Source organism: Phyllobates terribilis, unplaced genomic scaffold, assembly GCF_046119375.1.
Source record: "Phyllobates terribilis strain yellow unplaced genomic scaffold, ASM4611937v1 Scaffold_2__4_contigs__length_985480577, whole genome shotgun sequence".
In the NCBI taxonomy this organism is placed as follows: domain Eukaryota; kingdom Metazoa; phylum Chordata; class Amphibia; order Anura; family Dendrobatidae; genus Phyllobates; species Phyllobates terribilis.
In genome coordinates, this window is record NW_027362762.1 from 458,377,329 (window position 1) to 458,449,417 (window position 72,089).

At 43.6% G+C, this 72,089-nt stretch overlaps 1 protein-coding gene across 3 annotated transcripts; it reads left to right on the plus strand.

Annotated features, from left to right (window-relative positions):
• Nucleotides 1-17,711: 17,711 nt before the first annotated feature.
• KHDRBS1 (KH RNA binding domain containing, signal transduction associated 1) lies at nucleotides 17,712-51,957 on the plus strand. Of its 3 annotated transcripts, XR_012285561.1 has the most exons (12): nucleotides 17,712-17,936; nucleotides 26,672-26,799; nucleotides 30,296-30,412; nucleotides 30,529-30,675; nucleotides 31,220-31,359; nucleotides 41,481-41,676; nucleotides 41,831-41,898; nucleotides 44,051-44,109; nucleotides 44,386-44,557; nucleotides 48,641-48,675; nucleotides 50,085-50,161; nucleotides 51,630-51,957. XR_012285561.1 is itself a non-coding variant. In XM_073665696.1 (9 exons), exons 1-9 carry the CDS (start codon nucleotides 17,843-17,845, stop codon nucleotides 44,484-44,486), a joined length of 1,050 nt encoding a protein of 349 aa, XP_073521797.1. In that variant the 5' UTR covers nucleotides 17,712-17,842; the 3' UTR covers nucleotides 44,487-44,983. The 3 variants fall into 3 exon arrangements, 2 of the variants coding, with proteins under 2 accessions (XP_073521797.1, XP_073521798.1); XM_073665696.1 differs by lacking the exons at nucleotides 48,641-48,675; nucleotides 50,085-50,161; nucleotides 51,630-51,957 and having other exon boundaries at nucleotides 44,386-44,983; XM_073665697.1 differs by lacking the exons at nucleotides 48,641-48,675; nucleotides 50,085-50,161; nucleotides 51,630-51,957 and having other exon boundaries at nucleotides 31,244-31,359; nucleotides 44,386-44,983.
• Nucleotides 51,958-72,089: the final 20,132 nt, after the last annotated feature.

Here is a 72,089-nt window from a genome sequence, read left to right on the forward strand (position 1 = left end):
GTTCAAACGCAAGTTTAATAGCCAGCAACTCCCGATTTCCAACATCATAATTCAGTTCGGTTTCCGAAAATTTTTTTGAAAAGAAGGCACAAGGATGTACTCCACCCTTGTTCTCCTGAGACAAAACTGCTCCGACCCCCACCGATGAAGCATCGGCCTCGACCAAAAAAGGCTTGGTCTCATCAGGCTGCATAAGGATAGGGGCAGAACTGAACCTCTCTTTGAGATACTCAAACGCTTCAATGGCCTCAGTAGTCCACGGGGCCGTATTCGCACCTTTCCTGGTAAGATCTTAATGAATTTCCTGTAATAATTGGCAAAACCCAAAAATCTCTGTATCGATTTCAAACCAATAGGCCTAGGCCATTCCTGCAGAGCCTGAACCTTCACAGGGTCCATCCCAAAGCCCTCGCTGGAGAAAATGTAGCCCAAAAAACTAATTTTCTGCACAGCGAACTCACATTTCTCCAGCTTAGCAAAGAGTGAATTATCACTCAATAACTGCAAAATAACTGCAAAACTTTACGTACACTCTGCCAATGGGACTCTAGATCTGGTGAATAAATCAAAATGTCATCCAAATACACAACCACATTCTTACCAATCAAAGGTCTCAGGATGTCATTAATAAGGTTCTGAAAAAATGCAGGTGCATTGGTAAGACCAAAAGGCATCACCAGATTCTCAAAATAACCTACTGGAGTGTTAAAAGCAGTTTTCCATTCATCACCCTCCTTCACACGTAACAAATTGTATGCCCCCCGGATATCAATTTTGGAGAACCACTTGGCTCCCACTAACTGGTTAAACAAGTCAGGAATTAATGGCAATGGGCAGGAATTGCGTACGGTAATCTTATTAATTTCACGAAAATCCAGACATGGACGTAAACCGCCGTCCTTATTTTAACAAAGAATAATTCAACTGCCACAGGTGACTTGGAAGGTCTAATGTGACCAGCAGCCAGGCTAGTCTCTATGTACTCCTCCAAGGCCTTTCTTTCAGGGATAGTCAGATTAAGCAAGCGACTTTTGGGAAGAGTAGCACCCGGAACAAACTCAATGGCGCAATCATAATCCCTATGAGGAGGTAAAACTTGCGACTCCTCCTCCGAAAAAAAACTCCAAAAATCTTGAATAGGTACCGGTAATTCCCCTTTTTCCACAGCCGCAATGCGACCATTACAACATTTATCATAGCACTTCGGACTCCAAGACTTAATCACATTAGTAGACCAGTCCAATAAAGGATTGTGCAGTCTTAACCAAGGCAATCCTAGAACAACTGGAGAGGGCAAATTATGCAAAACAACCAAGTCCAAAATTTCTTGGTGAACTCCATTGATAGTGAGGGGAAATGCAATGGATTTCAATTTAAGGTTTTCCAAAAACCCTTTATCAATCACATTAAGTGTTGAACCCCAATCCACAAATACTTGAAATTCAATCAAATCTCCCTGCAGAGTAGTACTCCCAGAAAGAAACACTCCGGCAGAGCGTAAACAAGCTATACAGGCGTAACTGACCTTTTTTGTTTCTTTTCTTAAACAACGCTCACAATACTTAATCAAATGGTCAGCTTTACCACAATAAAGACAATCCCTCGGCGAATCTCCGGTCTCTTTCCTTAGAGCGGAGTGACATCGCCCCAACCTCCATCGGTTCCCCGCCGTCAGAGCAGATTTTCTGGGGACTAGGACCTGACATTACAGGAGTCTTTACCTCATTGAGCCTGCACCTCAGTCTCCAGTCTATACGAACCGCTAACTGCATAGCTTCCTGCAGAGTCTCATGTGCAGGGAATGCAATTAGCAAGTCCTTAACCCTTTCACTCAGACCAGCTAGAAATAAACATCTCAGTGCAGGATCATTCCACTTAACTTCTGAAGCCCATCTCCTGAAGTGTGTGCAATAATTTTCAACATCATCTGACCCCTGATTCAAACGTCTAATTTCTGATTCAGCAGGTGAGATTCGATCAGGATCGTCATATAATAGCCCCATAGCAGAAAAAAATTCTTCAACAGACCTTAAACATGGATCATTAGGCTGGAGAGAAAAGGCCCACACCTGTAGTTCATTGCGCAAAAGTGACATAATAAAACCAATGCGCTGTGATTCATTCCCAAAGGATCTTGGTCTCAAACGAAAATATAACAAACAAGCATTTTTAAAGGAAAAAAAATCTTGCTGTTTACCATAAAAAACATCAGGCAGTCCTACCTTGGGTTCAACAAAATGCGCTCCAGGACAGCTACTCACGTGTTGCTGAAGCTCGGCCACCTCCAGAGACAATCCCTGCAGGCGTTGAGCCAAATCCTGGACGGAAACCATACTGATCCCCGAATTTCTTTCCTTTTAGTTTTTTGGGCTGGACTTACTGTTATGATCTGCAACATGTACTAAGGAAAGATAGGGGAAAGCTGTCCCTACAGTAAGACTAAGCTGAATCCCTACGATGTAGCGGGCTGCCTGTTCCTAGTGAACAGACCCTCCTTAGTCCTTGGCTAGTCTGAACAAAAACCTATAGAATTAAGGGAGGGGTCCCTAAAAGAACTAAGGACTGGAACAAAAATGGGACACCTCCTAAACAGAAGTTGTTGCAGAACACAAAAAGACAAACTGACATAAAGTACTAGAGGTCCCAGAGGACCAAGCGAACTTGACAGAGAAAGGCACAGAAGCACCAGGCTAGAGAGACAGTAACACACTGAAGTCCAGCACAGCCAGAAGGGCGGAGCTGGAATATAAAGGCAGATGGTCACGTGACCGCAAACCACAAGATAGAAAAAACAAACAGAAGGGTTCTAACAACATGGGCGTTCCCCTGAGCTTCCAACACCTCTCCTTCCAGGTCAGGGTACAAAGCCGAAATGACCACCCCCTTTTGAAAAATAGGGACAGTATTCTCATGGTCACTACCACCAGGAAAGCTCTGGGACAACGCATCAGCCTTGGTGTTTTTAATCCCTGGACGGAAAGTGAAAACAAAATTGAACCTAGTAAAAAACAAAGACCATCTAGCCTGCCTAGGGTTGAGACGCTTAGCAGACTGGAGATATGACAGGTTCTTATGGTCCGTGATAACGGTAACGATGAACTGCCCCCTCCAACCAATGTCGCCATTCCTCGAAAGCCAATTTAATTGCCAAAAATTCCCTATTACCCACGTCATAATTTCTATCGGCCGAAAACAGTTTCTTGGAAAAGAAAGCGCATGGACGCCATTTACCAGGGGTCGGACCCTGAGACAACACAGTCCCAACCCCCACCTCCGATGCATCAACTTCAACCACGAAAGGTTGAAAAAATCAGGTTGACTGAGTAGAGTATAGGTGCCGTGGCAAAACATCTCTTTATAGAGGAAAAAGCCTCAGTGCGGCATTCGACCAATTAGAAAAATCCGACCCATTTTTTGTCATGTCAGTGAGGGGTTTCACCATTACCGAATAATTTTGGATACATTTCCGATAATAAATAGTAAACCCCAGAAAGCGCTGCAATGCCTTCAAGTTCTCAGGACGATCCCAATCAAGTATAGAACGGATCTTCTCCGGACCCATCCAATAAGCCGACGGTGACAACAGGTATCCTAAAAATTGCACCTCATGGACAGCGAAAACACATTTTTCCAGTTTAGCATAAAGTTTGTTATCTCTTAAAATCCATAGTACTTGTTTAACATGACCCTGATGTGTCTCTAAATCAGGTGAGTAAATCAAAATATTATCCAAATAGACCACAACAATCCTGCCCACTAAATGGTGGAAAATATTGTTTACGAAATACTGGAAAACTGCAGATTCATTGGTGAGACCAAAAGACATAACCAGACCCTCAAAATGCCCCTCAGGGGTATTGAAAGCCGTTTTCCATTCATCCCCTTCTTTGATTCTAACCGGATTGTATATTCCCCTTAAATCCAACTTGGAGAACACTTTAGCTCCCACAATCTGGTTGAATAAATCCCTAATCAGAGGAAGAGGATACGGATCTTGGACAGTAATTTGATTCAATTCCCGGAAATCTAAACAGGGACGGAGACTCCCATCTTTCATCTTAACGAAAGAAGAACCCTGCTGCCATGGGAGAAAAGGAGGGTCTGATGATATGTCCCTTCTCCAGACTCTCAGCAATGAAATCCTTCATGGCTTGTCTCTCAGGACCAGAAAGATTATACAGTTTGGACTTGGGTAGTTTAGCTCCGGGAATCAGGTTAATGGGACAGTCATATGCACGATGAGGATGCAAATCCTGACACCCCTTCTCAGAAAATGCGTCCTCAAAACCAGACAGAAATGCAGGTAAGGTCTCTGTATAGACCGCAGAAAGAGAAGTGCTTAAGTACTTTTCATGACAGTAATCTCCCCATTGCACAATTTCCCTGGATTGCCAATCCACTACCGGAATATGTTTCACCAACCAGGGTAGACCCAGTACAACAGGGGTGGGAAGGTCCTCCAGGACATAACAAGGAATTACTTCATAATAAAGGGGCCCCACCCTCAGTCTTATGTCATGTACAATCTGTGTCAGACATCTCTGAGCAAGTGGCGCTGAGTCGATTGCATAAATGGGGATGGGCTTAGTTAACGTACTGCAAGCAAGCCCAGGAGTTCTCACAAACCCAGCATCAACTATGCTGACTCCAGCTCCACTGTCCAAAAACACAGAAATTTTCTCAGTCCTGCTTTCTAGCACCACCTCTGTCATCAGGACAAACCGAGAGCTGCATATAGAAGGCAAACACATCCCCTGATTATCCAACCCCACACTACCAAGGGTCAATCGAGTTCCAGATGTTCCTTTTTGCTTAGGAACCGAGGGACAGACCCCAATAAAATGTTCTTTTTTACCACAAAAAAAAAACCACACCCTTTTTTTTTTGCGGATTTCAGGGGAAATATGTGACGCAGTAGCTCCCCCTAACTTCATGGGCTCCTCCAAATCCATGAGTAGAGGTTCACCCCCAGACTGCCCCCCGGCAATGGGGTGTTACCCCAAAAAAAGGGCTCTGGGGAGAGTGGTCCCACCCTCCTATCCCGAAGGCGTCTATCTACATGTATAGCTAATGACATGACAGACTCCAAGGACCCAGGGGTTTCGTAAACTGGGAAGGCAGCCTTCAACCTTTCTGAAAGACACTGAAAAAAATTGGCTTCTAAGAGCTGGGTCATTCCACTTGGTATCGGTTGCCCATCTACAAAATTCAGAACTATAAGTCTCCGATGACCAATCCCCCTGCTGAAGGCGACGCAGCCTGGATTTAGCCAAGGAGATTCGGTCAGGATCATCATAGATAATGGCCAGAGCCCCGAAAAATCCTTCAACAGATTGGAGGCAAGCAGAGCCCTGTAACAAAGAGAAAGCCCAGGATTGAGGATCTTCTTGTAACAGTGAGATCACAATCCCCACTCGTTGCTCCTCATCTTCAGAAGAGTAGGGTCGAAGCTTAAAGTGTCGGGGTAAAAGAGAATATATATATATTTGTAACTTTTATATTTTTTGTAATTTTTATACGCTTTTTTGCTAATGTACTAACCACCATTTTGTGTCATATAACAATAAGCTTTCCTTGCTACGTAATACTCAAATCGAAACTTAAACTAAGACAGTTCCAGTGTTGCCAAGACTTATTTCAGAGAAACGAAACAAGATTATAAGCTGACGGCTGCAATATCTGCCCAGAGACTGAGATAAGGAGATGTGGACCAATCAGGAGTGGCCAGACATTGGACTTTCATGGCTTACCCCGCTCCGGACAACCTCTTTCCCCTCCCATTATGTAGTGTATTTAGATTTGTGCATGTAAAAAATAAATTCAGAACATTGCTGAGGACGTTGTCTGTAGTAGTCTTCTGAGCATGCTCTGAGTTTGAACCAGCTTGTTGTCTGACTCATTCTTTGAATGGTTGACCCATGCTCATAGTTTGAATTTGGAGTGACTGGAGGACGAGTGGAATGTCATCACGACCCTCACAAATGGCGCCCAAGATGATCCCTTGTCATCTCTTCTGTCTTGTTTTCTATATGTGGGAGGAGTATCATCACCTGTGCCTTTAACCATTACCCACTTGATTCCATGTTGGTTGCCAGGGGGTGGGTAGCTTTCTTGAGCTTGATATACCATGGCAGGAGCTGTGCTGGCAGGTTGCAAAGATTCAAAGGTCAACTCGACTCTTTACCAAGTGGATGGGAAGCCTTGCTTGCCTAGACGCATGTACTCAGCTGTGGCAGCATGGGCTCACGGGCCTACACACAGAGGAAAGAATCAAGCTTTGGCATGTATCAAGAAACTGTACTTTGCACCCGGAATCTCTTCCACTGTGACTGCGTACTCAAAATCCTGCTCTGTCTGCGCTACCTGCAACCCAACGTGTATAGCACGGGTCCCTCTTCAACATCTGGCTAAACCAGACTACCCTTGGCAGAGAATACAAGTCGACCATATCCAAATGCCTAAAGCAGGAAAATAGGAGTACGTTTTGGTAGCCGTGGATATGTTCTCAGCCTGGCCCGAGGCCTACCCGGTTGTCAACATGACTGCTAAAGTCACAGCCAAGAAACTGATCACCGAAATTGCCTGCAGATTTGGAGTTTCCCCAAGTCATAGAATCGGATCAAGGACCAGCTTTCACAGCAAATATCTACGAAGAACTCTGGAACATGTTGGGAACAGATTTGGGCCTCCACACTCCATACCATCCTGCCAGTTCAGGCAAAGTGGAGAGAATGAATTCCACACTCAAGACCCAGCTCTTGAAAATGACCCAAGATCATCCCCTCCCCTGGCCCGACCTACTCCCTATAGTATTGTATCATATCACACACACTCCTCAGGCCAAACATGGGCTGACTCCCTATAAAATTTTGTTTGGGACCCCACCCAAGATAGGAGAGATTAGGCCCCAAGAGTTGTCTGAAACACATGATAGAGTGGTAAAATTTGTGATTGCCTTGTCTAGAGAATTGACTAACACCCGCTCTCCAGTATCTGCTTCTCTCCCAGAATCTACAGGTGATGCAGTACATGATTTCATCCCAGGCGATCTAGTGTATGTGAAGAAGTGTAACATACCTGGCGGCGTCCTTGCATGGTGGTCCATCTCCCACTGTGCAAGAGAGCGCACTTGATCTCCTGTCCAGAGTGTCTCTCTGGCTTCCCTCCATGCTGTCTGTTTGTGTCTGTCTCTGCTGCTTAAGGGCGGCGCCCGATCACTTCCTGCTTTTTGTACCTGCTGTGGGTCACACCCCTTGTGCGTCCTCAGCCTATTGCTGTCTGACACTTGGTATATAGCTCAGCAGCTCCCTTCTATCCCTGCCTGAGCATAAGTGTTTTCCTTCAGTGTGTGCTTGCACTCTGAAGGTGCCAGGTCCCGTCTTTGTTTCCTTGTCTGCCTTTCCTGGAGGCTGTATTTCCAGGCCTGTCTGAACTTAGTCCTGTATGTCTCCTGCTTTGCGGTATTAGTTCCCGTGTCTGAACTAAGTCCTGTATTTCTCCTGCTTTGCGGTATTAGTTCCCGTGTCTGAACTAAGTCCTGTATGTCTCCTGCTTTTTGTATCAGTTCCCGTGTCTGAACTGAGTCCTGTATGTCTCCTGCTTTTTGTATCAGTTCCCGTGTCTGAACTGAGTCCTGTATGTCTCCTGCTTTGCGGTATCAGCTCCCGTGTCTGAACTGTGTCCTGTATGTCTCCTGCTTTGCGGTATTAGTTCCCGTGTCTGAACTAAGTCCTGTATGTCTCCTGCTTTGCGGTATTAGTTCCCGTGTCTGAACTGAGTCCTTTCTGTGTTCTCTTGTCTGTCCTGTCTGAACACGCTCCTTGCCTGTTCGTTCCGCCTTCTAGTGGCCGATTTCCTAGACCCGCTCCTGTTTCTGGTCTGTCCTGTCTGAACACGCTCCTTGCCTGTTCGTTCCGCCTCTCTGGGGGCCGTATTCCCAGACCCGCTCCTGTATCCCGCTGCAGTGTCGGTCTCCTCCGTACACTCAGTTCCAGTCTGAACTCTCTCCTGTCCTTTACCTGTTTTGCCTCTATGTCCGTTCCCTTCCTTTTTCTGCAGAGTCTGAACTCGTACCTAACTCCTGCTTGTTGCTTCTGCAAGTACTGTGTGAGTATCTGGCTCTGTCTTTCCCTTCCTGTCTGTTCCGTGTGAACAGAGCCCTGTCCTCCCTGCTCAGCCTTGTCTGCACTCTAGCTGTGCTTGCCTGTAACCCTCTGCCTGTATTGTTCCTGAGTCCCGGTGTGTACTGGGTCCTATCCCGCCTGTGTTCCTACCTGCTAGTGCCTCCCTGTCTGCACTCTAGCTGTGCTTGCCTTTACCCCCCTGCCTGCATACCCGCCTGCCTGCATACCAGTCGTGCCTGCCTATACCCTCCAGTCTGTGTGCCAGCCTACCAGCCTGTTCCTGTATTTCCCTGTGTGGGTCAACAGCCGTGTCCGGGGTCTGTCCTGGAGTAGCACCTGGTCCCTCTGCTCGGTTCCTCCTTGGTGCACTGGCGTCGTATGCCGTCGTGCGACCCTGGTCGGATCGGGTGAATACTTAGTCACGCCCCTCCAGGCATTCACTCTCCGGCACGGTCCAGTGGAATCACTACCAATCACACGCACACGCCGCTTAGCCCGGGCGTGTGCATAACAGCATGCTCAGGCCATGGTTCCCGTTGAGCCCCACGGCCTTCGCCCTCTGAGAAGTTTTCCAGCGAATATATGCATTAAAATAAATAAATAAATTTGTTTTCCCTTAGCTGAGTTCCAGGCGAATTACGCACCGTCCAGATGGATCTATCAGTTCTCGTTCCTGCGGATCCGCCACGTTACTATGGGGATCCAAGACAGTGTCGTGCATTTGTGGAGCAATGCATGCTACACTTTAAGGCCTACCCTCTTTATTTTCCTTCCGATTGGGCTAAAGTGGCCTTTATGATGTCTTACCTGGCGGGTGATGCCTTGGAATGGATCAACCCCCTATATGAAACACAGGATCCGATCCTCCGGGACCTAATGGCCTTCCTGGTGGCCTTTCTAATGGTCTTCGATGATCCTAACCCGGAGGCTCCTGCTGAAGCTTCACTTCCCAATATCCCGGAGCAGCCCCAATGGGTAATGTGTGTGGGTAGCGCAATAGTCCTCCAGCCCAATGAGACTACTGCCCACCCAGAATCCTCTCAGGGTGACTACGCTTTCCGGAATACTTCTCTCAACCTCAAGAGGCAGTCCAGACGTGCTAGACTTAGAGGCAAGCCGTCACGCCTGGGCCTGTCCTCCCTGAGACCTCCTGACCCCAACCTTGAAGTCCCTACTGAAGCTTCATCTCCCTGTATCCCGGAGAAACCCCAATGGGTAGTGTGCGTGGGTAGTGCACCAGTTCTCCTGCCCGAAGAGACTTCTGCCCATCCAGACTCCACACAGGAGAACTTCCTGCACCCGGCATCAGATGCTTCTCTCTCTTTAACCGGTGTGCATGTCCAAGGATGCTCCAAAGCTGTGGTTACCTCTGAGTCTGTGCACCTCTACTACCTGGCGGAGGATCCCCTGTTGCCTCCTGAATCCTCCGGGATACCACTCGATGACAAATGGAGAGAGACTTCTCTACACCCGGTACTCAATACTTTGTCCGCTTCGTCCTGTGAGCCTGACAATGGGTACCCCAAAGTGGTAGTTACCTCCGAGTCTCTACACCCCTCCGACCAGGCGGAGGATCTCCAGTTGTCTCCTGAACCCTTCGGGGTGCTACCTGGTAGCGAAAGGACAGAGACTCTCCTATACTCTGTACCTGATACCTCGCTCGCTTCGTCCAGTGAGTCCAACCTAGTGTACTCCGAAGCAGAGGTTACTCCTGAGTCTCTACACCCCTCCGACCAGGCGGAGGACCTCCAGTTGTGTTCAGAATCCTTCGGGGTGCCACCTGGTGGTGAATGGACAGAGACTTTCCTATACTCTGTACCTGATACCTCGCTCGCTTCGTCCAGTGAGTCCAACCTAGTGTACTCCGAAGCAGAGGTTACTCCTGAGTCTCTACACCCCTCCGACCAGGCGGAGGACCTCCAGTTGTGTTCAGAATCCTTCGGGGTGCCACCTGGTGGTGAATGGACAGAGACTTTCCTATATCCTGTACCTGATACCTCGCTCGCTTCGTCCAGTGAGTCCAACCTAGTGTACTCCGAAGCAGAGGTTACTCCCGAGTCTCTACACCCCTCCGACCAGGCGGAGGACCTCCAGTTGTGTTCAGAACCCTTCGGGGTGCCACCTGGTGGTGAATGGACAGAGACTTTCCTATACTCGGTACCCGATACCTCGCCTGCTTCCTCCAGTGAGTCCGACCTAGTGTACTCTGAAGCAGTTGTTTTCTCTGAGCCTCTGCACTCTTCTGACCCGGCGGAGGACCTCCAGTTGTTTCCTGAATCCTCCGGGGTACCACCAGATAACAAAGAGACAGTGACTTTTCCTCATTATGTACCTGATAACCCGTCTATTTTTTCCTGTGAGCTTGACAAGATGTACCTCGAAGCAGAGATTACCCTCAAGTCTCTGTCCCCCTCCAACCCAGTGAACGACTGGTCCTCGAATTCCCTGCGGAAGATTCTGGCAGGCCTGAAGAAGAGGGGGCGTAAGGGGGGAGGTACTGTAACATACCTGGCGGCGTCCTTGCATGGTGGTCCATCTCCCACTGTGCAAGAGAGCGCACTTGATCTCCTGTCCAGAGTGTCTCTCTGGCTTCCCTCCATGCTGTCTGTTTGTGTCTGTCTCTGCTGCTTAAGGGCGGCGCCCGATCACTTCCTGCTTTTTGTACCTGCTGTGGGTCACACCCCTTGTGCGTCCTCAGCCTATTGCTGTCTGACACTTGGTATATAGCTCAGCAGCTCCCTTCTATCCCTGCCTGAGCATAAGTGTTTTCCTTCAGTGTGTGCTTGCACTCTGAAGGTGCCAGGTCCCGTCTTTGTTTCCTTGTCTGCCTTTCCTGGAGGCTGTATTTCCAGGCCTGTCTGAACTTAGTCCTGTATGTCTCCTGCTTTGCGGTATTAGTTCCCGTGTCTGAACTAAGTCCTGTATTTCTCCTGCTTTGCGGTATTAGTTCCCGTGTCTGAACTGAGTCCTGTATGTCTCCTGCTTTTTGTATCAGTTCCCGTGTCTGAACTGAGTCCTGTATGTCTCCTGCTTTGCGGTATCAGCTCCCGTGTCTGAACTGTGTCCTGTATGTCTCCTGCTTTGCGGTATTAGTTCCCGTGTCTGAACTAAGTCCTGTATGTCTCCTGCTTTGCGGTATTAGTTCCCGTGTCTGAACTGAGTCCTTTCTGTGTTCTCTTGTCTGTCCTGTCTGAACACGCTCCTTGCCTGTTCGTTCCGCCTTCTAGTGGCCGATTTCCTAGACCCGCTCCTGTTTCTGGTCTGTCCTGTCTGAACACGCTCCTTGCCTGTTCGTTCCGCCTCTCTGGGGGCCGTATTCCCAGACCCGCTCCTGTATCCCGCTGCAGTGTCGGTCTCCTCCGTACACTCAGTTCCAGTCTGAACTCTCTCCTGTCCTTTACCTGTTTTGCCTCTATGTCCGTTCCCTTCCTTTTTCTGCAGAGTCTGAACTCGTACCTAACTCCTGCTTGTTGCTTCTGCAAGTACTGTGTGAGTATCTGGCTCTGTCTTTCCCTTCCTGTCTGTTCCGTGTGAACAGAGCCCTGTCCTCCCTGCTCAGCCTTGTCTGCACTCTAGCTGTGCTTGCCTGTAACCCTCTGCCTGTATTGTTCCTGAGTCCCGGTGTGTACTGGGTCCTATCCCGCCTGTGTTCCTACCTGCTAGTGCCTCCCTGTCTGCACTCTAGCTGTGCTTGCCTTTACCCCCCTGCCTGCATACCCGCCTGCCTGCATACCAGTCGTGCCTGCCTATACCCTCCAGTCTGTGTGCCAGCCTACCAGCCTGTTCCTGTATTTCCCTGTGTGGGTCAACAGCCGTGTCCGGGGTCTGTCCTGGAGTAGCACCTGGTCCCTCTGCTCGGTTCCTCCTTGGTGCACTGGCGTCGTATGCCGTCGTGCGACCCTGGTCGGATCGGGTGAATACTTAGTCACGCCCCTCCAGGCATTCACTCTCCGGCACGGTCCAGTGGAATCACTACCAATCACACGCACACGCCGCTTAGCCCGGGCGTGTGCATAACAAGAAGTTTGTCCGGAAAGACTGCCTCCAGCCGCGGTTCGAGGGACCGTACACTGTGCTTCTCACCACCCCGACGGCTCTGAAGCTTGAGGGCAAGAGCACCTGGATTCACACCTCCCACTGCACGAGAGACAGAACGAGTCTATAAAAGATGACTACCTTCTTCTATATCCTTTCCATATGCTTACTGTCTGTCCCAGGGTGGACAGCTACCACACAGGGGTAGATACCTCCTTCTTCTCAGGTTGGTTGGGAGGGCTCAAGGGATTCCTCCAACAAGTTTGTCTAGTAATGGGAGGCCTACTAGTATTGGGCCTGGTGGTCCTGTGCTGCATAGTCCCCTTATATAGAGAAATATACTCCTTTGAACAAGCCTGACCAGACCCCCCCCCATGATAAAGTCCAATTGAAAGATTCAGTTTAGGATCAGTTGGGAGAACTCCATGTGTCATTCAGGATAGGGCTCGATTGTCTGGGGGCGTCCCATAAGGGGGCAGCTTCTAAGATGATTGGGTGAAGAAATCCACCTCCCCTCTCCCCACACATGGACAGTCTCAAAGGCCCCGAAGCAAAGGAAAGCTTAGTGTTTAGGGGGGAATGTCGGGGTAAAAGAGAATATATATATATTTGTAACTTTTATATTTTTTGTAATTTTTATACGCTTTTTTGCTAATGTACTAACCACCATTTTGTGTCATATAACAATAAGCTTTCCTTGCTACGTAATACTCAAATCGAAACTTAAACTAAGACAGTTCCAGTGTTGCCAAGACTTATTTCAGAGAAACGAAACAAGATTATAAGCTGACGGCTGCAATATCTGCCCAGAGACTGAGATAAGGAGATGTGGACCAATCAGGAGTGGCCAGACATTGGACTTTCATGGCTTACCCCGCTCCGGACAACCTCTTTCCCCTCCCATTATGTAGTGTATTTAGATTTGTGCATGTAAAAAATAAATTCAGAACATTGCTGAGGACGTTGTCTGTAGTAGTCTTCTGAGCATGCTCTGAGTTTGAACCAGCTTGTTGTCTGACTCATTCTTTGAATGGTTGACCCATGCTCATAGTTTGAATTTGGAGTGACTGGAGGACGAGTGGAATGTCATCACGACCCTCACAAAAGTATAATTTACAAGCTTCTTTAAACACTAAAAATGTGTCTCTACCTCCTGAAAACCTGTCTGGGAGGGCAATTTTGGGCGCAGTGTTGACCGGCCTACTCGCAGAGTCCCCAACATTAGGAGTCTGCAGCTGCTGCTGTTGTTGCTGAACAGCTGATCGAAGGTCAGCTACCTCCAGTGACAAACTCTGAAGCAGCTTCGCCAGCACCGAAATGGGATCCATAACAACACAAAAGAAACAACAACAAAAAAACAAACGTCAGTTTTTTTTAACTTGCTTGTGATAATGTCACGCTAGGTATGGGGAGAACCCAGCATATAACGAAGGGAAAAGGGGAGGGAGCCCTACAACTATGGAAAAGGAGAGTGGAGACCCCTAAACTGATCTGACAACAAACCCTGACTCCCCTATAGATAGGTTCTGCACCTATCGCTGAGCAGGAAACCTGGCCCTAGCTGACCCTAAAGCTAGGCCCTAGGTAGGGAGAGGGATGAGTGAGCACTAAGTCAGCCCCACTACAAACTAAAGTACATACAGGGGAAACAAACAGGGGAAGACACTTAGCTCCAAGATGACACCGGAGAAAGCACAGCAGCAATCCACGAAGGAACTCCAAGGTAATTCTAGTCGACTACTATAATCCCAGGCCTGAATAGGTAAAACACGCTTTCCTATCACCAACAACTCTCTGAGGATCTGAGTGTATTTAAGGACACAGCAAGGAAGTGTTGATTAACAGCAGAAAGGTGAGGATACCTCAGGGTCCTAAAGGAAAATGTATAATCCCCAAGCAAGGTGAGGATCACTGCTGGGTCCTAAAGATAGAGGAATCATAAAAAGATCAGGGAGATGTTTGTAAGGCCAAACACAGCGACCTTCTACATCCGTACACCGTATGCCTGTCTGTCAACCCTGACATACCCGTGACACTGTGATGTGGTGGAATTGACACCTGATGCCCGACGCCCAATCAGCGCTGGCGTCACTCTCCCCACCTTCGTACGAACTGAATATGAAGAGAAAGCCAGGGCTGCAGCTGATCCCAGACTTCCTCTTTATGCTAAGTTTGTCCGAAGGAGGGGACAGAGATGCAAGAGCTGATTGGGCGCCGGGCATCACGTGTCATTCCACCGCATCACAGCCCCGGGACCGCGAGTGCCGACACCGCTGGAACGGAGCCGGCACAAGATTTGAGTATAGGCTTTATTATTTTATCAGGGCCGAACATTTAGCTTAAGAAGGGGTTGTCCTAGTAGTGGGCAACCCCTTTAAACAAATGATGTAGAACCTCATCCAGGTCTTGGCTGATTCAGGTATCCCCCTACTCCTGATATTGTTGCGATGTTCCTTATTTTCAATATCGACCATAAGATCTGTTAAGTATTTCAGTTAGTATGAGTGAGACGAGTTAGTTTGATCGTGTGCATTAATTTGCATTATGATAGCTGATGTTTTTTTCCAGTGGATGTCACCCTCTCTGTTAGTTGTTGCATTTTCCCTCTTATGGAAGCAGTCTCAGCCCTATAAGAGGACTCTAGCCAACAGCCATAGTTCTCCATGTCTTCTCTAGTTGGGATTGCTCTGATGCATGCTCTCAAATCCTCCAATACTTGTTCATGTTATACAGGAGTGTCCTGAAAGTCACTTTCCATATAAGTGGGAGATGGGGGGGGCAAAGATCTGTGGAAGGGGATCCCCCATCATTATATACTGTGGATGATACAAAATCTCTACAAGTAGGAAACAGAGATGAGGTGCCAGGACCATGGGCTGAAGGAGCAAATAGCTTGGTGTCCTCCTGCTCCTGAGTTCTGCATTTTTGCTATTCATTAGAGCATACGTGTCAAACTCTGGCCCATGGGCCAAATCTGGCCTGCATGGTGGTTATATTTGGCTCCTGACAACAGAACCACCACCCCTATGTGGGGCCATTATTCTGTATGGAGGACTACAGTATGTGAGGCCAATTATTCTGTATGGAGGACTATGTCACAGGCAATCCCTGCATGTGTCACAGCTAACAGCCGTGACTCTTGCAGCCGCGGCGGCAGTAAAAGAAATGCTGAGCACGCCAAAATACTCGGCGAGCACCCGAGCATGATCGCCGAAAGAGTTAATGAGACATACTCGCTCAGCACTGCTCGAGAGGTGTTGTTTCCAAAATGGGGTCACTTATGGGGGGGTTTCCACTGTTTTGGCACATCAGGGGCACTCCAAACGTGACATGGCGCCCGCAGATCATTCCATCAAAATCTGCGCTCCAAAACGTCACTCTTTACCTTCCAAGCCCTGCCATGAGTCCAAACAGTAGTTTTCCCCCACATATGGGGTATTGGCGTACTCAGGAGAAATTGCACAACAAATTCTGGGGTTCATTTTCTCTTGTTACCCTTGTGAAAACAAAACATTTGGGGCTAAAACAACATTTTGTGGTAAAAATTAGATTTTTTATTTTCACGGCTCAACGTTATAAAATTCTGTGAAGCACCTGGGGGTTCAAGGTGCTCACCACACATCTACATAAATTCCTTGAGGAGTCTGGTTTCCAAAATAAGGTCACTTGTGGGGGGTTTTGCACTGTTTAGTGTTTAGGCACATCAGGGGCTCTCCAAATGTGACGTGGTGTCCGCTCTCTATTCCAGCCAATTTTGCATTTCAAAAGTCAAATGGCGCTCCTTCCCTTCAGAGCCCTGTCATGCGCCCAAACAGTAGTTTTTCACCATATATGGGGTACTCGGGAGAAATTGCACAACAAATTTTGAGGTCCATTTTTTGCTAATACTCTTGTGAAAATAAAAAAATTGGGGCTAAAGTAACTTTTTTTGTGAAAAAAAGTATAATTTTAATTTTTTCCTTCCACATTGCTTTAATTTCTGTGAAGCAGCTGAAGGGTTAATAAACTTCTTGAATGTGGTTTTGAGCACCTTAAGGGGAGCAGGTTTTGGAATGGTGTCACTTTTGGGTATTTTCTGTCATATAGACCCCTCAATGTCACTTCAAATGTGATGTGGTCCCTAAAACAAAATGGTTTTGTAAATTTTGTTGGAAAAATGAGAAATCGCTGGTCAACTTTTAATCCTTATAACTTCCTAACAAAAAAAAATCATGGTTCAAAAATGATGCAGATGTAAAGTAAACATGTGGGAAATGTTATTTATTAACTGTTTTGTGTGACATAACTCTGGTTTAAGGGCATAAAAATTAAAAGTTTGAAAATTGCAAAATTGTCAACATTTTCACCAAATTTGTGATATTTTCACACATAAATGCAAGTCGCATCTAACAAATTTTACTACTAATATGAAGTACAATATGTCACGAAAAAACAATCTCAGTATCAGAGTTCGTATCCGTTGAAGCGTTCCAGAGTAATTACCTCATAAAGTGACACTAGTCAGAATTGTAAAAAATTGGCCTGATCATGAAAGTGGAAACAGGTTTGCGGGGTTCATTAAGTCTGACATTGTTTTGTACTCCAGTCTTAATGAATGCATTGCTGGAGTAGGATGTGCAAAATTCATCAAGACGTGCATCCCTGTTAATGAGCGAGATGCATCTTACAGTTGCTGTGCTCCTCCTCCAGACCTGTTACGGCAGTACATTTCTGGCATAAATGATGCTAGTACAGTGGTGTAAATGCTGATGTAGACTGGTGCGCTTCAGCACATCCTGCCCCATGTCCACACACTATGGTAAAACTGGACGAGGCTGGTGTAAAAACGTCAAAAGGTGTCACTAGGATTTGTGCAAAAACCATGTGACATTTCAAGGTATTTTATAGCAGAAAACTGCATTAGTTTTGCCAGTTTTCTACTGTAAAATACCTTAATCTGTTAGCTGTTTAATGAATGGGCTCCATCTATGGTGTAGTGTCCCTCACACAGGGTGTGTCTTGGGGGCACCATGTTTCATTGATGTGTGAATGCATATAAAGCCACCTTCACACATTCAGTATTTGGTCAGTATTTTACCCCCGTATCTGTAAGCCAAAACCAGGAGTGGAATAGTAAGAGGAATAGTATAATAAAAACAGGTCACCACTCTATTTATCACCCACTCATGGTCTTACAGCTACTGAGGTAAAAAACTCGCCAAATACTGATAGTGTGAACGTGACCTAATACCAGCTTTCCTACAGCGCATGTAACTGACGCATTTGTTGGAGCAGGCCTTCACTACAGAGGCTCCACTTCAAACAAAGCCGTAACACGTGGTACACCGTCTCCAGCAGCGACCGTCTACTGGAGCGGAAGTAGGTCTTTTCTTGTGACCCTAGGGGATAACCAGAGGTATATTTGGTACAAAATTGTCTCCATTACTTCCTGCAATAGACTGGAGACCAAATGCGGTCAAAAGGCACGATAGTAGGTGCGGTTAGCTTACACATAATGGCGCCCGCACTGAAGACATGAGAGTTCGCGCTCTGAGTGAACCGTAGTACGTCTCCCTCCTCTAGCCTAGGCGTTTCCTGACGTCACTTCCGCTGGGCGTTTCACCTTCGCTGCTTTTATCTGGAGAGAAGGGAGCGCTCGGCCTGTTTCATAATTACATTGGTGTGTGGTCAGACCCTAGAGCGCCATGGAGTCCGAGACCAAGTACCTGCCCGAGCTGATGGCGGAGAAGGACAGCCTGGACCCGTCGTTCACACACGCCATGAGTCTTCTGGCGAGCGGTTAGTAAGCCCGGGCGGACGTGGCGTGCGCAGTAATGGGGCAGGCGGGAAGACTGTAGGAGAGCGCGGCCTGTGTGTGGGGGGCGCGGGCCTATAGCTCGGCAGAGGGGGGCGCTCTCCCGCATGTACGGGTAACGGCCCTTGCTGAGGTTTTCTCGCACGGAGCGGCCATTCTGCATTGTCCATGACGTGAGCAGACACTGCCATCTCCATCACGGCCTCGCTGCTGGTCCCCCACCATTAAGGGCTCGTCCACTTTTTTTTTTTTTTTTGGGGGTGGGGAGTGATGATTTTTTATATATATCATATTTTATTTTTTTGGGGTCTAAAATTTCCCCAACTGTTTTTTTTTATATTCAGGCAGTTTCTGCATATTTAACTGTAATGTCTGTAGTCATAACTCGGCAGGCAGATAAGGGTTATCCGCCCTGCCAGTCATAGCGGGCTGACCGATGGACCGAGTAATTGTGCAGCAGGGCTACACCAGGGCAACTACTAAACATATTGTGAAATCAAAATTGTACTTAGAATTTTTTTTTTTTAAACCCTGATTACATGCATTTAAGTAAACGGGTTGGCTAAAATGATCAAAGATGGACAATCCCTTTAATGTTACAGGATTGGGCTCTGATTTTCCTTAGACTTGCTGCTTTCATTTGATCACTACTACAGATATTGACCCATTCCCTTCCCACATTCTCGGCCCAAGGATCATGTGACCGTCTCCACATCATCTTACAAGAAAGGGCCATGAGGGATTCTTTTAGGAAATGGGGAAAACCTTCCATCCCTCTTCCCACTAATTTCACACTCTCCATCTGCACATGCTCAGTTAGGATGGTGCATTATTTGACCATTCATGTGTCTTAAGTTCATGTGAGGCTGAAAACTTTTTAGTCATAGGGTCATGGCTGATGCAGGTAGCGGTTGAGATAAAATACCACAACATGCCATACATTATTTAATACTATACAAGACTATAATCTCTCAAATATCAACCAGTGGTAAGGAACAGAACGATTGTTCATCGGGTGATCTTATTGCACATGAAATGAGTGTCACTGTATGGGGAAGGTGATTGTAAGAACGTTTGTTCTGTTGGTCATTGAACGCACATCGATCAACATATATGTAGTCCATCGGCGCTAGTTATTGGTGAATGGGACCTGTTGGCTTATTAATGTGCAATGTGTTTTGAAGGTGATGTCCTCAATGCAGTATTGACCAATCTGTATGATTGCTCCTCCATATGAGCTAGTTGGTTGTGACGCCCATCACCCCTACATATCAGCTGAAAACTGCAGCATGAGCTAAATGAATGGAGCAGAACACAGCAGCCCATACACTGCTTTGTGGCTGAGTACTGCACTTTATTTTTCATTCAAGTGAAATACATTGGCCTCCAGGCAGCGAACCAGGCTGCTTTATTCTGACCTGCACATGGCTTGGGTTGGCCGCTGACTAATTTTCTGCTGATCTCATATTTGTGATCTATCCTGTAGATAGTTAATCAATGGTTCAGTCCTGGAAAACCCTTTTAAAGAGCACTTGTTACAAGGTGAAACGTGGCCTGGCCTTATAGCATGCAAACAAATGCAGCAGCATTCAGTGTGTTGCAAAAGAACATTGAAAATACATTTTGCTTTACTGCTATATCGACTATACTATGAATTTTGTCATTTTGATCAAATTGCATGAGCCCATCTGCCAGTGACAAGGTAACCTTTCTACATGGTAACCTAAACTAAGCCTCCTCTCCTGGGCCTAGATCTACAATTTTTTTGGGCCAGGGTACAGGTCTACTGAAAGTGCCTTAGGCCACGTGCACATGTTCAGTATTTGGTCAGTATTATACCTCAGTATTTTTAAGCCAAAATGGGAAGTGGAAAAGTATAATAGAAACAAGTCACCATTTCTGTGTTTATCACCCACTCCTGGTTTTGGCTTACTAATACTGAGGTAAAATACTGACCAAATACTCAATATGTGCACGTGGCCTTAGAGATGAGTACTCTGCCAATGTGAATGCAATCTAGTAGGTATCATTTTACTCAGTGTAATGTCACCCACCTGGCAGTGTATGTAATTTACTGAGCACAATCCTGCTGACAGGTGCGCTTTAATAGTAACTACATATAGCTCCTTTTTTTTCTCATTTTTTTCATAAATTGACAGCACAAGGTTAAAGGGTGCTTTCACATTGCTTTCTGTGTCCCCATTGAGGCTACATTCCCAATTCCCCTTAAAACAGCATTTGGACATATTCTTTGATGGGGGCCATAGACTGCAGTGGTGATGGCAGAGCTCACGTTTGCTCTGCCGTGTACTTTTTACAGGAGGCAGACACTCAGACGTGGGCGTACACTCCTGAAAGTGCACGACAGAGCGTCCAGACCCTGTTACGTGGAGAATATGGGATGTATGCCCCGACTGGGACACAGAACGCAATGTGAAAGCACCCTAAGACTAATGACTTTTTGCCCTCATCACTTTTCTCCTGTACTGATCAGTCTCAATAATATATGGTATATTTTTTCAGTATGCATACTTATTAATTGTAGTGCCTCTCCTCTAGTGATCCCATCATTTTCTCACATCTATTGTGATGCCTGTGCATGAGACAAGGTTCTGTGCTTTAAGCATTCTTTTGAATTTCTGGACAACCCCTTAAAAAAACGCACAGCTGCTCCTAATGTAGTCACAAGGATGACAAATAAGAGAAGCCCCTGTAGGAAGCATATACTGTAAATGTAAGGTGCACTTACATGGCTGTAACTTATGGCCAGTGTTACCTGGCCTGACTGAGTCTCTGGCCCATGAGGCCCTAATTAAAAGCTCCTGTGAGGAGTAACTGACTGGCTAGTCAGAATGAGGACCTCGTTGGTGGTTTTTGCCCCTTAGGCTTAGTGCCCACAATGCTGAAATGAAGCAGAAATTTTCCTGAGCATTTCTGCATCTCCTTTGCAGAAAAACGCATGCGGTTTTTACATGCGTATTTGACGTGTATTTGCCATGCGTTTTTCCAATGCATTGTATAGGCAAATATGCATGCAGAAACGCACAAGAATTGGTCATGTCCATATTTTTTCTGCGAGTAAAATCCGCGCAGAAAAAATCCTGACCATGTGCACAGAACTTGCAGAATGTCATAGGAAGTCATGGGATAGGGTATGCAATGCGTTTCTGGAGCATTTACGCGCTGCAAATGCGCACCAAAAACGCATCGTGGGCACACAGCCTTACAATGAGGTCAGTTTTTATGGATGGATAGCTACTTTGTACTTGTCACACGTAACAGATCCTCGCCTCCCACACTGGGTGCTGTTCCAGAGAGGAGATCTTTGCAGCCACTTTTGGGCTGCTGCGCTCTTAATACTTCGGCTTGTCTGAGGGAATGAAGAGCGCAGCTGTTCATAGTGGCGGCTGATTGTTATGCCATGTAAGCCCTGGCACACATGGTGTGGTTAGTGTGAAGACTGTTGGGTTTTACAAGGTGGATTACCCTCATCTATTCACCCAGTTAAGTAATGTTAGCTTAAATCTTCGTTAATGTTTAGACTTAGGTTGGCTGTATGGCGCTGACTTTTAGAAAGGAAGGAATATCTGTTTAAACCTTATCTTTCTCTATAAACCGATTGGATCGGGGGCTTATTTTTAGCCTGGTCTCTGTATGCCATGTTCATAGTGTCACATAACCAGTGCACATCTGGCTCCAGTTGTGGTTAATGTTGATTTAGCTCCTAGGAGTCCACATCTCTGTGAATGGACGGTCTGTACACAGCACTGCTTTGTTTCCTGTGTGAAAGCTGCTTGAGCCTCCATGATCCCCCCCCCCCCCTCCTCCCTGGGGCAGCTGTTCTTTGTCTAAGGTCTGGAGCATGTGTGGCCTGGTTTCATGGCTGAGAGGAATTTGTGTATATTATATAGATTCACTTACTTGCTGTATATGGTATTGCACATGGTTGTACACGTAGTATATTGATTTTCAATTGAGAGATTATTTGAGAAAACGTTTTGCTCATTTTTGGCAGAACATATTCGGATTCTGTGGTGGGATGGGCTGCTGACATGATGACCTTATAAAAGTTGGAAAAAGACAGCCTTGTTATAATTTGATGTTAAATAAGTCGTGGTCTTCACCTGTCAGAGATCGCACTGTATTAAATCTGCAGAACAAAGTGTAATTTCATGTAATCATGGCACACTTGGGTGTGGTATAGACTGCAATGGGCTTGTAGACAACCCTTGGGGTATGTTCACTCAGTTTTGATGTAGATTTTTGTAGCAACAGGGTGTGTTTATTGGAACCAAAGAATTGACATGACTTTCTACCATGTTAAAAATTGTGCAAAAAAAACAAGCAATGTGCATTATAGCTGTGTTTTCACGTTAAATTTTTATTTTTGGAGCATGGGCTGGATGCCTTCCAAGTAGGTAACATGACAACCATTTATCATGTTTTTCAAAATCTAAGCTTCAACAATAACCAGAAGCATAAAAAGGAAAAATGTATAGGATATGTCCCCTCTAGATCTCTCCACTGCAACAGCAAAAAAAAAGAAAAACAAACAAGTCCAGAGCTGTAAATGCTGGTGGGTGGACCGTACTAACCTTTTAATGGGAAGCTGTCAACTGGTTCATGCTTCCTGAACCATGGGCAGCATGAACAATGACACCGGCTGCATTATTGTAGCCTTGCATACTTTCCTCGGAATGCTATGATGTTTCAGAGGAAATATAATTTGAGAAGCTCGCCAAGGATTATGCGTCTCAGATGACCAGTCCAAGGCAGGTCCCTATATTGACGATCATTCCTTAAAGGGAATCTGTAACCCCCTGGGGCGTATATAACCTATTCATATGGGCATCCAGGAGATAGAAATGTTAATCTAATCCTACTTGTATGCCTCATATTAATGGTCTTGTGAAATCTTATATTATATCTTTGTTAATGATGCCTTCCAGGCCCTGGGGCTGGAAAGAATCCCCACCGCCTCTCCATTATAATAGTACCCACCTCCCCTGCACATAAGTGTTCTGTGACGTGCCCTGTGACGCTGTAATCCTGTGCCACGTCTGTGACTCTACGGAGCCTGCCTGGATCATGGAATACACTAGTCTGTGGTCTTCTGTGCAGGCGCTGGTGAGTCATGGACAGTGACCTGTCATTTAAGCCACAATGATAAATGAGAACAGAGCACCAAGAAAAGCGCCCCCCACCACCACCACAGGCCACCCTGAAGCACGAGCATCTCATTATCTCCAAACTGCAAATAAAGATTAAACAACCACAGGAGGATTTAATCAACCCAGGTATCATTTTAATCTGTGTAATGGCCCCAACCTGACACTTGCCTGTAGTTTACTTGCCACAATCCTGCTCACAGGTTCCCTTTAAACATACAAATAGATCTGAGGGTCAGGGAGAAGCTTCCAGGGTTCATCTGCAACTCCTCATCCTTGGCTGCCATAGTATTTCTTCTTTTCTTTTTTTTCTTTTTTTTTTTTTCTTTATATAGCGCCAACATAATCCGCAGCGTTTTACAATTCAGACAATTTACAGACCTTATCGGCACTGTCCCCATTGGGGCTAACAAACTAAATTCCCTATCAGTATGTCTTTGGAGTGTGGGAGTAAACCCACACAAACTCCTTGCAGATCTTGTCCTTGGTGGGATTTGAATCCAGAACCACAGCGCTGCAAAGCAACAGTGCTAACCACTGAGCCACGGTGCTGCCCAGAGTAAATCTTAGCCTAAAGCCCCCGTCTCACATAGTGATATCGCTAGCGAGATCGCTGCTGAGTCAAGGTTTTGGTGACGCAACAGCGACCTCACCAGCGATGTTGCTATGTGTGACACTTTGCAACGATCAGGCCCCTGCTGTGAGGTCGCTGATCGCTGCAAAGTGTCCTGGACCATTTTTTGGTCGTTGGCCTCCTGCTGGCCGGCACACATCGCTGTGTGTGACCAGCGGGACCAACGATCAGGCTGGTATCCATGGTAAACATCGGGTTACTGGGGGCACACGCGCACTTAGTAACCCGCTGTTTACCATGGATACTACGGTGCGTGGGAGGTTACCGCTCACCTTAGCAGAGTCGTATCCATGATAAACATCGGGTTACTAAGTGCGCGTATGCCCCTAGTAACCCGATGTTTATCATGGATACGACTCTGCTAAGGTGAACGGTAACCTCCCACGCACGGTAGCAGAGTGGTATCCATGGTAAACAGCGGGTTACTAGGGGCACACGCGCACTTAGTAACCCGATGTTTATCATGGTTACCAGCCTGCTCCTGCTTCAGCAGCAGGCTGGTAACCGGGAGCAGGACATCGTGGAACGAATCTTTCCACGATATCGCTGCTCCCCTGATTGCTGGTGAGCCTGCCTGTTTGACAGCTCACCAGCGATGTATTAGCGACGCAGCAACGATCCCTGACAGGTCATATCGTTGTCGGGATCGCTGCTGCATCGCTTAGTGGGCCGGGGCCTTAACTGAAGCTGTGTATGTGCCCACGATGCAGAAATGCTCCGGATTTTTTCCTGAGCGTTTCTGCATCTCCCTGGCAGAAAAAACACATTCGGATTTTACATGCGTTTTCCTGCCAGGGACATGCGGATGTGAAGCGTTCTTCACATGCATTTCCGCATGCGGTTTGTCAAGCGCTTTCCAGGCGATTTTATCATCACTTGGAAAGTGCTTGAGAACTTGGTCAGACTATATAAATCCATGCAAGCAGCATGGATTTATATAGTGTGACCGAAAGAACGGTAAAAAATAAATATCATACTTGCCTTCCGATGGCCCCCGGAGTCTTTATTCAATGCGTCTCGGCTTGCCGGCAGCTCGCGGTACACTGAAGGGCCTGCCGACGTCAGCGTCGCGTGACCCATCACATGACTAAATGACGTCAGCGCAGGTCCTTGAGTCCACCGCGATCTGCCGGCAAGACAAGCACACCGCGGGCCATCAGAAGGTAAGTATAATATTTATTTTTTATTTTTTTTTTATTTTTTTTTACAAGTTCTATGCTACCGGGTCCGGAGTACAGTCTCCTCTTCTCCAAACCCAGGTACCATCCGCACATTGAAACGCTTGGATTCCACATGTACAGATCCAGTGATGCGGAATCCAAGCGTTCCAATGCAAGTCAATGGCGGAGAAAACGCTGCGCTTCCGCAAAATAATTGGTAGTGCTGCGGATTTTTCCGCAATGATCCGCAGTGGAAATTTCTGCAGCATGTGCACAGCACATGCAGATTATCATTGGGGAACATGGCAGACCTTCTACCAAGCGTTTTTTAAGCGTTTGTGCAGCGTTTTTGCCGCTGCGGAAACGCTTAAAAAACGCATCGTGGGCACACAGCCAGTGCCTGATTCATGTTGCCCATGGTTCAGTAGTATGAATGAGATGATGGGTTCCAGGTTGTCACCTTTTCATTGTGTTGATGGGGGTGAGGGGCAATGGCTATTTCTACTTAAAAAGGATATGCCACCAAGGCTCTTGTCATTAATGAATTCAGTGTTGCTTTGTTGCTGAGTAACAGTTGAGTTTTATACCTGTTCTTTTGGAAAAGATGAGTTACCTTGGGGTTATTACATGTAAGTGTGCAATTGTTTGATTTTTCAGCATTATTACAGTATTACACATGTTGTTGGCTTCTTTAATATTTGCTCTTCAATTAGTCCCTTCTGTTATGGTAAACTTTGCTCTTGTCTATTACTTAATTCTCTAGGCGCCAGTTGATTCTTCATGACATTGTTCTGTACAGTGTGTAAATAGCCTTAGGGTTGTTTATTTTTCTTTTATTGGGGAGGAGGGTGGGGTGTGGATAAACTCTTGTGGTGGTTTGACTTGCTACTGCTACTAGTTTAGTTAAGAATTAAACCAGCGATTTTTTTTCTTTTTGGGCAACTTTCTACCAAATGTATAGTAACAGAATAAGCTAAAATGTTCCTCCCGCACCACATTTATATGGATGCTTTGCTGGTACTCATTAAAGCACCACTCCGGATTTTTTTTCTTTAAGCACTGGAGTGGTGCCACTAATGTAAGTTCCTTGACACTAATATTCTACTTACCAGCCGCTGTCTTAAGCTGTTCCTGGCGCTGCTCTTGTTCCGAGCCGCCTTCTTGTGACCACAACTTCTGACTGGCCAGAAGTAACAGTCACAAGCGCTCAGTGTAAGTCTGACCGCCTCATTCTGGCTTTTATAGACTTACTTTGAGTAGTGGCTTCCAGAACTCCCAGCAAACACTGGAGCAATCCGACAGGTTGCAACCTGGAGACCAACTGGAGTGGTGCCAATATCAGATGAAGATGCCAGCTGGTGAGTATAATACTGTTGGAGGGGAACTTGCATTAGTAACATCATTCCAGCTGTAAATTAAAAAAATATGTTGGAGTGGTGCTTTAAGCACCAGGTGCTACAACTTTTGTCTGGTCCAAATCAATACGTACCCTCCGGTCACAGGTCAGAGACCGGTGAATCCCCACAGCACAGTGTGTGCACTGGGGAGATTCATTAGTCTGCAGTCACACACTGACTGCAGATTTACTGATTTGGGCTGGATAATCCCTTTCAATAGAGCTGCCCCAGATAAATCACAGGTATGTTTAGGCTGTATCTTTCCTGGAGTTGTCCATTGCATTAACTATCTGCTCATAATGAGGTGGTATAAAACTCATTTCCTATAGTTGGTAGTTAAAGGATTCTTTTTACTTGCAGAAATTGAAAGACTGAAGAAAGGAGGTGACGGGAAAAAGGATGAAGATGACACCTATTTGGATTTGTTTTCACATAAGAATATGAAATTGAAGGAGCGGATTTTGATTCCTGTCAAATTGTACCCCAAAGTGAGTGATATTGCTGCTTGGAATGTGTTTTAGTCACAAAATGTCCTATACATATCCCTAATGCTTACTATGTGGGATTCCTAGTAGTGGCTACAGCAGGTCCCTGAAGCTGCTCTTGCAGTTCCCATGTTCATTTTTGATGAAACTAAAGGCTGTCATTTTCCTGCTGTCCATGATTTTTCAGTGGAGGAGCTGGGTGATGGCGTCTATATTTAGGCTGTGTGCCCACGATGCGTTTTTAATGCGTTTTTGCAGCTGCGGAAACGCATTAAAAACGCATGGTAGAAGGGCAGCAATGTTCCCCAATGATGATCCGCATGTGCTGTGCACATGCTGCAGAAAATTTCCGCTGCGGATTATCATTGCGGAAAAAAGACGCATCACTACCAATTATTTTGCGGAAGTGCTGCATTTTCACCGCCATTGACTTGCATTAAAACGTGCCAATTCTGCAAGGCTGCATCTGTACTTGCGCAATTGGCGCGTTCTAATGTGCGGATGGTACCCGAGTGTGGAGAAGAGAAGACTCTCCTCCACGCCCAGGTACCATAGAAACTGTAAAAACAAGAATAAAATAAAAAATAAAGAATATATTCACCTTCCGACTTCCCCCGGTCTCCTTCCCTGTGCTTGCGGGCAGGACTGAAGGACCTGCGGTGACGTCAGTCATGTGACGGCAGGTCTTTCAGTGCAGTGTCCCGCGATCAGCTGGCAGCCAGGAAGGAGCGCAGCAACACACGCCGGGCCATCGGAAGATAAGTATAGGTTTATTTTTTTATTTTTAGCCATTCTCTCAGGTCACACTAAATAAATCCATGCTGTTTGCTTGGATTTGTATAGTGTGACCTAGTTGACAAGCACTTTCCAGCTGATGCTAAAATCGCTTTGAAAGCGCATGTGAATCCGCATGTATTTCTCAGGAAAAACGCATGTACAATCCGCATGTGTTTTTTCTGCCAGGGAGATGCAGAAATGCTGCAGAAATTTTCTGCTTCATCTCTGCATCGTGGGCACATAGCCTTATACTGTTTTTTTATGATGTACAGTGCAGACCAAAAGTTTGGACACTTTCTCATTTAAAGATTTTTCTGTATTTTCATAACTATGAAAATTGTACATTCGCACTGAAGGCATCAAAACTATGAATTAACACATGTGGGAAACAACTGAAAATATGTCTTATATTCTAGGTTCTTCAAAGTAGCCACCTTTTGCTTTGACGACTGCTTTGCACACTCTTGGCATTCTCTTGATGAGCTTCAAGAGGTAGTCACCGGAAATGGTCTTCCAACAATCATGAAGGAGTTCCCAGAGATGCTTAGCACTTGTTGGCCCTTTTGCCTTCACTCTGTGGTCCAGCTCACCCCAAACCATCTCGATTGGGTTCAGGTCTGGTGACACTGGAGGCCAGGTCATCTGGTGTAGCACCTCATCACTCTCCTTCTTGGTCAAATAGCCCTTACACAGCCTTGAGGTGTGTTTGGGGTCATTGCCCTGTTGAAAAATAAATGATGGTCCAACTAAAAGCAAACCGGATGGAATAGCATGCCGCTGCAAGATGCTGTGGTAGCCATGCTGGTTCAGTATGCCTTCAATTTTGAATAAATCCCCAACAGTGTCACCAGCAAAGCACCCCCACACCATCACACCTCCTCCTCCATGCTTCACTGTGGGAACCAGGCATGTAGAGTCCATCCGTTCACCTTTTCTGCGTCCCAGAAAGACACGGTGGTTGGAATCCAAGATCTCAAATTTGGACCGATCAGACCAAAGCACAGAGTTCCACTGGTCTAATGTCCATTCCTTGTGTTCTTTAGCCCAAACAAGTCTCTTCTGCTTGTTGCCTGTCCTTAGCAGTGGTTTCCTAGCAGCTATTTTACCATGAAGGCCTGCTGCACGAAGTCTCCTCTTGACAGTTGTTGTAGAACTGTGTGGCATTGACCTGGTCTCTAATCTGAGCTGCTGTTAACCTGCGATTTCTGAAGCTGTTGACTCTGATAAACTTCTCAGAAGCAGAGGTGACTCTTGGTCTTCATTTCCTGGGGCGGTCCTCATGTGAGCCAGTTTCTTTGTAGTGCTTGATGGTTTTTGCAACTGCACTTTGGGACACTTTCGAAGTTTGCCCAATTTTTCGGACTGACTGACCTTCATTTCTTAAAGTAATGATGGCCACTCGTTTTTCTTTACTTAGCTGCTTTTTTCTTGCCATAATACAAATTCTAACAGTCTATTCAGTAGGACTATCAGCTGTGTATCCACCTGACTTCTGCATAACGCACCTGATGGTCCCAACCCCATTTATAAGGCAAGAAATCCCACTTATTAAACCTGACAGGGCACACCTGTGAAGTGAAAACCATTTCCGGTGACTACCTCTTGAAGCTCATCAAGAGAATGCCAAGAGTGTGCAAAGCAGTCATCAAAGCAAAAGGTGGCTACTTTGAAGAACCTAGAATATAAGACATATTTTCAGTTGTTTCACACTTTTTTGTTAAGTATATAATTCCACATGTGTTAATTCATAGTTTTGATGCCTTCAGTGTGAATGTACAATTTTCATAGTCATGAAAATACAGAAAAATCTATGAATGAGAAGGTGTCCAAACTTTTGGTCTGTACTGTATATACGTTAGAATATCTGCCATTCAGTTATAATAATTAGTTTGCATGTGTACTGACCATCCTTATAACATTTAACCTGGAATAATCATACCACAAGTGTTCATGAAACCAGCAATTGCCATATGCTATCTCAGGAGCGCTCCTGATGGCAGGCCTGGAACATTCAACCAGGGGCCTCAGATGTTACCAAATTTCTTGATTGCTTTCCGTTCTATATACCCACTTTTCCAACCAAATATTTAGCTTATTTATTAACTCATTAATTGTCTGTGACTGGATAGGGCCTTTCATTTAAACATTTTCTCTTGTCTGTCATCACGATTTAGTATGTTAAAGTATGGCTATAATGTCGCTGTTGGATTGACTTAATAGGTACCTGTAGGGAAGAAATCTACAGCCTTGTTTAATTTAATGTTAGAAGTTTAGGTGCAATATCCTTTTCGTGCATTGGGGCTTGACTGTGGGTAGGGTTTCTGGCTCTGCTTTGGCCCTTACGCTTTTTTGTATGAGCCTTATTTTTAAAGTTTGCTCTAGCGCTGCCCTTGCACGCATTCATCTTCTGTCGGTCTTCAGCAAAATGATGTCTTTGGCAGCGTGGACTCAGACCTCAATCTGCGCATGCGCCATTTTTCTAAAGATTGCTGGGAGACTTGTGCAAGTGACGTCCTCGGCAAGGGGAGCTCTTTTTAAAAAAGGAGTCTGATATTTTCCTTTTAAAGGCATTTGATGAATGCCCCCAAAGTTGTAGACCTGGTACGTGGGCATTGCTGATCTGATGTAACTAAACCTTTCATCTGTAGCTGCTGCCTAGTCAGATTTGTGTTTTCATTTCCCTACTGTGAACATTATATTGATTTGTTTTTTCTGTTCTCAGTTTAACTTTGTTGGGAAGATTTTGGGTCCACAAGGTAATACCATCAAGAGGCTGCAGGAAGAGACTGGAGCAAAAATTTCTGTTCTAGGCAAAGGCTCTATGAGAGATAAGGCCAAGGTATCTTTATTTTTTGTGTTTAAGTGCTGGTCATGATCAAAAGTTATTCTGTTGGTGGGACATTATCGGTCAGCTTTGAGTTTCATTTTTTACAAATTAACCTATCACTTTTTTAGGAGGAAGAGCTGCGGAAAGGAGGAGACCCAAAATATAGCCATTTAAACATGGACCTTCATGTTTTCATTGAAGTTTTTGGCCCACCTTGTGAAGCATATACCCGCATGGCACATGCTATGGAAGAGGTCAAGAAGTTCTTGGTACCGGTATGTAGACTTAACTGCTGACTTTTGTAGTGATTGATTCTGGACAATGTAACAAGACAAGCTGTGTTCAATGACAAAGCTATGGCAAGCTTTCTAAAACTATTTTTTCTTGTTTTTAATATATTATCCATTCAGGTAGTTTATCTTGTTAATTTCTTAAGTTTTTAAATGTGTTCATTAGATATGTTGCTTGACCTCTAAATCTGATTCTGAAATCTTTAAGCTGTTCTGAGCCAATCTGACTTCCCTCCCCAATGTATAGTATTTATTGTGTTACTTCAAATTAATGTGTATAACGTGAATGTGGTGGTTTCTGAACATTTTATTACGGGTACGCTTTAAGTATATAGGACAATCCTTTCCCCAGCACTTTTTGCTTTGGAAAGTTATGATCTCTCAAAACAAGTATTTAATCCAAAACTCAAACTACAATTTTCCCTTAGTGGAGCAGATAAAATGAGACAATGGATCTGACTTGTCCTTTCTTAAAAGTACCTTAGTTTAATTGTCAAAACCCCAAGTATATATTCACGTTTGCTCACAGGATATGATGGATGATATTTGTCAGGAGCAATTCTTGGAGTTGTCATATCTGAATGGAGCCCCACCAGAGACGGCACGTGGAGGAAGGGGAGGACCATCGCGTGGTAGAGGACTACAATCAGCTGCAGCTGCTACAGCAAGGTAATGCTTAGTGAATTTACTTTGTGCCATGATGCAGCTTTTACCAAAGCTTTGGGTTTATTACCCCTCTCCATACAGTGAGATAACTATGTAACCTGCTAGTTAAAGAGAACCTGTGACAATGATAATGCAGTATATCATAGAGCAGGGGGAGCTGAGCAGATTGATATATAGTGAGAAGATTCGGTATAACATGTTTTAATAATTTAAATCTCCTCTTGCTGGTATTTTCGGTTCAGCTGGCGGTCCTATCAGTAATTGACAGCTTTCTATGTGTAAGTGTGCATACAGATAGCTGTCAATCACTGATTCAACAACCCACTAAACCAAAATCCCAGAAAGAGCAGAGGATTAAATGATTAAAACGCAGGTTATACAGAGTCTTTTCTCACAAAACTATTTATGAATTGCTTCACAGCCTCCTTATCTAGAAGGTGGTATCTGCAGCCACAACTTCATTTTCATTGTGACAGGTTCACTTTAAAGAAGCCCTCCCATGAACTTTTTTTTTTCTCACCTTAACTTGAGTATCTACAGTTGGGTCTTGAAACATTTGGACATTGAAACACATTTTGCTATTTTAGCTGTCTATCAAAACATATTCAAGATGGTTATATAATCTGTATGGCTTTAAAGTGCAGACTCTCAGCTTTAATTTGAGAGTATTCTTATTTGAATTGTAGTAAGGGTTTAGGATTTACAGCTTTGTAGCTGCCTCTTTTTAAAAAGATCAAAAGTAATTTGTCAGTTATCTAAAAAACTTTGACTGACTGCATGAGCTATTCCCTCGATAATCCATCAATTAAGCAGGTTAAAGGTCTGGAGTTTATTCCAGATGTGGCATTTGCATTTAGAAGCTGTGGTTGTGAACCCAAAACATGCGGTCAAAAAAGCTCAGTGGAAGAGACAATTTAGCTGAAAAAAGAAGAAATCCATGGTTTGGTACATTCTGCGAAAAAAGAGTGAACGTGGTAACTCCCAAGTTCTGGACGTTCAAAGAAGACAAGAGTGGTGAAGGAAAACCCCTTCACAACATCCACCCAAGTGAAGAACACTCCAGGAAGTAGTTTCAGTATCCAAGTATCATAAAGAGAAGACTTCATGAGAACAAATACAGAGGGTTCACTACAAGGTGCAAACCATTAATCACCCTGATAAAAAACATCTAAAGAAGCCAACCCAGTTCTGGAAAAGCAACCTTTAAACAAATGAAACGAAGATCAACCTGTACCAAAATGGTGGGAAGAAATTATGGAGAAGGCTTGAACAGTCTCATAATCCAAAGCACACCACATCCTCTGCAAAACATGGTAGGGCCAATGTGATGTCATGGGCATGCATGGCTTCCAGTGGCATGCAGGCAAGACTGTCAGATATTGCAGTGCATGCAGGGAAGACTCAGTTATTGAATAGGATCACCTACTGGACTTGTATGCATGCAAACCCCAGGGATAATAAATAAAATGCAAGGTTTACTGCAGGGGGAAGTGCCCTTTCAGTCAGACTTAGTGCAGAGTTTGTCATGCCAGTGCAGTAGCACAAAAGCAAAAGATTGCTGTGCATGCCCGAAGTCATGGCAGCCGCTGGGCATTTGTGCATTTTGAAAGTTCAGAGAAGGCACTGGTGCAATACAGAGACTAGAACCTCTTGTCTGTGGGCTTTATATTGGCGGGCTGGACTGCTCAGCTCTAAGTGCACATCATTCTGACAAGTCACAACTAAAATATGTGGCACCACAAGATTATAACGCTACTTTTACAATTAGGTTGGCGACTTTCCCTTTAACATAAAGGTTGCTAAAAATCAACCCTGCATAACGAATGCTGTGCTCTAATTGGTTAATGTGGATAAATCCTGCTGTTGCGTTTCCTTTACCAAGATAGTGCATACAGTAGTTTGTAAACCTTTTAGATTCTTCCATATTTCTGCATAAATTTTGACCTAAAACTACAACCGAAATTTTCACACTAGTCCTAAAACTAGATAAACAAATTGCATAAGTCAAAAATGTTAGATACTGTTTTTTTTTTATTGGGAGCAGGATCCAAGCTCACATGTCTGATCAAATATCATTTTAGCAATCTCATGTCTGAGTGGCAAGTGACCAAATGATTTAAAGGGAATCTGTCACCACTTTGGAGTCCTCATACCTCTACTATGGGCATACAGGTTATAGAAAAGTAAATCTATACATAACTGTATGGCCCGTAGCAGAGGTCTAATTGCAGAGAAAAGCTCTTTAATCAATTCTATTTTGTACAGGCTTGGCGTCTGAAGGACACCAAGCAATCCCCGCCTATGTCCTTACTCTTCCCCCAAACCGTGTGACAGGTCCTGTTATGTGCACTGTGCTCCCTGACTTCCCAGGCATGCGCAAAACACCGCTCTCCGAGCACGCTTTGCTTCATCCTGGCCCTGTCTGCCCTGTGTACTGCGCCGCAGGTTTCTATTGCTCAGGCGCCGGGAAGTGACAGTGACTCCCCGGCACCTGTACAATAGAAACCTGCAGCGCAGTGCACAGGCAGACGGGGCCGGGATGAAGCAAAGCGTGCTCGGAGAGCGGTGTTTTGCCCTTGCCTGGGAAGTCAGGGAGCACAGTGCACGCCACAGGGCCTTGTGACATGCAGGAGAGGGGGGGAATATGATTAAGCATATAGGTGGGGATTTGGGGGAATAGTAAGCACATAGGCAGGGATTGCTTGGAGTCCCCCGGCCGCCAATCCTGTACAAAATAGAATTGATTAAAGCTCTTCTCTGCAATCAGACCTCTACTATGGGCCATACAGGTATGTATAGATTTACTTTTCTATACCCTGTATGGCCATAGTAGAGGTCTGATATCGCCCAGGGGGGTGACACATTCCCTTTAAAGGTGGAATTGGTGTCTGGTGTTTGTCATCCCATCTATTAAAATCCGTTTAATGAGCGACCGGTTTTATTTAAAGAGAAGCTATAATCAGAAGATGACCTTTTGTTTAAAACCAGCTTGTATTACAAGTATTAAAATAAAAAAGCCTTTTTTTTTTTTTTTTTTTGTTATATCACTATTAAAGTAACTTGTAGTTTTCATACTTTCATGGCTTTTTTGGACTCCGATCTCAGAAAGGGTCTTTAGCAAGGCAACATATTTAAGCAAGATTCCTATCATTGTAATTGGTAGCACCTCTGCTCCCCTCTTCACCTTTAAATACTTCAATAGAAATGATGGGGTCCAGATCCAACCAATGTGACTATGTACATGTGGAGAGCTGCTTGATGTAGTGGCAGAGAGCTTGATTCCAGCAATGTATCACTTAATGGACTGCTTTTATTAGTTTAAAAGAATTCCTGTTCTCTTCTGTAGCGATGAACAGACTGCTGCTCTGTGTATAACCCCACACCGCTGACTGGCAGCTTCCTGTGTACACCCTGCATTCTAAATAAGCTCCTTGCATGCAACACCTAATCAACTAGTGGTGATCTTCTGATAAAATACTGACCCTGCCGAACAAGTGACACATACCTGGAATCATGTTCTGTCCCCATGTTATGCTGCTCAAATTAAATGGCTAATGTATGCTAATAGGATTCCCTGTGTTTAAGTGCCTTTTTTTTTGTTTTCTTTTTATACATGTAACAACCTGATTTAAGCAATAGGTTTTTATTTATTTTTTTTTTTAACACCTGTTTGTAAAAGTGTCACAGCACAAATAAAGATTTCTGAGGCTGAGTTGCTGATGCTTAACAGGCTGGATAAGGTTACAAAGAGTTTAGATTCCACTAATCCAGTCTGACTGTGTATAAACTAAGGAAATTCATGATTACCATCCCAGGAGTGGTTAACCTACAAAGTTAATGCCAAAAGTTAGGTGTATAGTAGTCTGCAATGTCACAATACACCCAAGGTAACTTCTGAGCAACTAAAGGCTTTTTATTAGCTATTGTTCAGGAGTCCACAGTTGGGAGGACACTAAGCACTGTACTGTGTAATGACTGTACAGAAACATGGTCTGATCATACCACAGCTCCTGGAGGAGAGTATACAGACATTACAGCAGGAGATTTATTTTGTTAGGGCAAAACATTTCACTGCCTTCTTTTAAGCAGTTTTACCTCGCAAAGAATCAGCTGTGATCCCTTGCTGTAATATCTGTATCCTCTCTTTTGCTTCCTCCCCTGCCCAGGAGATGTGGTATGATCAGACCATGTTCCTGTACGGTCAGACACAATCATTACACAGTACACAGCAGGGGCACATTGATAAGATTATCTCAGCACAGGAACATTTTATTTAAACGCATCCAATTGTGGAAAGTTTTATTCAAAGATCGGTTAATAAAAATTAACTTTTCGTGTTTGTCTGCAAACTGGCGGTCCATGCCATAGCCCTTTAGTCCCTTGATATTGCATCTTCAAGGGGGTTTTACCAGATGCTTAAAGCAAAGATTCAAATACTTTTGCCTCTGAAACATTTGATAGTAGATAATTTTCCTCATTAGCAATAAATGTCCATTTTTGACTAGTTTGATTTGGTTCTCAATTTACTTTAAGATTTGTGTAAAAATCTAACGTAGTTTTAGGTTAAATTTATGTAGAAATATGGACAAATTTTCAATTTATCAAGTACCACCATATTTCACTTTTTGTTTTGCTACATTTGCACAAAAAATTGTAATTTGTTCAGTTAGTGATTTTTACTTGAGCTTGTGGGCAAAATGCAGTTTTACAGACACTGCAAAGTAAGATCTCTAATCTTTCAGTTTTTTTTTCCTTTCCTTTGAGATCAAAATTCCTTGGCATCAAAAAATGAACCTAGCCCTAATTCTGCTAAAAGAATACTTCCAAATAACGCTAGTCTTCAATTAGCCAAGCTTTTAATACAAATTCTGTCTCCACCATACACTATATCATGTTTTTACTCTACATAACCCTTAAAATCAGTTGCCACCTTTTTGCTACTCCATCTGAGAGCAGAGCAACATGAGGTATGAGCAGAGACTTGGATTACAGCGATGTATCTCATTAAAGCTGCAGTAAGCTGCCCAGTAGGACCACTGTTATCTGCAGCAGATGTGCTAAACCATTCAGTTGGTTTATATAGAGCTAATTGCTCTCGCCCTCCTCTCCCCAGATTACCATTGTCTTTAGGCTTGTTCACAGAAGCGTATTATACTGCACATGGAGAATGCCTTATAATAGTAAATGTTACAGTACACGTGGCCGTCACTTTATGAACCAGACTACAGTATGTAAATGGCAGGCTATGCATACAAGTACACTAAACCAGTTAGCAACTTGCAGACGTGACTGGCTCCAGTTTTTGTTAGTCTTTTTAAAATATGCATTTAGCAGTTTCTCCATCTTAGATGACATCCATTTGGTTGAGAGGGTGTGGGCTCCCTCACACCATTGCTTTCCTGAGACACGATAGTAGGGATCATTGGTTTTCATAGCAATTGGAGGTTGTATGACCTCCAGGTCTACATTGTGCAGTGGCCAATTAGGCCCTTACATAAGCAGAGTATACCAGATGTCCTGTCTGTGTAACACAGGCAGGTCTAATGCATTGCAATACTTGGGTCCTCCAACTGCATGGCTATGAACCTCAAGACCTGGGTTGATGTCCTATCATTAGGAGGTTCAACACTAGGTAGAAAAAGTTGTCTACGTCTGGTGGGCTATAGCCCCTCCTGAGTCTTTGTAGTAGGCACATGATCTGTATCAGGTCTTCTGCACATGTTGGGTATGGTGGGTGTGTTCCTGTTTCACTATCCAAGGGAGGAAACTCTACACTGCACAGTAGTACCTCCCTGTTGACACCATTCATCACTGGTTACCTGTCTACCCAGACTGCTGCAGAATGCTGGTTTCCCAATGATTCATGCAAGTCTACTAAAGGTGTGACTGCAGGCATCTGAAGATGTTGAACTGGCGAGTTTAGTAACCTCCATGTTCCACCTTCCTACATCACTTATGGGTTCTACTTTTAACTCTGCCAACCTTCTTCCATGTTTTGCAGCCTCTTGCACTTTTCTTGCCACTTTATTTCTATTTTTTGGGCTCTTACATTTCTTGCACCATTTCATGGTAATCTTGGTCTCCAGGAGTCCCACTGGTTAAACCCCTTTCCCTCACATTCCTCCCTCACACTCTCTAACCGGTGGGACTTGTTCCCAATTTTCAGGCTGCCTTGAACTATTGTGCCTGGGTTTCTGTGTACCTGGATAGCCTCACTAATTAAAGGGGTTTTCCCACAAACAAAAAAAGTTCATTTCAAAAATAGGCTCTGTCTGACCGTGTACGGAACATACCACATCTCCTAGGCAGGGGAGGAAGCAAAAAGCAATACAGACATTACAATGTAGGATCGCATAGGATTCATTTTGTGAGGTAAAACATTTCACTGCCTGTTTTTAAACAATATTTTACCTCACAAAACGAATCCTCTGCGATCCCCTGCTGTAATATCTGTATTGTCTTTTGCTTCCTCCCCTGCCCAGGAGATGTGGTATGTTCCATACACTCAGACAATTTTTAAAATGAACTTTAGTTTGTGGGAAACCCCTTTAAGGCTCTGGTTCTTTTCACAGCTAGGATACAACTTTAACTTTTTGAGCTGGAGGCGGCCTGGTATCTCCAGAACTCCTCCCATCTCAAGTTGGAAAAACATGCTTCTTCTCCCTGTGAGAATACCCTTGTGCAATCTGCTCTTGCTAATGCAGACTTGTGAGATGTACCTCGCCTCCCCACAGTTTCTCACAAGAAACTTAGGTTCTGGAGTCAACAACAAGTCCCTTTTCCCCCATGAAAACTTTGATCTTCCAATAAAGGAATGGAAATGCTCAGATAGGCACATGCCTTCCTCAAGGATGTTTAATGCCTTCTTTGTGGGAGACTTTCTAGATCTCATTCAGTGGACCCTCAGGTGGCTTGATTATTCAGAGCCACTCACTCTTCCTTTTCTGATGCAGTATACCTCTGTGACCTGCTGGGTAAGAGAATAAGCTCCCTCTCTAAAGAGGATTTCAGCAGCAGCCTCTGCCTTCTTTTGCATTTATAGTGCCTTCAGTCAGCAATGCTTTTTATGGCATCTTTGGAAAAAGTCAATTGACACCTTGGTTTCCTGCATCAATCTCCCCATTAAAATCCTCAGATCTTCTTCTGGTTGTTGACTGCTCCAGCCCTCACTTCTAGGTCTTTCCTTCCTCTTCAATAGCAGGTGGCAACAACAGATGCCAGTCTCTCGGGTTGTCGAGCAGTGTCCAAACATCACTTTGCACAATGTCTTTGGAGGAATCCCACAAACTGATCAGCCTTCTGGAACAGAGGGCCATCTTTCTACTGCTCTCCCATTAGTCCTCCCACCTAAGGACCATCCACTTTGGGTGCTGACAGAAAACAGTTTCACAGTTGCCGTAACCTACCTGAGCCATCACATGGAGAACCAGGAGCCCATCAGCCATGAGGGAAGTCACCAGTGCTCTCCGTGGACCACATTCCAGGTGTGGAAACTTTTTTTTTTTTTGTTTCCAAATGTGGCTTCTGCCATCTGTATCAATTAAAAAATGGACTTCCCTTCCTTTTTGTCCATGTCCAGTTGATCCCTGGGATCATTCTCTACTGTCTAAATCTGATTAGAACTATTGGTGCCCTATCTTTCAGTTCTGGCAGCCTTTTGGCATTCAAAATCTTTGATCTCTGAAGATCCACATAAAGGTCTATCTGTTTGGTGGTCCGCATAGTTTTTCCTGTTCTTTTCCACCCATTGGGACTGCTTTAGGATGTCCCACAATGTTGATAAGAAACTTGTAACTAACGTAAAATACCTTTTCTCATTGGAATACATTGCGGGACACAGCTCCCACCCTATCGTTGGTATTCCTACCCAGAGATCAGTTCGCAATGCCTGTAGCCTAGGTATTCCCAGGATAAGGTAATGTTGTCCTGGTTGCCTTTTTGTGCTATCTGGTTTGAATTACTCCTCCTGCTTTTTGTTACTAAACGGAGTTGCCCACCTTCTGAGGATAGTGTGTAGTCCTTCTGGTGGGGCCCAAATTTATTTATTTTTTAAAGGTATTAGAGTATTAGTAAACCGGCTACTATGTAGAAATCCATGTTAAGTGCTGTATAACACCACTTCCACCAGTGGCAGCTTTCTGCCTATGCACAGTGTACACATCTGTCAATTATTCATGTGGAAAGAACTGATGTCTGTAGCAGATAAAAGTGATTTAATCAAAACTGCAGTAATCATCCCAGTAAGCCTTTCTGGAACATTTGTCCCTACCCCTACATTATACTGGTGATAAATTCCCTTTTTATAGGGTTTAGTTTAAAAATGGGGTTACTTTTGGAGGATTCCATAGTTTTGGCTAATGTAATGTCATTCATAATCTGTTGCATCCAAAATTGTGCTTCATAAATCAGTGCTGCTTCCCTTCTGAGCCCTGCTGTGAAGTATAGATGTACATGGAGAGGAATTGCACAACAAATTGTGGACTTCATTTTCTATAATTACCCTTTTGGAAATTTGGGGATAAAGCAACATTTTTGTGGAAAAGGCCAATGTCTGTTTGGCTCTTCCCACGTTACAAAATTGTGAAGCACCTAGGAGTTAAAAATGGCCACTACTTCCCTAGATTAATTCTTTGAGGTGTTTCTTCCAAAATAAGGTTTTGTGGGGGTGTTCTCCTGTTTAGGTACTTCTGGGGCTCTTAAAATACAACATGACATCTGCAGTCGTTGCCAGTCAAAATTGTGCTCTGAAAGGCAAACCGTGCACTTTCCCTACCAAGCTCTGCCACGTGCCCAAACACTAGCTTCCTACCACATATGAGCTATCGTTTACTTTGGAGAAATTGCACACCAAATTTCAGGGATTATTTTCTCCAGTTCCTGTGTCGATATAGAAAGAAAAAAAGAATACTTTGGGTGGGGTAGTTTGTAAAATGGTGACTTTTTTTGAGGTTTTTCTGACACACAATGGTTAACTTCAGAAGTGACAATCCCTTAAAATCGTGTATTTTTTGTAACCTGTGGCTGCAGACTTGACTCCTCACATCGGGCGCACTGCACGCTGTGAGGATTTGATGGCAGCAAGTAGTCATGTGAACCCAAGTATGCGATTTACTTCCAATCATAGTCCGACTAGACTTTGCCCAACCTCACTCAATACACAGTCAAGTCGTCATGTGACCACGTGTATGCATTTCTGTAATATAAAAAACAGAAATGATCAGCTCACCCATCCACAAGTGCACAGGATCCAAAATCCTGGTTATTCATAACCTCATAACCAGGTTATGAATAAGAAGTATCACTTCAAAACATGTCAACCAGGACCCTGATATCTCTTGAGACTTTTTTCCTCGGATGATATATTAATCTATTCCTATGATGTGGACTTTCCTTTGAAACCTGTTTTGATGTATTATTAATGGCATAAAGTTTGCATTTTCTTGTAGTGCTGGATCAACCTCCCTTTTTCTGTGGACTGCCTTTCTATGCATTTCTGTACTTGTGGTCACGTGCCCTCCTCTCCTGGCTTTGGAGAATCCTCCACAGTGCATTGTGTTCTATGTGAGGATTCATGGTCTGCAGTCAAGACTGGACAAACCCTTTTAACAATTGTGTTGTATGACTGAATTTATTTATGCACTTTTAAAACAGTTCGTAACTTGCGAATTTTTAGTTTACATGAACGTCAAAATTTATCCTAAATTCATCACAAACCCGTAGTACAATGTCTGAAACATTGGGATATGTGGATTCATTCCAAAGTTATTTCCACAAAGTGATGCTTGACTTGAACATTTTAGTCGTCAGTAAGCTGGCTTAGGCAGGAAGGATTACTGTGTCACCTGTCTCTAGTAAAATGGATTCACTAGTTATGACCAACAAAGACCGATTTTGGCACTAAAAACTGCTAAAACACCCACAAAATCTGGGGATTAACCAAAATGATAAAGACAGAACAATTACTTAGTTTTGGTTCTGTGCATAGTTTTTAAGTCATTCTTGGGCATGTCCACTAGACGTGTAGCCTCAAAAACGAGCAGCAGGGTTACCCCAAAACTGGAAGCACTTGTAATGTATTTGGTTTTGTTTAATGAAATGTTTTGGTTTTTTTTTAATCATTTTAGAGGCAGAGCTGGTGCAATACGTCCTCTTGTTCCACGAGGGGTTCCAGGTAGAGGAGCCATTGCACGTGGTGCCAGTGTGAGCCGAAGTGTTGCACCTTCAGCTGCAACCAGGGGAACATCATCTGCTAGGGCTCGAGCTGCCTCAATTCAGAGGATTTCTCTGCCACCACCTGCACCTGACGCTTATGATGATTATGTAAGTAGTTGACTAAACGGTCACTAATTGTGGCATCTAGGCATTAATTATGTAGCTGGTAACTTTAAAACCATTTGTACCAAGTTCCATATCTTCATTGTTTACAAAGACTAGTACTTGGCACCATCTTAAAACTTGCTACCTTCTTTTGCAGGGCTATGATGATCTTTATGCAGAGCAAAGCTATGATGCTTATGAGAGTTACTACAGTCAAAGCCCAGGGTAATTAAGTTTATTACAAGCCAATGACACTTCATCATATTTATGTGTTAAATGTTTATTTCTTATTACAACACCTTTTTTAAATAAAGATGAAGCTCAATTTTGTTATGTTTAACCCCTTAACTACCGGTGCCGTATTAGTACGCACATTTGCGTACCCCCCGTTCAGTGAGGGCTCCGGCGCTGAGCCCGCACTGAACTGAGCACATGTCAGCTATAATAATCAGCTGACATGTGCCCGCAACAGCCCCGGGTGGAATCGCGATCTAGCCGCAGCTGTAAACATGTTAAATGCCGTTGTCAATCTCAGACAGTGGCATTTAACGCGCGCTTCCGGGTAGCGTGTCAGAAGCCCCGCCCACTGGCGACCCCGTCACGTGATCGCGGGTCACCGATGGGTGGGCATGACAACCCAGGGTCTGCAGCAGACGCCTGTGGTTGTCATGATCTTGTCGCTATGAGCGCCACCTAGTGGTCGGCACTCATAGCACAGGACCATTTCTGCTGCATGCAGGGGACCTGCTCGTCCCCTGTATGTAGCAGAGGCGATCGGACAGTTGCTGCTTCTAGTCTCCTATGGAGACTATTGAAGCATGCAAAAAGTAAAAAAAAAAGTTTTTAAAAATATAAAAGCTTAAATCACCCCCCTTTTGCCCCATTAAAAATAATATAAATATATATATATATATATATATATATATATATATATATATATATATATATATATATATATCTATCTATATCGCCGCGTTCAGAATCGCCCGATCTATCAATATAAAAAAAAAAAGAATTAATCCGATCGGTAAACGGCGTAACGAGAAAAAAATTCTAAATGCCAGAATTACGTTTTTTGGTCGCTGCAAAATTGCAATAACGGGCGATCAAAACATCGGATCTACCCCAAATGTTATCAATAAAAACGTCAGCCCAGTGCGCAAAAAATAAGCAATCAACCAGCCCCAGATCACGAAAAATGGAGACGCTACGGGTCTTAGAAAATGGCGCTATTTTTTTTTTTTTACCAAATTTTGGAATTTTTTTTCACCACTTAAATATAAAAGAACCTATACATGTTTGGTGTCTATGAACTCGTAATGACCTGTAGAATAAGAAGGGCAGGTCAGTTTTAGCATTCAGTGAACGTGGTAAAAAAATAAATAAAAAAACAACTGTGGTATTGCACTTTTTTTTGCAATTTTACCGCACTTGGAATTTTTTTCCCGTACAGGATATGGTAAAACTAGTAATGGCGTTGAAAAGTACAACTCGTCCCGCAAAAAATAAGCCCTCACATGGCCATATTGACCAAAAAATAAAAACGCTATGGCTCTGGGAATAAAAAACGAAAATGCAAAAAAAACGGAAAATGCTCTGGGGCTTAAGGGGTTAACTAATATTCTACTAAACACTATGCTCTATGAAACCAAAGTTGTCAACCAAGGTGGGGAAGATTGGGTGAATATGGAGGGGAAGGGGTAGTTAAATGATGGACCACACCTTTATGCACAGAGTAGTGATATATTAGTTTCAGTAGTCATTCTGTGCTGACAGTTCCTTTTAAGCTCCATACTTGTTTTTTCTCGTTCTCGTATTTTCCCTTTTGGACTTTGCTCCATGAATTTTGCACAAACAGTATGATTAACACCATAGATTATAATGGGTATGTGTTGTACCTGTGGAAGAAAACTATGCATGTGCAACACATGTCTGAATGAGGCCTTAAGATTGAGAACAACCATTTAAAGGGAGTCTGCCTTATTTTTATTTTTTTTTGCTGCCTCTATTCATCTGAGAATAGCATGATGTAGGAGCAGAGACCTGAATTCCAGTTCACTGTATTACTACTTTCTGCAATTTTGATTAAAAACTTATATTCTGCAGCTCTGACTGCTGAGCTCTGTATAACCCTGCCCACACCACTAATTGGCCGTTTCTGCCTATGCGCAGTGCACACGGAAAGCTGCCAATCAGTGGTGGGGGTGTGGTTGTATTACATGGCAAAAGGTTGTCGTTTTCTAGTAATCAATTGATAAAACAATGATTTCATAAAAACTACACTAAGTGGTCTTAATTTTTTTGCCCTCTTGGTAGTACTGTTATAAGGCTGCTTGGGTAGTCAGTCACTTAATGTATCAAATGTCTTTCTGTTTAGGGATACAGAGTATTATGACTATGGGCACGGAGAGGGCCCAGAGTCTTATGAAACCTATGGTAAGTCTGTTACCTTGTTTCAAAAATGAATTGTCTTTGCAAAAAAGGAATATTTAAAAAACAAAACCCAAACCTATAAACCTTTTACTGTCACTTAGTTTTTGTGTTGATTGTAGTTTTTGTCTAGAGAATGTTACTTACGGGTTGATGTGCATTTTTTAGTAATTCTCCAGTCGGCTGACTTCTGGGCTGGGGAGTAGGGTTTTTTTCTTTCCAGGTATAAAAATTAAAATGAATTGTTTTTCCATAAACTCTTACGAAATCTATTTCTTGTAGGACAAGATAATTGGAATGGTTCTCGACCCTCCCTGAAAGTCCCATCTTCTCACGTTGCAAAAGGCAGTGCCTACAGAGACCACCCATACAGACGCTTCTAAGACTGCTATTCATCCATTTATTACTGATATCTTGTGTCCAAGGACTTCCTGTTCCTTATCCCACAACACAAGTAAATTCTCTGTGCTCTGTGACTCCTTTCCTCTCCCATTCATATATCCTTAATCTAACCTGATCTCCCTTTCATAGATCTGCTTTTAAAATTGGTGAAAACCAAATATCCATTTAAGGATACTTAGACCCATTTTATTTTCATTGTTAACAAAAACACAAAAGAATAAAAAAAACCTTTAAAACGTAAATGCTTTTCATGTAACAGGAGTTAAATAGTGTAAGTGTTTGAGAATGAAGGTTTCTAACAAGTTTAGTGTTAGCTGTAGATTCTGTCCTGAACTAAGCTGCATTTCAATATTCCATTTTTTTATTTTAGCTAAACCGTACCTAGCTGTAATATTGTTTGCTGTTTAAAAAAAACCCAAGCAGTTGACTTTGTAATTATACTCCACGTTTATGTTATTAAACCTTATGGACAAATCCACTTGTTAGTGTTGTCTTAATTCACTTTTACTCAAATAGGGTGTAAAATAATAATTTTGAAAAAAAATAAACCATGGATCATGGCTTTGACAAAAAATCAAGCCTTATGAACTATGCAGTGTTTTAACAATTTTGTGTTTTTTTTTTTTTTTTTCTTTATGAAGCTGGTGTAACTTGCCTAATTCCAAAACTTCTCAAGGACTAATGTCTGAGAGATTACTGGACATCTGTTCTACTAAAGCCAAAAAGATTCTGCGTAACGAAAAAAACAAAAAAAACGTAGTGTAGTAAGACTTACTACCTGTGTTTAACGAATAGTCATAGGTGCATGTTGCACCATTTACATTTGTTTATAAAATGAGAAATGTTAATGATTTTAGTCATAATAAATTTATTGACTATTTTGGAGGAATAAATGGCTTTCATGATTTTTAGCCAAGTGGCGTTACAGTCCTGATCTCCAAAAACGTATCAGATTTTTTAAATGAATTTATCAGACGACTGTAAGGAACTAGAGTGTTTAATAGCTTGTTTATAACTAAACATTGGGTCAGCCTAGTTGCCATGACTAAAACAGACATAATGGGGCTGATTTATCAAGGCTGGTGTATCACACAATCCTTCTACACCAGCAGGAGTAGAAGGTGCCAAACTCATTAAGAGGCGCACGCCACTAAATGAATTTGGAGTGCTGTGCAACATGAATGTTTGAGGCCTTAGGTTGAGCAACCATTTAAAGGGAATCTGTCACCAGGTTTTTGCTACCCAATCTGAGAACAGCATGATGTAGGGGGAAGACTCAGATTCCAGCAATGTATTACTTTACTGGATACTGCAGTTTTAATTAAAAACTGTTTCTCTGGTGCAGATCTAGCAGTTCTCTGACTGCGGAGCTCTGTATAACCCCATCCACACCACTGATTGTGTACAGTCAGTTGAGGTGGGTGGAGTTGAGATACCTGACAGCAGGCCAAGTAGTCCTCTAGCGATATCTCCTGGTAAGTGATGTTTTTTTTTTAAAACTGCACTAAAGCAGCCAAGTAACTGACACATTGCTGGAATCGGGGTCTCTGATACCTAATCTGGGAACATACTATAGGGGGCAAACATCTGCTGACAGATTTCTTTGAAGATGTAAATTCTCTAATTTTGACGTAATTGTCAGACCACAGAAATCTGCAATTATCTCTGTAAGGCCATTCACATGTTCTGTATTTTACATCCGTATTTTGTAAGCCAAAATGAGGAGTGGGTGATACAGAAGTGGTAACGTGTGTTTCTATTATACTTTTTTTTCTTGATTACCCACTTATGATTTTGTCTTGCAAATACTCACGTGAAATACTTAGTGCCCTCATACTGCCTTCAGATGGGGAAACATGACAAAGCTGAGAGGTTATTCCCTTTAATGGGGTCAATTAAGGTTTAAATGGAAATTGAGACATTTGAGCTGTACTGCTTAGTCTATGCCTTTTTATATAGAACTGCTGATGGTATGTACAATTAAAACTGTGCATAACGGAGTCTGTCCTCTACGGCTCTGGAGAAAGCTGTTTATTTTTACTATTTTTAGCCACCTAATTGCCTCAATAGACAATTTATTACATTTTAAACCCTTTTTGTTAACATACATAAGATGGGCAAAGTCCTGTGCATGACTGACCAGAGCTGCTGGTGCATGTGAGATTTGGATACAACTTTGAATATAACCTAATCAGACATATGGCTTTAGTAGTTTAGCAAAAGGCCTTTTTTTTTGTGCTTTCTATAACACGTGGTTCTTAATCTCCTTTTTTAGATCATCTTAGAGACTAAATGATTGTGGAAATATGCATTGCATTACAATAAACTGACCTTGTTCTTAGTTTTAGTGATTTAAAAAAGACTGGATCCAGTTGGTAATAATGTTTAAACCTAAAAAGATGGATACTGCTGTTGAAAACTAACAGGCTCCCCTTATCTAGAAAGACCCATGACTTCTCATACTTTGCACATAAAACATTAAAATTCTATATCATAAAAGGTTTCTGCCATTTAGTCTTACAACTATAAAATTTGACTGCTATAAATGTTGCTGGTGGACAGTTAAAATGTAAAAATGTCAGACTTAAAGTGGATGTCGCTTTGAATAAATGCCAGTTGAGGGTAGCATACTATAAGTAGCGGTACACTGTCTGTGGTGCCAGATGTTACAAGAAAATGTAATTTTTCCATGGAAAAAGCACTGTATTTGCCCTCTAAACCATATATACCCTATACAGTACCATAATTCTTGAGTAGAAAAGGCCATAAATAGTACTCCTTTAACTTAGCAGACACTCATTTTTCATTCTTTCTCTATATAAAAACTACATAGCATTGATATTTGGCACCAGAGACGCATTAAACCTCTACACTTGTAAAATACTGCCCTTGAAGGGGTATTCTGGTCTTCATAAATCACCTATCCACTGGAAAAGTCATAATTTTTGGCTGAGTGTGGGTCCCACTGCCTGGTCTCCCCTTGATTGCCAGAATGGGGGTGACCTCTGTAATGCTGACCCCTTTGCAAGCCCTGCCAAGAGCAGTTGAATATAGCACTGAGTCAAGCAATTGATCTAACTCTTCATTCCAAATCTTTAGCAAGTACTAAGTGAACAAGCTCTAATCTGCTTTGTATCCTTAGTGCCAAGGACGTAGAATGGAGCTGCATTTTCGATTGGAGGTGGATTCATATTTTATGGGTACTGGAATACCTCTTTAATTTAGTGACTGGTCTGCTTTGAGGAATGTCATTCCATTTATCAGGTTTTAATAAAATATACAAAACAATACTTAGTTGTAATGAACTTATTTTTGAAGGCTTTACATACAAATTGTTTTCCCATTTTTGAGGTCCGTTCTATCCTTCCTAGGAGTGTTAATTCCTATGGCAGGGTTGATGTTTGGGTGCATGGTGCAAGCCTTGTACATACACACAAAATTAGAGACAAAATAAACTTGTATTTGTAGTCTAACGGAAAAAAGACTGGACAGTTCCCATGGGCTGTGGACATCGTACAAATGCCAAGGTTCCTTAACCTTTTTAAAGAAAAGAAAAATCCTGCAAGAGACTCAGGATGTGTAAATCATGCTTCGCAAACCAGGTAACAGAATTCCCTAATACTGCTCTCCGCACGTGAATGTATCAAAACAACCGTCCTGTGCATTGTAACTGGTAACCTGCCCAATAAGGCGATGGTATCAAACTCTGGACGCGGCTTTGCTGGTTAAAGTGTACAGGCTGTAAATATTTCGTGTTAATATCCATGTAAACTGGAAGCAGATTGAACTTTATGTACAAAAAAATATCAAAAAGCTTTAAAAGCCATGTAAATCAAAAACTATAGCAATTTTTACATTTAATAGAAGTTGACATAAAAAGGTTTCCAAGTTGCCTTTAATGCCAATAGCCTTTAAATCTGCTACCTTTTAATAATTCTGCTCAGTTACTTAAGGTTATTAAAAAAAAACACAAAAACTCAACCCCCTCCCCCTTGCTCCTACAGTTTGCTTTTGTGTGTTGTGGGATTTATTTTTGTTGGGGGAGGGGGGTAGGAAGGGGGGTGGGGTGGTGGTAATTTTTCACTTAAACTTGGAAACTTTAAAGACCAGCTGACTTTTCTATCTTGCTTTACAGATGGGGGTTGAAAATGTGAAAAGTTCAATTTACAAGTAAGTACGTCTGAGATTCTATGTTGCCTCCATCCGATCTCTCAAACACATTAACAGTACTTCATGCAAAACGAATATTGATTAAAGGTGGTGATGCATGTGGCTGAAATTATATACTCACAGACTTGGTAAAAAAAAACACTTCATGGGGCGTGCTTCTTTAAGTATATACATTAAAAACAACCTGATTTAACAAGTACATAAATGGCCTATACAAAGTGTGGTCAAAAGCTGATTCCAGTAAACTCCCTTCAAAAGGGGTTTTCCCACAAACAAAAGTACATTTTAATCAATATATCATGGAATAATAACTTCCACAATTGGATGTGTTTTAAATAAAATGTTCCTGTGCTGAGATAATCTTAGCCATTACACAGTACAGAGCAGGGACACATTGATGTGTCTGACCTGCAGGAACATGGTCTGATCATACCACAGCTCCTGGACAGGGGAGGAAGTAAGTATACAGTCAGGACAGCAGGGGATCACAGCTGATTTTTGGGAGGTAAAACATTTCCCTGCCTGTTTTTAAACAATGCTTTACTTCAAAGTAAATGTAATGTCAGTATACTCTTTTGCTTCCTCCCCTGCCCAGGAGATGTGGTATGATTTGACCATTGTTTCTGCATGGTCAGACATTACACAGTACACAGCAGGGGCACATTTATAAGATTCTCAGCACAGGGACATATTTTTTAAAATGCATTAAATTGTGGAAGTTATTCTAAGAGCTATTGATTAAAATCCACTTTCATTTGTGGGAAAACCACTTTAAGGCACTCTCCCTCGGCCTGGAGAAAGAAAGAAAGGTTCCATCCTCAAAGCAGACAGGCCTGCTTTACCATGAATACTAGAAAATCTGTGGACTAGTCTACCTTAGGAGCTGGTCTCAGCAAAAAGAGTGGATGGTTTCAAAAACTGCTTGGATGGTTTACGGTTAGGGTATGTGCCCACGATGCAGAAAATTTCTGCAGCGTTTCTGCATGTTCTTGGCAGTCAAAAACGCTTGCAGATTTTACACGCATTTTTGCAGCGTTTTTACATGCGGATTTGACTTGCGTTTTTCAAGTGCATTGGGACCTCAAATCTGCATGCAGAAACGCACAAATAATGGACATGCTGCGGATTTTTCCTCAAGGAAAATCCGCTGCGGAAAAATCCTCAGCATGGGCACAGAACATGCAGATTTTCATTGGTGATCATGGGGTGCGGATTACCAAGCGTTATTAAAGCGTTTCTGCTGCAGAAATTCCTCATCAAAAACGCTTGAAAAACGCATCGTGGGCACATACCCTTAGGCCGGTAAAAAGACTTGTTACCTACAAGCATCGAATGATCTGAACATGCCTGCTGCAAAAACATGGATTTATATCAACTGTCAAAGTTTTTTTTTTCCCCCCCTTTTTCAGAGTACAATCAAGGACCAGGACCATCTTAATCTGGGATGACTTTTCTGAAAAATTGATGTAAGATCAACAATATAAAGGCAAGGACAGTTTCCTCTGGTATGAAGTTTTGAGAATTATGTACAGATGTTACTGTACAGGCTTCTATGACTTGAGACTAATGGAAAAGCTAAGCAGAATGTCTTTAATGCTGACATCAGACATCCTTATATCCTTGTCTGAGGCCAGATCATCACTTCAGAAGTGACCGTGCAAATCCTGAACGCAACAGCTTCATATGTTCTTGAGGCAGGTCTCCTGACCTGAAACTCAACAGTGGAAATGGCTGTTTGGATTTGGACAGTGTTTCATGGGCATTTGAATTTGACTCAGCTGGTCAGTTCTGACAGATGCAGCTGACTTTATGCTGGTCATGGACTGTCAATGGTCCGAGCCATCTACATATTTAAAGAAAACATGACCACTATATTAGGGGGAAATTTAATGTGTTTTTAAATTTCCCCCTAAAATAAATATTCAGGTTCTGCTGTACTAGTCTACAATTAAGTTACCCATTTGTTACGTTTTATCTGAAAAGCTGCAATATATACCTAACAATCTTTCTATTGTGGTTATATTTGGCCCCTGACACCAGAATCGCCTCCCCTATGTGGGGCCCATTATTCTCTATGAAGGGTTATGTGGGGCTCATTATTCTCTATACTGGTTGACCTGCAACTTTGTCCAAGTTTTTCATTTTGGCCCTCTGTTTAATTTTGACATCTCTGATCTAGAGGGTTGATGGGAGCCTGGGCGTGAGTGCACCAGAAAAAAAAGCAATTTACATGCCAAGGATTGACACCAGCATTTAATGGTTAAGCGTCAGTGATCAAAGCTTTACAATGAAGGCTGATTTTTCTATTTATTGCTCTTACTGAAATCAGTGTTTTTATGATTAGTCACATTTGGTTTCTGTGAATGCCATTGTAGCTAGTTGTACCTCAGTCTATTCTGTGACACAAGCTCATGAGTGGTAAATTGTTTTGTCACTTTAAAGAAAGCATTAGAAGCGCAAAATGTACCAGGAAGAATTAACAGCGGAAGAAATGTATTTGGTAGTTTATACATCCAGCTATTAATCATATGGATGAAGTCTCTAACATTTATCTGAATTCTTTTACATGACTCTTGTAGGTCCTTATGTTTTTGGTTGAAACAAATCGTTACGAACACTACTTGTATAAACTGGCTGAAACACAAGATGACAAGCTTGATTTCCACATGACACCACATTTTCCAGATTGAAAAGGAATGATCTGGTTATCTTTTATATGCAGTTATGGGGAATTGGAAAATTCTGGTGTAATATTAGCTGTAAATTTTCATACAAAATGTTAGGGGGTCTTGTATTTTGCATTACTGAGAATACAGATAACTGTAATTGTTGCCATAGAGACTGCGAAATTGCTTCTTACACAGAATTCTGCAGCATAATACAAGGTGAATTTGCCATATTGTCATGTCACGCCACTTCCTCTGCTGATATAAAGCTTGCTTTTTCTTCTATAGGTGCGGCAAGGTGAACATCTACACAAGTGTTTCCCTCCTTTTGTCTTTGGAGCCTGGAGGAAACCTGCAACCTGCAACTTGCATAATTTGAGACTTTCACTAGATGGCCTCTAAAATCGTGCAGATTTGATAGAAAATGGCTATGAAGAAGTAATGTTCTGAATTCATCTCCTTTTTTACATTGTCAAACTCTAGCAGTCATACTGTGAGTAATGGTGCTTATTACATGAATCTACAGAAACACTGCTTTCAAAGCTTTTTTTTTATATATATATATTATTTTCTATGTCAACAATATAGAATGCTGAAATAAAAATATACATCAGCAGTTTGTCTGAACTTCTCATTTATGTATCAAAAATGTAAACTGAATATTGTAAAGTTACATTGCCCACAAATGGTGGTGAGGGTGTTCTGTTAGTGTGTGTGTGGTGTTTTTTGTTGCTTTTTTTAATGTAAATACTTGGGTAAGATCGATTCACTCTGGAAGACCCAGTATGTCTATTGTCTGCCCACTGATGTCAGTGAGCACTGTAAAATTTTGGTAGCGCTTTAAAAAAAACTACATATTTTAGGATTGGTGGGGCCTGGTAGCATTCACCCAATTAGTCTCCTAGGACATTTTTCTATTAAAAAGGATTGTAGACAAACCCCTATAACACTTTCCAATCATTGGATGTACTGGTACGTCTTATTTCTGAAGTAAATACGGCAAATAAAAGTACCACTATGTCAGTGTTTGTGCATCTGGAAGAACTATTTCCTATAGCCAGGGGGCAGCAGCTTTCCACATTTTTAAAGGTTTTGTGCCTGCACACAACACCTTTAGGTGATTGCTACCATTGCTTATAGCTATCCTTTACCAAGACTGCATTGCCCTATTTTGTGTGCACTTCAGTGATCGTACTGGCACATGATCTGTGCCTGACCTGGTCGCCCAGAGAGCTTGGCTTAACTGATGAGCTCTTGCAGCAACAGCCAAAGTCGGTGACTGCACAAATCATGGCTGTTGGACCATCTATTCTAGGGGCTCCTCTGGTTAAGAGACTGCTGCATTCAGATGGGATTGGAGAAGGAGCACCCCCCCCATGCTTTGGTTGCCATGACAATCATTGGCACCACAAAATCAAAGGCTGAATGTTCTCTGGGTCTATCGGGTCCAGTGGCCTGTTAGACCCTGACATAAAGCAGGAGCTCACAAGGCCTCCTGTCAATGTAAAACTGCCAGGCCTAATATAATGCAGTACATGGATATTGTGTATTGGAACTGTCTAATCTGGTCTGTCTCATGAAAGACATAAAGAAAATGGTTTAAAAAAAGTTCCTCCAGGCTCTAATTGAATGATACCCACAAACTAAGGTGTTTCCAAATTGGTCTTTCTGTTGGCACTTCAGAGGCTCTGCATATGTGACATTGTGTCCACAATCTATTCTAGCTAAACGTGCTCTGAAAGACAAATGGCGCTTCTCATTTAACCCCTTCCTGACTAAGCGACTTTCTGTGTTTGTGCTTCAGTTTTTTTCCTCCCCTTATTCCAAGAGCCATAACTTTATTTATGTTTTTCTTAGATCAACATGGCTGTTTGATGTTTTTTTTTTTGTGGGGCAAGTTGTACTTTTGAATGACTTGATCCACTTATATCATGTGATGCACTGGACAGAGGGCATAAATACAAATGCAGTGAAAAAGGTGCAATTCTAAGTTTACAACATTTCATTTTACAGTAAAACGTACCAGGAAAAATTATTCTCCAGTTCATTACGATAAAAAAAGATGCACGTTTGGCATCTGTGTAATCTTGTTAAAAAAAAGTGTATAAAAAGTCGCTTGTTGCCATTTTCTGAGAGCTGTAACGTTTCAGTTTTCGGGATATAGTGCTGGGTGGGGATTTCTATCACTTTGGGGTAGGCATGTTTTAATAGCCTTTTAATTTTGTTTTGCAGAAATACTGGCTTTTTTTTTTCTTAGTATTGCAGAGTTCGTAAATGTCTGATCAAAATAAAAAAAAAAAATTAATCTGATCGGTAAATGAAGTAGTGTTTTTTTTTTTTTTGTTTGTTTTTTATTGGAAGGAAAGTGGTGATTTGAACTTGCATTTTTCATATTCTAATTTTTTTAACCATTTTAGTCCCCTTAAGGGACTTGAACCTGCAATCTGCTTGCTTGTCCCATATACAGCAATGCCCACAGCACTGCTATATATATATTAAGTCGCGGCCATCTATGAATACCAGCCACAGGCTGATTTTTCACAGGAGTGCAGTCGTGACAGGCACAGGGAACTTCAGCTAACCTCTGGCCGTCATGGCATTCGTTGACAATGGAAAGATGAAATTTTAAAAATGGAAAGCTGAAGCCGATTCAAGGCACCACAGGTATTTAGACAATGTAAACTCTTTTTTTTGGACCTGGGATAGGTCCTCTTTAACCCCTTAAGCCCCGCGGGTGGTTTGCACGTTAATGACGGGCCAATTTTTACAATTCTGACCACTGTCAGTTTATGAGGTAATTACTCTGGAACGCTTCAACGGATCCCCCTGATTCTGAGATTGTTTTTTTCGTGACATATTGTACTTCATGATTGTGGAAAAATTTCTTCGATATCACTTGCGTTTATTTGTGAAAAAAACGGAAATTTGGCGAAAATTTTGAAAATTTTGCAATTTTCAAAATTTGAATTTAAGCCCTGAAATCAGAGCGATATGTCACACAAGAGTTAATAAATAACATTTCCCACATGTCTACTTTACATCAGCACAATTTTGGAACCAAAATTTTTTTTTGTTAGGGAGCTATAAGGGTTAAAAGTTGACCAGCGATTTCTCATTTTTCCAACAAAATTTACAAAACCATTTTTTTAGGGACCACATCACATTTGAAGTCACTTTGAGAGGTCTTTATGACAGAAAATACCCAAAAGTGACACCATTCTAAAAACTGCACCCCTCAAGGTGCTCAAAACCACATTCAAGAACTTTATTAACCCTTCAGGTGCTTCATAGGAATTTTTTGAATGTGGAAGAAAAAAATGAACATTTAACTTTTCACAAAAATGTTACTTTAGACCCAATTTTTTTTATTTTCACAGGGGTAACAAGAAAAAATGGACCGCAAAATTTGTTGTGCAATTTCCCCTGGGCACGCAGATACCCAATATTTGGGGAAAAAACACTGTTTGGGCGCACTGTAGGGCTCGGGAAGGAGCGCCATTTGACTTTTTGATTGTAAAATTTGCTTGAATAATTAGCGGACACCATGTTGCGTTTAGAGAGCCCCTGTGTGCCCAAACATTGGAGCTCCCCCACAAGTGACCCCATTTTGGAAACTATACCCCCCCGAGGCACCTTTCTAGATGCATAGTGAGCACTTGGAACCCCCAGGTGCTTCACAAATTGATTCGTAATAATGAAAAAGTGAAAAAAAAAAAAACACTTTTTCATTTTTACAAATCAATTTGTGAAGCACCTAGGGGTTCCAAGTGCTCACTATGCATCTAGATAGGTGCCTGGGGGGGGGGGTCTAGTTTCCAAAATGGGGTCACTTGTGGGGGAGCTCCAATGTTTGGGCACACAGGGGCTCTCCAAACGCAACATGGCGTCCGCTAACAATTTGAGCCGATTTTCCATTCAATTTGTTAGCGGACACCATGTCGCGTTTGGAGAGCCCGTGATGTGCCTAAACAGTGGAGCTCCCCCACAAGTGTCCCCATTTTGGAAACTATACCCCTCAAGGATTTTATTAAGGTGTATAGTGAACATTTTGAACCCAGAGGTACGGCACAGAATTTGTTTACATTAGGTCATCATATTGAATAAGTTGTCATTATTCTTGAGCGCAAGTGCTCGCTACTTGAGTTTGCATCGGGTACTCAGGTATGCACCATGTACAGCGTGTGCTCGAGTGACATGCTCGAGTCCCTGCTCCGCATGTTTCACGGTTATTAGACACCCAAAAAAAACCATGCGGGGATCGCTCGTGCATGGCAGGCAATCCCCGTAAAGTTTTTTGGCCGCGAAGCATATGGGGCAGAGACTCGAGCATGTCACTCAAATACCCACGATACTCAATGCATACCAGAGCACCCGATGCAAACACAAGTAGCGAGCACTTGCTCTCAACACTAGTCGCCATATCGTCATCTTTTTTTCTTTTGAAAAAAATCCCAACCCCAGCCCTAGCCCCAGCGTTTATTTTTGACGCCGTTCCTTGTGCGGTATAAGTGATTACAGCAATGCCAGAATCATATTGGGTTTTTATGACTGACAGCTGTCACACACTAAAAGACGCATTTTTTGTAAAATCTAGTTTTTGCATCGCCATATTTTGAGAGCTATAATTTTTCCAGATTTTGTCAGACAGTCATGTGACTGCTCATTTTTTGCGGGATGACTTGATGTTGTTATTGGTGCCATTTTCAGGCACGTGACATTTTTTGATCGCTTTCTATTCCGATTTTTGGGAGGCAGAATAAACAAAAACCAACAATTCAGGAATTGTTTTTTTTTTTTTTTTATTCTGTTACGCGTGTGGTAAAATTGATGAGGTAGCTTTATTCTTCGGGTCAGTATGTTTACAGCGGTACCACATTTGTATCATTTTTCTATGTTTTGGCGCTTATACACAATAAAAGCTATTTTATAGAAAAAAATATTTTTTAGTATCGCTTTATTCTGAGAGCTATAACTTTTTATTTTTCGGCTGATGGAGCTGTATGGCGGATTGTTTTTTGCGGGACGAGATGACGTTTTCAGCGGTATCATTTTTATTTATATGCGTCTTTTTGATCGCGTGTTATTCCACTTTTTGTTTGGTGGTATGGTGATAAAGCATTGTTTTTTGCTTCGTTTTTTTTTTTTTTTTTTTTACAGTGTTCACTGAAGGGGTTAACTAGTGGGACAGTTTTATAGGTCAGGTTTTTCCGGACGTGGCGATACCAAATATGTGTACTTTTATTGTTTTTTTTTTATAATATTTATTGATGGGTACATTATATTTTTATTTTTGGTGTATTTTTTTTATTTTTTTATAATATTTTTTTTTTTTTTCCCCACTTTCACACAGTTTATACACTTTATTACTTTGTCCCACTCTGGGACTTTCTTTTTTTTTTCTGATCGCCTGCATGGCACAGGAATGAAGCACCATCCCTATGCCATGAAGGCTGTCAGAAATGCACAGTGTGAAGATTGCTTGGAGATGCACTGCGCATGTCCAAGCAATCTTCCTGCTCTCTGGTGACCCGGATGTTGTCATGACGACATCAGGTCGTCATGGCAACACCCGGGAAGCCTTTGCAGACTGCGCTGGAAGCCGGAAGAGGAGGTGAGTATCGCCAATCACCTCCCCTTGCCCCCGCAATGCCGCGATCGATTTCGATCGCAGCATCGCGGGGGTTAATGTGCTGGGAGCGGTGCAGGACCGCTCCCTGCACATTGTCACAGCTGACACCCGGTACTATCAGCTGACACCCGGCGGCGATCGCGCCCGCACAGCCTGTGTGCGCGCGCGATCGCGATGACGTACTAATACGGGTCTGGCTCTTAAGTCCCAGGGCACAGATGCGTATTAGTACGTCAGATGTTATTAAGGGGTTAAAGGGAACCTGTCAGCGAATATATGCTTCCCAAACTGTGGGCAGCATGCATCAGCCACTAGCTGTATGAGCATAGCCATATGTTTGTCTCTGAAACCGAGAGAAACATACTTTTAATAGCCGCAGGGGACCCAGCTGTGCTATTGACTAGTCGCACAGATGCGTCCCCGGCGGCTCCTCCCCGCCCACTGACAGTGACGGGATAGGCCTTTGCACACGTGTGGCTAATAAGTGTTGTAATGTTTGAGACAAACCTACATGGCTGTGATTGTACAGCTAGTGGCTGATGCATGCTGCCTATGGTTTGAGCAGCATGTATCAGCTGACAGGTTCCCTTTTTAAAGAGGACATTTTATCAAATATTTCATGTGGAGCTGGACACCATGTGATGGTGGCTGCCGTGTGGAATAAAATATAATATTGTGGAGATATTGGCAATGTTTTTGGCCCCTAAATGAGTTAACACCCACTTGGACTTAAAGTTATCAGATGGTTTTCACTGGAGGTGTGTACTTCCCTGTATATGACATTGACCAATTATAAGCAGGCAGCAATATTCAAAGGAAAGAAAATGCACCACTATAGCTTTTGAGGTTCCTAGGTGTGGGATGCATATCGGACAACTCTGATCTCTTGATCTGACTCACGGACGAGGTTAGTATAGTGGGAGGGGCAGTGCAGCTGAGTTTGGCTGTGTCCAATTCCAAAGCCTTCTATCAGCTCTCCTAATGTCAGCTCTGATGTACTTACCCCTCCCTCTATGTCTGTTGTGCTACAGTAACTTATAATTTGTCTGCAGTGAGATCAAAGCAGTGTCATTACGTTTTACACAGGAGTAGCCCAGAACAGACAGGTTACTCCTGTGAGACATCATGACCACCTTGATCTCACTGCAGAGCCATAACTTGCCTGAGCACAGATGTGTGGTTGCAGTTTTTAATGACCTGGATAAACTCTGCTGTACTGGTAACGTCACACACGACACAGAAACTCTGCTGTACTTGTAACCACACACACACCACCACTTGACTCATGAATGAGGTTAGACTAGAAGATCAGAGCTGTATCATTACATATCATGTGGAGAAGCCTACTGTAGGCTATGGTGCAGATGTGTGCGTCTTTCAGTGTTGCTATGTGCTTATGATTGGTCAACATCATACAGCGAGAAGTATGTAAGGAAAATTACCTCATTAGAGGCCAAGTACTCTAATTATGAATATCTCTGCAGTTTTGTTTGTGCAACAGGGGAAAAAAAAACAAACATTTAGACAATGTGCTCTAAACAATGTTAAATTTAGTTATTTTCTCCCCCCCCCCCCCCCCATGACTGCACCACGGAGTTAGGGGATCTGCCCTTCAAGGACATGAAACCTACAGATAAAAGGGCAGTGCCTCTCTCCCGCATCAGTTGGTTTCCTGTCCTTGACTGGATCCTACAGTCCAGAGGAGGCATACGTGCAGGGTGCCAGAAGATGGATGTCGTGGGATGCCAGTCCGATCCAGGCAGCGGGAGTCCTATGCCACCGCTGGGGTCAGTGGGCCCTTAGGGTGTGCGGAGGGGGGTCCAGGTGAAGAGTACAGGGCCTGTCGAGGCTGTGTTGGATCCCCCTGGTTGAGGAGGAGAGAGAGCGCGGCGGCGGTGTGCATTTGAGCTTCCAGGTCTGCCGCGCGTGCGCCCTTGCATGACGCAACACTTCAATGCATGACTGGGTAGCCAGGCTGCACTGGCATTCCCCCCCCCTCCCCACTGCACACGCGCAATGCGCCCCTGGATGATGCAATGCATGACTGGGTAGCCAGTCTGTGCGGGCATCCTCCTGCAGGTGTGGGGGAGGAACGGGCGTCGGGTCACTACAGGCACTATGGGAGGAACTCCCTGTGTCTTAAGACGGCGAAGGATGCCAGTAGTTGCTCATCAGAGCTCTGGCACGCTGTAAAAAAAAAAAAATATATATATATATATCTATCTCTATCAGGAGCTACCTGAGGAGCAAGAGCTACATCCTCAGTCGCCACCGCCAACCCATTGAAAGAGGCCAGAAGAGACGGGGCACCAGGACCGGAACAGTGGAAGCAGGCGCTCCGGCAGATCGTCGCAGCGCAGCAAGGACTCCACCTCGGCATCTTCCAGGAGGACTCCTTCTACAAAGATGGCTCCACCTCCTGAACCCGTTCTTATGTCTGGTTGGTAAGTGAGCTTTGTGAAAGTCCACTTTGTAACTAGGGGCCCTTGCTCTCTGTCTCCTATAGGGAAAAAGAATACAGGGAAAACAAAAAAATAGGACTTGTGCACTATGCACTGAAGCCTTGCCCACTACTTGGGATAAGAGACTCTGCAGCTCCTGCATTGAGCAGACTATATGCGAGGGAACCCCGAGATTTGCTTCTGAACTTAGACCTAATTAAATCGCAGGTCGAAAACACCATTAAATCTTTTCAGGGGAGTAAAAGGTTAAGGAAAACTAAAAACATATCCCCCGAGTCCAGGTCTAGCAGTTCTAGCACTTCTGAGGGTGGCGGAGATTCGGACACTTCCACCTCGTCCTCCTCTTCCTCGTCTACAGATAGAGGACGGAGCTGTTTCCCTATCGAGGAAACGGCCTCCTCAAGGCTGTCAGGTCTACCATGGGATTAACAGATCCCCGGCCCAAAAAATCCATACAAGACGTGATGTTCAGTGGTCTAGAACAAAAAAAGAGATCTTTTCCACTCAATGAACATGTTCACTGGCTGATTAAGAGAGTGGAAAAGATCGGAGAGGAAGGGCTTCCTTTCCCCTAAACTAAAGTACCCGTTTGAGGACCCGGCATGTTCCTTTTGGGAGAGGGCACCAAAACTGGATGTCGCCAAATCCTCAAAGAAATACTCCCTTCCATTTGAGGATATGGGCGTCTTAAAAGACCCCATGGATAAAAAGGCAGACACCTTCCTAAAGGGTTCCTGGGAAGCTGCTGGGGGGGGGTGGGGTTTAAAGCCTGCGGTAGCTGCCACGTGTATGGTCAGGTCACTAATGGTCTGGCTGGATCAGCTTGAATCACAGCTGAGGCAAAAAACATCGAGAAACACAATCCTTGAATCTATCCCGATAATGAAAGGGGCAGCGGCCTTCCTGGCTGACGCATTGGCAGACTCCGTCAGGTTAGGTGCTAGAGCAGCAGGGCTTGCTAACGTGGCTAGACGAGCCCTCTGGCTCAAATGTTGGCCCGGGGATCTGCAGACTAAATCTAGGTTGTGCTCCTTCCCCTGTGAGGGCGAGTTTCTATTTGGGCCCGCCCTTGATGACATTTTGGATAAGGCAGGGGACAATAAGAAGCGGTTTCCTATCCTGTCTAACACTACTTACAGGAAACCTTTTCGGAGTAGAAGGTTTATACGTAGAAAGCCCCCTAAAGAACAGGATAGGTGGGAAGACAGGAGAAGGAAGACCAAGGGATTCCTATTTAACAAGCGCTCCAGTGATAACAGAAAGCCTCCCCCCCCCCACCCGGGGCAAATGTTCATTGGGGGGGGGGGCTTTCTGTTATCAAGTTTTCTCCCGGCCTGGGAGCTAATATCCAACAGCTCATGGATTCTGAGCCTAATACAATCGGGTCTGAAACTCCAGTTCCTCAAATTCCCTCAGCAACACTTTGTTATAACCCCCGAAAGGTCTTCAAACGAGGAGCAACTGGCCTTGGAGCAGGAAATCCAGGAACTGGTAGGGAAGGCAGTCCTTCAGGAGGTCCTGGGGGTGGGGGGGGGGGGGGGAGGCAAGGCACGGGCTTCTATTCTCCATTATTCTTGAGAAAAAAAACAGATGGGACATACAGGACGATTGTGAATCTAAAAAAACTGAACAAACTGTTGAAGGTGGAAGCTTTGAAAATGGAAACAATAAAATCTTCAGTAAAAATGCTGTTTCCCGGTTGTTTCATGGCCGTCCTGGACTTAAAGGACGCTTATTATCACGTCCCGATACACAAAGACTACCGGAAGTTCCTCAGGGTAGCAGTTCCAATGGGTGGAGTGGTCAAACACTACCAATATACAGCCCTCCCATTCGGCATTGCCATAGCCCCAAGCGTCTTCACCAAAGTTGTTGCAGAGGTGATGGCTCATCTAAGGGAACAGAATACCCTGGTCGTCCCATACCTAGATGACTTCCTGATAATAGGCAGCTCCTTCCTAGACTGTTAATCCCATCTGAAAAAGGTTATGGATTCCTTGACTCACTTAGGATGGCTTTTAAATCTGGAAAAGTCCAAAACAGAACCATGCCAAATACAGGAATATCTAGGCATAGTGTTGGATTCAAAAGGTAGGAGTGTCGTCTCCCCGAAGGGAAAAATCAAAAAATCTTAGGCCAGATATCACGGGCAAAGTCCCACCTGACTATGTCCCTTCGGAAAGCCATGTCCCTTCTAGGTTCCCTGACAGCATGCTTTCCGGCCGTCCAATGGGCTCAAATACATACCAGAACCCTTCAGTGGGAAATCCTAGAGGCTGAGAAAGCCCTAAAAGGGCGTTTAGAAGGGCGGTTAACGCTATCTGCAAAAACCACACTTTCCCTAGAGTGGTGGGGGAACATAGACAATCTAGCCCGGGGGATTCCTTGGACAATCCCAACACCGCAAATCTTGACCACAGATGCAAGTCCCGGGGGCTGGGGGGCTCACCTCAACAACCTGGTAGCTCAGGGGGTCTGGACAAAACTCCTAAAACTAATGTCCTCAAACATGAAGGAGCTCCTAGCAGTAGAGCGGGCACTCCGGGAATTCATGCATGCACTACAAGGACATCACGTGAGGGTCTTTTCAGACAACAGAGTAGTAGTGGCGTACCTGAACCACCAGGGGGGTACACAGTCCCATTCCCTAATGCAGACGACAGAGGTCCTCTTTCGCTTAGCTGAGGAGAACTTACAATCCCTATCTGCTCTACACATAAAAGGGATAGAAAATCGCACTGCAGACTTTGAGTCGGTCACAGCTGAAGCAGGGTGAGTGGGAATTAAGTCAGGCAGTTTTTCGGCAGATTGTACAAAGGTGGGGCCGGCCCTCAATAGATCTGTTCGCCAACAATCAGAACCAAAAAAAAACCGCTTTTTGCTCCCTAGATCCCATAGGGAACCCCGTAGCCGTGGATGCCTTCATGATCCCATGGAATTACCCTCTAGCTTACGCTTTTCCTCCGACCGCTCTGATTTCAGCTGTTCTGAGGAAAATCAGAGAAGAGGAAGCGAGGGTAATCTTGATAGCCCCCTTTTGGCCAAAGAGGGCATGGTTTTCATAGCTGAGGAGGTTATCAATCTCCGACCCATGAGTTCTTCCGGAGCTCCCGGACCTTCTTTCGTAGGGTCCGGTCCTCCATCCTCGGGCGTCAAGTTTACACTTGACAGCCTGGAATTTGAGAGGGCTCTTCTGAAAGACAAAGGTTTCTCCCCAAATCTTATCACCACACTACTTCAAAGTAGAAAACCAGTTGCCACCAAACTGTACAGGAAAACCTGGAAGAAATTCCTTTCAGTCTCAGGTTCCAGGTTGGGTGGGGAGGTTCCATTGACAGCCATCCTGGAATTTTTAAAGAGGGGTTTGGAGCATGGCCTGGCCACAAGTACCTTTTAAAAGTTCAAGTTGTGGCCCTGGGAGCACTCTATAATTTTGACCTGCCTAGGGATGGATGGGTATCTAGGTTTATTAAGGCATCAGCTAGATCCAGACCCATCCCGAAATACTACACCCTGGGATTTAAACTTGGTCCTTTCAGCTTTAACGGAGGCCCCTTTTGAGCCCCTGTCGGAAGCATCCCTAAAAACTGTCCCTAAAGACAGCACTCTTGGTAGCTCTCACATCCGCACGTAGGATTCGTGATATTCAGGCTCTATCGGCAGGCTCCCCCTTCACACAAATCTTGGAGGATAGGGTTATTCTGAAAACCGACCCTGCCTATCTACCAAAAGTGGCGTCAAGATTTCACAGGTCCCAGGAAATCACCCTTCCTTCTTTCTGCCCTAACCCTAGGAACACGAAAGAGAAGGTCTTGCATACACTAGACGTCAGAAGGTGCCTAATCCAATATCTAGAGGCGACACGAGTGTAGGCAGGCTAGTTCTTTGTTTGCTTTCAGGGCCCTCGTAAGGGGAAGAAAGCTTCTAAGGGCACGCTGGCCAGATTGATAAGGGAGGCCATCACACTATCTTACTCCTCACGTGGAGAAGCTGGCCTGGAGAAACTGAAGGCCCACTCAACAAGAGCGGTGGCAGCCTCCTGGGCGGAGAAGGCCGGTGCTACGATAGAGCAGATATGTAGAGCGGCAACCTGGTCTTCCCCCTCTACCTTCTTTAATCACTGCCGGCTAGACTTAACCTCTTCTTCGGACCTTACTTTCGGGAGAAGGGTTCTGGAAGCTGGCCCCCCCCCCCCCTAATGAGTCACTTCTCTGTAATTCTCTCTGTGGTGCTCGTCAAGGGAAGGAGAAAGACATAGTTACTTACCGCTAACTGGATTTCTCAGAGCACATGACGGCACCCGTACATTCCCTCCCTTCACGTGTGGGTGCGCGCACTTATTAGTTACTTGTTGTAGCCACGTGGTGTGTCTGACGAGGTCTTTAATTGTAAAATTTCGTGTTACTAACCTGGTGGTCCTCTCATGCTCTGTAAACAACTGATGCAGGAGAGAGGCACCGCCCTTTTATCTGTAGGTTTCCTGTCCTTGAAGGGTGGATCCTCTCTCTCCATGGTGCCATCATGGGCTCTGAGAAATCCCGTTACCGGTAAGTAACTACGTCTTTTTTTTAGGACCACCTTAATGTAACATTGCATATAATGGATTTTCAACTCAAAATCTAAAATCTAAAATATTACCATCAACTCCTGAATGTCTCTACTGATCATGGAGTGGGTTTACACGGATGATAAATTTACAGGAATAAGGGTTCGCTCATGCCACCGTATAAATCGGACAAGTGCTATCTGATTTTTTTTTTAATACATATCTGATAGAACCCGGGCCAATGTTATTCAATGGGGTAGTGCTGATGGATTTTTTTTTTTTCTACTGACAATCTGTGAAAAAAAAAAAAAATCACTGCTGCGATTACTCTTTGGAATCGAAAGACACTGACTCAAGTCTATGGAGAACATTGGACTGCACTCTGACATCTTAGTGCAATCCGATTTCTACAGACTCGCACAATGTAGAAATTTTGTTCTCAATCTTCTTCTCATTGTGGTATGGTTTTCTCAACTGAGAGAATCTGGTCACATGCTGACCCTCTGAGCAAACTGATCAGTTTGATTGGAGTCTTGGCATGATCAACCTGGTTCTCAGAGACTCTGGTCATGTGACCCACATGTAGTAAAATGTGTATGTAGTACGAGTTCTTGGGGTAGCTTGCTTGACTCCTCATTCTGTGTGGCTCAGTGGAAGCATCCTTAGTCGTGGCATGACTAAAACTGCGTGTTGCGCTTGAAATGCTTGCATTTTTTATTTCTTTGTATTGGCTTAATTATGGAATTTTAAAATTAAAATATATGGACATTATATCCATGCGAGCTGATAGGGAAAATTGTATTTCATGTTGCTGTTGAAGACTTTGCATGTTCCGTTGCATTAAATAAATCTTGCTGGTTATTTTTCCCCTTTCTTCATCCTTTTGCAGAAGAAATTTGAAGCTAATCAGATGCCTCCCCAATGGTACTGCATGATGGTAAAGTATCTGCCTGTATTTCTCAGCATTGAGGAAATCTTTAATCCTGATCAAATTCCCAACTCCATTTGCTGAAATGCAACCACAATTTAAATAAACCTCCACCATGCTTCACTGCTGTCTGCAGACGCTCATTATTCTACCACTCTCCAGCCCCTCGGGGAACAAACTGCTTTGTTACAGCGGAACATTTTGACTCTCCAAAATACTTAGAGAAATGAGCATCACGGTTCCTACATTATTGTGCATAGTTCAGTCATTTGGCCTTGTTTCCATGTCAAAAGTATGGTTATTACTTCTACAAACAGTAGATGGGTGTCGCTTGGTACTACTGGTTACTGTCAGTTCTGAGCTAGTGGACAGCTTTCAATTTTGAAGGGAAGTGAGCATGATATATCTTTTATGTGCTGCACTGTTTCTTTGGCCGATTACTGTATCTTACGGTCCATAATATTACCCATTTCTTGGTGTCCCCAATGCTGAGAATTTAGGCAAATAATTATCCATCATGTAATACTATTAGTAAAGAATTTGGCTGCAAATGTATTCACCAGGGCTATTGCCCCAAACATACAGCTATTGTTTTTCCAGTATAAAGAAGAACAAGGAGTCCTGTAACTTTATATGGCCCCCGCAGAGCTCTGATCTTATCAAATTTGTCTGTAACTACCAGGGCTGTGGAGTCAGTAAGCCAAGCATCCGACTCTTCAATTTCCATGACACCAACTCCACGACTCCCTCATACACGGCTCATGTTTAAGTGATAAATTTACTGTAGCACAGATTCATCTCAGCTAAAAGTCTAGACCCTTAGATCAGGAATAGGACAGACATTTATAGGACATTTCATCATTTTTTTTCACCTCCTCATCTCACCCCCTATCTGTCCATGTCCCTCAAGGTTCAGTTCTAGGGCCCCTGCTCTTCTCCATCTACACCTTCGGCCTGGGACAGCTCATAGAGTCTCATGGTTTTCATTATCACCTCTATGCTGACGACACACAGATCTACCTCTCTGGACCCGATATCTCCTCCCTACTAACCAAAATCCCACAATGTCTGTCCGCTATTTCTTCCTTTTTCTCTGCTAGATTTCTAAAACTTAACATGGACAAAACAGAATTCATCATCTTTCCGCCATCTCATTCAACCCCTCCCCCCAACTGACCTATCAATGGCTGTCCACTCTCCCCAGTCCCTCAAGCTCTCTGCCTTGGGGTAACCCTGGACTCTAAACTCTCCTTCAAACCACATATCCAAGCCCTTTCCACTTCCTGCCGACTCCAACTTAAAAATATCTCCCGGATCCGCACATTCCTCAACCATGAATCTGCAAAAACACTAGTGCATGCCCTCATCTCCCACCTCGACTACTGCAACCTCCAGCTTTGTGGCCTCCCTTTCAACACTCTTGCACCCCTCCAATCTATCCTAAACTCTGCTGCCTGTGTAATTCACCTGTCGTCATCCCCCACACCCCCCCCCCCTGCTATTCCCTGGCCTCTCCTCTGTCAGTCTCTTCCCTGGCTTCCCATTGCCCATAGACTCCAGTTCAAAACCCTAACCATGGCATACAAAGCCATTCACAACCTGTTTCCTCCATATATCTCTGACCTAGTCTCCCGGTACATACCCGCACGCAACCTCCCGATCCTCACAAGATCTCCTTCTCTACTCCCCTCTTACCACCTCCTCCCATAATCGCATACAAGATTTCTCCCGTGCATCCCCCCTACTCTGGAACTCTCTACCCCAACATATCAGACTCTCGCCGACCGTGGAAACCTTCAAAAGGAACCTGAAGACCCACCTCTTCCGACAAGCCTACAACCTGCATTAACCATCGCTCCACCATACCGCTCCATGACCTGCCCTACCCTCACCTACTGTATCTTCACTAGGGTTGAGCAAGTATGTTCTGTCAGAGTATGCTCGGGCCGAGCTCCGAGTATTTATAGCTGCTCGATGATGAGGTTAAATCGCTCCCGTGTGCATGATTTGCAGCTGTTTGACAGTTTTATTACATGTGAGGAATGTGTAAGAAATAGACATTCCTCACATGTAATAAAACTGTCAAACAGTCGCAAATCATGCACACCGGAGCCATTCAACCATATCACCGAGCAGCTGTAACTACTCGGTGCTCGGCCCGAGCATACTCGCCGAAAGGGTTAATAGAACATACTCGCTCAACACTAGTCTTGAACCATGTTTAATCAACACTCCTCTCATGATACATTTAAAAGTTTCCCATTGCAGAGATTTTTGTTTTTTTTAAGGGAAGTGTGCCCAAAGTAAGGCACAATACTGTAAATATTGATTCTTTGCATCCACTTGATGTATTTGTGAAGAAACTTGTGAAATTCTTAGAATTGTACTAAAGTAACCATAGAAACATCTGATTACATGATCTAAAAACATTGAAGCAGCAAACTGAAAACAAAAATTCATTTCAGTCTAAAAACTTTTGGTGACTACCATCTCTAGCTTGTGGCTGAGCTTCAAAGAAATACCAAGATGGCAGTGACGGGCATTCAGCAGATCTCCGGCTGACACGGTAACTTTTTTTTTTTTAAATGAACTGATGGAAGCCCGCACACGCGAGAACTGATGCCCATTCCACTTAAATGCCACTTTCAGAGATTAACAGCGGCCTTTAATGGTTGACGGCCATGAGCAGAGCTTAGCAGCTTCTTTCCCAGCTGTTAGACACAGATGCCAACTATTTAATTTAGCCAGCATCTGCCATGAGTGGAGTGGGCCTAGCTCCTGACCCTGCTCCACACCACAACCCATACTCACAATTTTACCCTAAAAACAATTTAATTAGGCATAAACAAGAGCCGGATAGAGATAGATGGAAACAAAAAAAAGGTGGGAAGGTGCACTGAACGATTTGGCCACTCCAAGGTGCACCTGAGCGCCTGTGTTTAGTTTAAACAGTAATTTTGTGGTGCCAAAACTCCCTTTAACGCAGAGCTCCAATCCGTAACTTGACCAACTGGTTGGGAATGTATCATCAGATAATGCCCAATTTCTTAATTCTGCCTTGGCGTGGCCAGTTTAGTGTACCTTTCCTTTTTCTTGATTGACAGCTCTGACTTTACAGGAGCCAGAGAAGAGCGGAGACCAATTGAAACCAAGTAGATAGGACGGTGCGCAAAACGGTTTAGTTATGTCAAGTGTGCACGGAGTTCCTGTGCTTGGTTCAAATTGTCATTTGCGCTACCAGACCCCTTTTAAAGAAAGTTGGCCACAACTTTTTATTATGCCCCCAATGTATCCCCCCGGGGCCCATAAGTGTCTTTGTAATTACCTTCTGTTGCAGGTTCTGCCTGTGAGCGGCGCTATCAGTGGCCGCTCACAGACATCACGTGACCCCACGCTGACGTCACGACAAGTGAGGCGTGACTCGGCGCTGAGGTCCCCCACCGCGCGCTTTCCCAGTGAATGGGGAGAGGGAGAGTGCATGGTGGATGCTGGGTGTGACGTGCGGGGTAACCACGCCCACAACCCAGCATCTACCGGTGGAACGCAGAAGAGGGACCCTTGGCTGCAGCCTGGACTTGTCGTGACATCAGCGGATGTCAGAGCCGGCTGCAGCCGGGGGTCACGTGATGCCTGTGAGCGGCCAGTGATAGCGCCGCTCACAGGCAGAAACAGCAGCACAAGGTATTTACAAAGACACTTATGATCCCCGGGGGATACATTGGGGAGGGGATAATAAGTAGTTGACAACCCCTTTAAGGGTACGCTCTCACTGCCTTATATTCTCTCATGCGAGTTGAGTGTCCTCTTACTGTGATCCGATTCTCTCGCATGACAGAATTGCAGTACAGATGCTGAGAAGATGGAGAACTTAATTTCTCCATTGTCTCTGTGAGAATACATCGGACTGCTCTCGGATGATATTCGAATGCAGTCTGACATTTCACACGAACACAGAATTGTATGGGTGTGCGTGATCCGATAATCGGAGGCACTCGCAGCATGCTGCGCTTCTTCTCTCATGCTGAATTGGCATGAGAAAAAAATTGCAGATTTGCACTGCCCCATATAACATTGGGCCGAGTGCTATCCGATAACATCGGATAGCACACAGCCTGTCATACACTGTGTTCCAAATTATTATGCAAATAATATTTTCTCAGATTTTCCCAAATTACCTATATGAATTGCAGTCATTGTAATTTTCCAGTCAAATAACTATTAGAGTACAATTGAAAGGTTTTTGTACAAACTGCCTATGATAACAGTATATTTTTTTAAAAATAAAACACTCAAACTGCACTCAAAATGCATGTTCCAAATTATTATGCACAGCAGAGTTTTCAACCTTTTCATTTTAATAAAGAACAAAAAAATGGTAATTTTTGAAATTATAAGCATTAGCAGGTTATTAAAAACTGAACTCAAACAGTTTTCAACTCAAAACTTTATTCTAGGTGATGTTACATTTGCACATAGGACCCCTTGTTCGAAAGGAGCTTCTGAGCTCTCTCGTCCATTGAATTTGTCAGGTTTTGGATGGTTTCTGCTTTAATTGTTTTGCATGAGGACAGAATACCCTCCCAGAGCTGTTGCTTAGATGTGAACTGCCTCCCGCCATCATAGACACTCCTTTTGATGATGCTCCAGAGGTTCTCAATGGGGTTGAGGTCAAGGAAGCATGGGTGCCACACCATAAGTTTGTCCCATTTTATGCCCATAGCAGCCAGAGATGCAGATGTGTTATGTGCAGCATGAGACAGGGCATTATCATGCATGAAATCATCTCGATGGTCCAGATGGATGGAGTGGAGGATGGCTGGTTGATGGACACCGCATGCAAACACGGCTACGGCGCTAACACGGAGGAGGTGGAGTAATGTTTTGGGCTGGAATCATGGGGAGAGAGATTGTCGGCCCTTTTAGGATCCCTGAAGGGGTAAAGATGAACTCCATAATGTACGTTGAGTTTCTCAAACAGCACTTCCTTCCATGGTTCAAGAAGAAGAACCGTGCATTCCGCAGCAAAATCATTTTCATGCATGATAATGCCCCGTCTCATGCTGCACATAACACAACTGCATCTCTGGCTGATATGGGCATAAAAGGGGACAAACTTATGGTGTGGCACCCATACTCCCCTGACCTCAACCCCATTGAGAACCTCTGGAGCATCATCAAAAGGAGTGTCTATGATGGCGGGAGGCAGTTCACATCTAAGCAACAGCTCTGGGAGGGTATTCTGTCCTCATGCAAAACAATTAAAGCAGAAACCATCCAAAACCTGACAAATTCAATGGACGAGAGAGTTCAGAAGCTCCTTTCGAACAAGCGGTCCTATGTGCAAATGTAACATCACCTAGAATAAAGTTTTGAGTTGAAAACTGTTTGATTTCAGTTTGTAATAACCTGCTAATGCTTATAATTTCAAAAATGACCATTTTTTTGTTCTTTATTAAAATGAAAAGGTTGAAAACTCTGCTGTGCATAATAATTTGGAACATGCATTTTGAGTGCAGTTTGAGTGTTTTATTTTTTAAAAAATATACTGTTATCATAGGCAGTTTGTACAAAAACCTTTCAATTGTACTCTAATAGTTATTTGACTGGAAAATTACAATGACTGCAATTCATATAGGTAATTTGGGAAAATCTGAGAAAATATTATTTGCATAATAATTTGGAACACAGTGTATGCCAATGTGAGCGAACCCTAGATCAGGTTTTTCTGATAAATTTACTTTTAAAAAATTGCTGGCAATTTTTTTTTTTTTAATTACAATCCGTATTAATCCCTTCTCGACATGTGCCGTACATGTACGACGCAAGTTGGAATCACCTGTATGGAGCGGGCTCACGGGTGAGCTCACCCTATACCCAGCAGGTAATGGTTGTGTGTAACAGCCAGGACCTGCCTCAAACAATAGCTGGTGGAGTTGAGCTCTGCCTGCGATTGTTAACCTATTAAATGCTACTGTCAAACACTGACAGCGGCATTAACAGCGTGCCATCATGTGGGCACGTCATTCTAAGTGCCTATCGGTCGGCGCGCCAGTGGCACATGATTGTGGGTCACCGATGAGCTGCTGTGACAGCCGGGGATCTGTTGAAGACCTCTGTGCTTGTCAATACGGTGCTCTCTTGAAGCCCAGCCTGTGGCCAAGCTTCAAAGGAGACTGCGAATTTTACTATATACAGCAATATTGTTGTATTGCAGTATATAGCACAAGCAATCAGACGATCGCAGGCGAAGTGTACTAACGATTACAGTAAAACATAAGTTTTATAAAATCTGAAAAAAATAAAAAAAAATTAAAATTGCCCCTCATTTCCCACATTAAAAATAAAGATGATAAAAAAATACACGTTTGTGGTATTGTCGCATTCAGAAAAGTCCGATCTATTAAAATATAAAAATAATGAACCCCAAAAAAATTCAAGAATGCAAAAATTACGTTTGTTTGGTCGCTGCAAAAAATACAAAAAATGCTATAACAAGTGATCAAAATGTCATATCTATCCCAAAATGGTATCAATCAAAACTTTCTCGCCTCACAAAACATGAGCCACAGAGCTCCATCAACCGAAAAAAGAAAGTCATGGTACTCTGAAAATAGCGATACAGCCCCCTCCAATTTTTTTTTTTTTTCAAACTTCTGATTTTTTTTTTGTCCACCGCTAAAATAATAAAACCAGAGTGCGACACTTAGAATTTGTCACAGAGTTATTTTTTTTTGCGCTCTTAAAATATAACTTTTATAAGATACTATGAATAAAATTAAATCGTAGATTATATCCACAGGTGAAGAAATAAGGACATACAAAAAGACATGAAAAAGCAACTTTGTGTGGTGCAGCTTATTCAGTCACGCATAGGGCCCGTATTAGTCTCACAATAATACAGATATAGAGATATATATTCCTTCAGATTATACCAGCTCTCTAAAGTAGAACAAGCCAAGCTAAATAGAGAAACCAGGCCATTATTGGAATAATACAGCTAATGTAAATAGTAGATATAACGTGTGGCCCTAACAGGCCCTACTCAGCAGCTTGCACCCGGTGCGTTGTGAATGTGAAACATTTTCGTGCACTTGTGGGTTATGGCTGATTTGGGTATATGTCACATTTTTAAAATAAAAATTGCAGTAAACTGCACTTTATCATCGACAGACAAAACTGACTT

Coding starts and splice junctions, on each gene's coding strand:
- KHDRBS1 (XM_073665696.1), top strand. CDS start 17,843: ATGGAGTCCGAGACCAAGTACCTGCCCGAGCTGATGGCGGAGAAGGAC. Junction 26,800..30,295: donor CTGTCAAATTGTACCCCAAA/GTGAGTGATATT, acceptor TTCTGTTCTCAG/TTTAACTTTGTTGGGAAGAT. Junction 41,899..44,050: donor TACTACAGTCAAAGCCCAGG/GTAATTAAGTTT, acceptor CTTTCTGTTTAG/GGATACAGAGTATTATGACT.